Here is a 71,756-nt window from a genome sequence, read left to right on the forward strand (position 1 = left end):
CTACAATCAACCCACGTGCGCAAATAATTTTCGTTTCACACGAATAAGCAAAAATCTAATTCATACAAGTAACTTATCCATAGTCCATGAACCAACACATGTTCTTAATACTATACATCATCGCCAGCAAGGTTATCTAATTCACACAGGCATGCAAAACAAGAAATGATTTTTTTTTTCACACACTCATACAAAATGAATAAATAAAATATGCAATTTTAGATTTTTAGAAAATTGAAGATACTCCCCCCAAACTTAAAAAGACACATTGCCCCCAATGTTAAAATGGAAGAAGGGGAAGAGAGTTACCTTAGTGAAGACGTCAATCGACTTCCTCTTCATCAGGTGGAGTAGGAGGGAAGGCATGATGTGGAAGTGATGGCGGTGGAGGGAAGATGAGCTCGGGATGGGCAGATGCCATAACCGCCATGCAAGCATTCTGGTATTGAAATTGGTCAAAGATGGTGGTTTGTAAATTATTCATTTGTACTTGCATGCCCTCTTACCATCGGCCCATGCGCAAATCCATGGCTTCAAGACGTCTCAGGACGTCCCCAGTAGCATCTGAAGGTTGTGGGGATGATGGTGTAGGGGGTAACGGACGAGATGATTGAGAAGAGCTGGGCACTTCCCGATGTCCCACACGCCTATCACGGAGGTCTCGTGTAAGTAGTTGTTTCGGGTGTAACACTTCATCAGTTTCGCGCACGGGAACACCCCCTTGTATGCAAAGGTCATAGATCAAAGAGGGGTGACCTAGACTCCCTGTAGCGGGCCCGGCAAGGATATGAAGAATACTATTTTGGATGACTCGGCCAACATCAATAGAATATCCTCTTTGAATCACAAAATTCAGTAAGGCCCGTTCCTTTGTGACCTCACTAGTGTTGCTACTGGGGATCAGCTTGGATGATATGAAGTGGTGCTAGATTTTACAATTGGGTGTCAGACCAGATGAAGGGAAGTGGGTTACATCACTAGCTGACCTTTTCCATTCGGTATCAAGGTGAGCTATAGTTCGAATTATCTCCCCAGGATCGATCCCCTCATTCCGGAGTCGGGAATAGTCATCATTGGGTATATCCCGTGTATGGTAGAACCGGTTAATGGAGGCACTATCAAACTTGATCCAAAAACCCCGTACAAAAACCTTGAAGTTCTCATGTTCATTGGCGTTAGCATAGAACTCTTTCACTAGAGGAATTGAGGCAGCACTAGGATGCTTGGTAAAATTCTCCCAACCCAAACTGTGAATTTTATCAGGTAAAAAATTATCAAGGCCCCTCTCAGGAATGCAATTTCGATGTACCACACTGTGTCTGTAGCGTTCCTCTGCTTCAGAACTAATAAATCTTCGACGATCAAACGCAGTAGTAGAGGAAGAGGCAGTGGCCTTGGATTTCTTTTTAGGAGGCATGGATGAAGTGTTCTTGCACAATATCAACTGAAGTTAACCGTCCACTTGAATCAATTAAAAGATTTTGTCTTAGAAAATGCAGTAAGTCCCAAGTAAGCACGAAAATCTTAATAAGATAAAGTATCGAACGTGTGGTAGGCGGTGATAAGAAACAAGTACACAGTTGAATGCTAGCCATCAAACTATCCCAAGAATCATGCCAAAGAAGTCTTTGGTAACATTTACCAAACACTCTGTGAGCAAGATAATATATTAGTAGTTAGGAAAGTTCAAGCCCATAGGAAAATTGCAAAGCTTTCTAACGTAGATTCCAATATTGGCAAGAAAAAACATCAAAGAGGCAAAAGAACAAACACATGGTAGGCATAACAAAATAAGTTCGAAAATAAGATAAAGGCCCACACAAGCTTTACCAAAACACAACCCAATAGAGTTAGATGATATTGTGACATAGTCTTGTACAAGATTACCATGAGAAGTTCAAAGTAAACTATGAAAACGAAAATTTTACAACGTAAAGGAATGTACCTGATTTGATGAACTAGTCATTAGCTTTTCACTTCTAGATGTGGGTTGTTATAGATGTTATAACCTATAAATATGGGGTATTATAAGAGAATTGGTGTGTGCAAGTGTGGGGGAAAGAGGGGGAGATTTGAGAGGAAAGAGGAGTATAAGGTTTTTTGTGGGTAGGGAAATGAAAAGAAAAAGAAGTGTGTTGTTATTTTTAAAGGAAAAAATGTGTTGGGCGCCATGGCGCCCAAGTTACTGATTTTTTTTTTTTTTTTTTTTTTCAAGGTTTATTTTTTTTTTTTTTTTTTTTTGGCCAGCTTACTTCTTTCCCATATTGTTTAGAGTTTGATGCAACCATTTTGAGTATGACCTACAAAATAATAAAGAAAAATAAACTTATCAAATTGGCATAAGAGAAAAAAAACATGTTAAAATAATGAAAAGAAACTTAAGGAATAGAACTTGGGTTGCCTCCCAATAAGCGCTTCTTTTACGTCTTTAGCTGGACGTGGATATGATTTCAAGTTGGTTCGTTAAGGGTAATTTCTTCCACATCCCAATTTTCCTCTCCATAGTAATGTTTGAGGCGTTGCCCATTTGCCTGAAAGGTAGACCCATCCTTGCCTACTAATTCCACTGAACCATAAGGGAATACCTTGCGGATTACAAATGGTCCTGACCACCGGGATTTGAGCTTGCCTGGAAAGAGTTTCAAGCGAGAATTGAATAGAAGAATCGGTTCTCCTACCTTGAATTCCCTCCTTAATATTCTCTTGTCATGCCACATCTTTGTCCGTTCTTTATATATCTTTGCATTTTCATATGCATCGTTCCGGAATTCCTCCAATTCATCAAGCTGCAACAAGCGTTGTGGACCGGCCAATTTCATGTCTAAATTCAATTTCTTCACAGCCCAATAAGCTCGATGCTCCAATTCTACCAGTAGATGAAAAGCTTTCCCGAACACCAGACGGTAGGGTGACATTTCAATTGGAGTTTTAAATGCTGTTCGGTATGCCCAAAGAGCGTCATCTAGTTTGAGAGACCAGTCCTTTCGATTGGTATTCACTGTCTTTTCCAGAATCTGTTTAATCTCACTGTTAGACACCTCTGCTTGCCCATTTGACTGTGGATGATAACCCAATGCCAACTTGTGCTTGACATCATACTTAGCTAGAAGAGAATTGAACAGCTTGTTGCAAAAATGTGTACCTCCGTCGCTTACGATCGCTCTAGGCGTGCCAAACCGAGTGAAGATATTTTTCTGTAAAAATTTCAACACCACTTTTGCATCATTTGTTGGTGTGGCAATGGCTTCAACCCACTTAGACACATAATCTACTGCGAGAAGAATATACTCTTGACCAAAGGAAGGTGGAAATGGGCCCATGAAATCAATACCCCACACATCAAATAATTCCACCTCAAGCATACTGGTTAATGGTAGCTCATGATGTCTTGAAATGTTTCCAGTGCGTTGACAGCGGTCACATGTTTTCACAAAAGCATAGCAGTCTTTGAATAAATTTGGCCAATAGAAAACAGATTGCAATACCTTTGCAGCAGTACGTGTAGGACCGAAATGACCTCCATAGGATGAAGAATGGCAATGCTGCATGATTGATCGTGTTTCTTCCACGGGGACACACCGCCTAATTATTCTGTCAGCACACCTCTTGAACAAGATTGGATCATCCCACAGAAATGACTTGACATCATGTTGGAATTTCTTCTTTTGATGAAAGGTCAAGTCAGGTGGCAATCTTCCAGACACTAAATAATTTACAAAATCAGCATACCATGGGATCTTTGTTGATACAGCTAGCCAGATCTCGTCGGGGAACGTTTCTCGAATTTGATTGTCATCCCCCACCTTTTTATTCTCCAATCGTGAGAGATGGTCTGCAACGACATTCTCACTGCCTTTCTTATCTCGAATCTCTACATCAAATTCCTGTAGTAGCAGTATCCATCGAATTAGGCGTGGCTTGGCATCCTTCTTTTGAAAGAGGTAACGGATTGCAGCATGATCCGTGTAAATTATCACTTTGGTTCCAATGAGGTAAGATCTGAATTTGTCACATGCAAACACTACTGCTAGCATTTCCTTCTCTGTTGTTGTGTAATTTAGTTGAGCTCCATTAAGAGTTTTGCTGGCATAGTGGATTGCTCGAAAAATCTTATCATACCTTTGTCCTAAAATTGCACCTACTGCATAATCACTAGCATCACACATAACCTCAAATGGCTGATCCCAATCTGGTACTACCATTACTGGAGCAGTGACTAATTTTGCCTTTATGGTTTCAAAAGCCCGTAAGCAATCTTCATCAAATACAAACGTTGTGTCCTTCTCCAAAAGGTTACATAGGGGTTTTGCCACTTTTGAGAAGTCTTTGATGAATCTCCTGTAGAATCCAGCATGCCCTAAGAAACTTCGAATGCCTTTGACATTGGTAGGTGGTGGTAGCTTTTCAATTGTATCAATTTTTGCTCTGTCCACTTCCAACCCCCTCGCCGAAACATGATGGCCTAGCACAATACCTTCTTATACCATGAAATGGCACTTTTCCCAGTTGAGAACTAAATTCCTTTCCTCACAGCGTTACAGCACTAAGGAGAGATTATGAAGGCAGTTATTAAAAGAAGTACCGAACACAGAGAAGTCATCCATAAATACCTCCATGATGTCTTCAACCATGTCTGCAAAGATTGTCATCATGCATCTCTGAAAAGTGGCTGGTGCATTGCATAACCCGAATGACATCCGTCTGTAGGTAAAAGTTCCATATGGACAGGTGAAGGTTATCTTTTCCTGATCTTCTAGTGCTATAGCAATCTGGTTGTAGCCCGAATATCCATCAAGAAAGCAATAGTGAGAGTAGCCAGCTAATTTGTCCAACATTTGATCAATGAACGGCAGTGGGAAATGGTCCTTTCTTGTTGCCTTATTCAGTTTCCTGTAATCAATGCACACCCTCCAGCCAGTTACTGTTCTTGTCAGAATTAGCTCATTGTTGTCGTTCTTAACTACTGTCATCCCTCCTTTCTTTGGTACCACTTGCACTGGGCTGACCCATTCACTGTCTGAAATGGCAAAAATGGTTCCTGCCTTTAGTAGCTTTAGAATCTCCGCTCGAACCACTTTTTTCATTGCTGGGTTTAACCTTCTTTGATGTTCGATGGATGGCTTGTAAGACTCTTCCATGAGGATTTTGCGCATGCAAATTGTAGGACTTATCCCCTTGATGTCAGCTATTGACCATCCCAAAGCGGCCTTATGATCCCTCAACACTTTCAATAATCTATCCTCTTCGTCTCTGGTGAGTGATGAAGAAATAATTACTGGAAATGCAGACTTATCCCCCAAGAATGCACAGCGAAGGTGATCTGGTAGTTGTTTCAGTTCAATCTTACTGCTTTCATTGCTTTTTTTGTCATCTGCTTCCTCTGACTGTTGAATATCCTCACATTGTGATGGGTTTTCCACAACTGATGTAGATTCAAGAGCCAATATGTAATCAACCAAATCCTTGCTCCCGATGTACTCTCCAAAAGTGCTGATATCATCCTTTGTTGTACTAAACATCATACATTGCTCGAGAGGATCTTCAATACACAATTTCTCATCTTTCACGGCCGAATCAATGAAGTCAATCCTGTGGCAAGTGTCATTGTCATCTAAGTACTTCATTGCTTGGTAAATGTTGAACCTCACCTCTTCTTCATTCACTCTCAATGTCAATTGTCCCCCTTGTACATCGATTAAAGCCCTTCCAGTTGCTAAAAATGGTCTGCCTAAAATCAGTGGAATTTCCTGATCTTCTTCCATGTCCAATACCACAAAATCAGCTGGGAAGATGAATTTGTCGACCTTTACCAGCACGTCTTCAATAATTCCTCGTGGGTAGGTGAGGGACCTATCAGCTAGTTGTAAAGTCACTATTGTTGGTTTGACTTCCCCGAGGCCTAACTTCTTGAATACTGATAACGGCATTAAATTGATGCTTGCTCCTAAATCACAAAGGGCCTTTTCAAAGGAAGAGCTTCCAATGGTGCACGGAATAGTGAAGCTGCCCGGATCTTTTCTCTTCTGAGGAAGTTTCTTTTGAAGAATAGCGCTGCATTCCTCTGTCAATTTTACTGTTTCATATTCCTCCAATTTTCGCTTCTTTGACATCACTTCCTTCATAAACTTTGCGTAATTTGGCATTTGTTCCAAAGCATCTGCAAAAGGAATATTAATATGAATTTTCTTAAAGATTTCTAAAAATTTAGCAAATTGATTATCAAATTTTTTCTTTTGAAAACGCTGTGGAAAAGGAAGTGGTGGTGTGAGAATTGGTGGGTTGTCAGGGAAGGATATGGAATAAGGTTTGTGAGCCTTATTTGTTCCTTTGGCCTGCTTTTCTTGCTCTTCTGTTACTTGTTCTTTCTCCTTATTAGGTGTGGGGTTGCTGTCTTCAGTGAGTTCACTTTCTCCAATTTGCTTGCCACTCCTTAATATAACAGCTTTACAGTGCTCCTTTGGATTGATCTCTGTATCACTTGGAAACTTTCCTTTTTGCTGAGACTTCATTGAGGTAGCCAATTGGCCAATTTTCACTTCAAGATTCTTCATTGTGGCTCCCATGTTGGACACATGTCATGTGTTTCAATATTATCCAAACGTGATTCATCTTTGTTGAAGCGTGATCTTGTCTCAAAAATGAATGTCCCAAGTATGTCTTCCAATGGTGGTTTCCCATCAGAATTCTGAGTGTTGAATCCCGGTGGAGGTTGAAGTGTATTTCTATTGTTGCCATATGACAAGTTCTCGTGATTTCTCAACCCTGGATGATAGTGATTAGCTTGGTAGCTTCCTCTTTGATTGTAGTTTCTACTGTTGACATATTGGGCCTGTTCGTTTGCAACCTCTGTCTCTTGGTGTGAAGAAGAAGTACTCATGACTGAATCTACCTTCTGTTGATTTCCTTGAGTGGTAAGCGTGACTATCTGATTTGTGAGTGATGCAACCTGAGCTGCTAGTGCGGTGATGGGATCCACTTCATGAAGTCCTGCTACTTTCTTAACACCCGATCTCTCACTTGGCCATTGGTAACTGTTAGTGGCTATGTCATCCAATAAAGCATATGTAGCTTCTGCTGTTTTAGCCATTAAAATGCCTCCCGCAGCTGCATTTACCATAGTCCTTGTTTGCCCATTTAGCCCATTATAAAATATCTCAATTTGCACCCATTTCTGGAACCCATGTTGAGGACATCTCCTAAGCAAATCTTTAAATCTTTCCCAGGCTTCATAGAATGGCTCAAAGTCGAGTTGTTTGAATTGGCTAATTTCACCGCGAAGTTGAGCTGATTTAGAAGGTGGAAAGTACTTGGTAAGGAATTTCTGAGCCAAATCATCCCAAGTTGTAATTGAGCCGTATGGTAGTGATTGGAACCAAGCCTTTGCTTTATCCCTTAAAGAGAATGAGAATAGGCGGAGTCTAATTGCATCTTCAGTAACCTCATTCATCTTCACCGTGTCACAAATTTCCAAAAAAGATCCAAGATGAGCATTTGGGTCTTCTACTGCAGCACCCCCAAACTGATTTTGCTGTACCATGTGTATCAACCCTGGCTTCAATTCGAAATTGTTTGCAGCAATTGCTGGGCGTGCGATGCCGGAATAGTTGTCATTGACAACCGGCCTTATGTAGTCCCGAATAGCCCTTTGTTGGTTATCCTCATTGGCTGCTCTAACATCCTGTTCTGCCATTGCTTCCCGTTCGTTTCTTTGTATGCCTCTGAGAATGCGAAATGTGCGTTCTGGTTCAGGATCAACAGGTAGTAGATCTAGATTTCTCGCCCTTCGCATAAATAGCTGAAAATAATCAAAAGGAAACTTTTAAAGATAGACACAAAAGGAGTGAAATAAAAATAACGGTAAAAAAAATAATAATAAAAATCTAGAGTAAAATGAACGCCGATTGGTAATAATATCAATTGAATTCGAATGAATCAATCCCCGGCAATGGCGCCAAAAACTTGCCACGCGTTTTATATAACGTGATTTTTTACCGCAAGCGCACGGTGTCAAGTTTTGTAGTATATTAAAGAATTAAAAAGTGTCGAACCCACAGGGATTGATATTCGACTTCCACTGAGTACTATAATTGTGTCCGCGTTTACTTTATCTAGACAATCGAGTGTTAAATTAATGTTGAATACTAAATTAACGTCAATGAATTAAATAGTGCAATAAAAGTGAGGCAATTTCTAAAGATTAAATCAAATTTACGTAATGTCTGGGGAATGATTTCACCATATTATCGACATAATTCTCAATCCCTATAGATATTTCTATCAAATATTTCCCAAATTCATAGGCAAGAATCCTAAATTAATTCTATTTCCCCCTCTCGAGCGTCAAATAGAACATATCTCTATATTTTAACCCCAATATCTCTATTTCGAATTAAATATATAAAGATTATCACGTACTTGGTTCTTGTTTTACCCTCAAAGATTCGTACTTTCTCTCGAAACCTACAAACCTAGGTTATATTGTTCTTAGATCATGCCTAAATTTCCCTCTCTCGAGCGTCAAATTTAGAACATCAATTCATTCAATTGGTGATCAGGCAAAAGAAAGCATTAAGCAAGAACGATATAAATTCAATTCTGAAAAATTAAATAGAAATATTATAAAGAAATTGAATCATGTCTCAAATAGGTTACATCAAACCCTAGATTTAATAACTTAGTTCATGATTGAAAAGAAGAACATGATAAAGCACAAATTAAAGTTCATGAAGAAGAGAAAGATAAGAAAAACTCAGGTTGTTGCTCTATTTCTCAATCTTGTGGCTTGATTTCTCGGTTTCTCCCTTCTTCTTCTCCAAAATCGGGTCGATCTTCTCTCAATTAGTGTATATCCTTGCCTCCTTTCTTCAGCCGTCTAACCCTTTTTTCTGTTCTTTAGCTCAGTATTTATATTTTCTAAGGGTCCTCCAGGGTTAGGGTATGATTTTTGGGCCGAAAAGATACTTAAAAACCCGAACTTTAGTGTTTTGGAAACGGGCGCCTGGGTCTGGCGCCGTGGCGCCCAGGTCTCTGCCCGTTTTTTTTCTTTCATGGGCGCCATGGCGCCCAGGTCTGGTACCGTGGTCTGGTACCGTGGCGCCCAATATTCTGCTTCTTTTTTTCTTCCTTGGGCGCCATGGCGCCCAGGTTTCTGCTTGCTTTTTCTTCTCTTTGAGGCGCCATGGCGCCCCTTTTTCAGCGCCGTGGCGCCAATGCCACTGCTTTAATCCTCCTCTGTGTTTTTCCAAGATTATTTCCCACTCCAATCTTATTCAATACTTTCTTATTCATGCTCCATTTCATTGATCATCATTTTTGCTCATCACCGGCTCCCAATAGTGATATTTTCTTAAGAGTTGTCCAAACTGCAAAACAACACTAACACACACATCAAAACGTTCAAAAATGCTCAAGAACACATCAAAAAACTCGATTTAGAAGCTTTAGTTTAATGAGTGGATTACACTCATCAACAGTGATATTAATTGGATATCTAATATAAAAGACTCAAAATCCACCAGTGGATATGTGTTCACATTGGGTGGTGCTACCATATCGTGGAAATCCTCTAAGCAAACGATTATAGCCAGATCTACGATGGAATATGAGTTTATAGCTCTAGATAAATGTGGTGAAGAGGCTGAATGGTTGCGCAACTTCTTAGAGGATATTCCAAGATGGTTAAAACATATGCCAGCAATTTGCATATATTGTGACAGTCAATCGGCAATAGGAAGGGCACAAAATAACATATATAATGGTAAGTCTAGACATATACGTCGTAAACACAATACCATAAGACAACTACTCTCAATTGGAGTTATCACTATTGACTATATAACGTCAAAAGATAACATTGCGGATCCGCTAACCAAAGGGTTAAATAGAGAGTTAGTTACGAAATCATCGAAAGGAATGAGACTTAAGCCCCTGAAAGAATAAGTCATTACAAAGGAAAACCCAACCTAGTTTACTGGAGATCCCAAGATCTAGGTTCAATGGGAAAACCTAACTGTAAAGACTTGATAAAATCACTGTGGGAGTATTACCTCCTGTCCATTCCTATGATGTAACAGTGATGCTCGTAAGGTTGAAGGTTAAGCAATAGGCTTTTAATGATTCTTATGCATCGTAAATCGAGCCAAGTAATGCGGGTTACTTGTATTAAGAAATCACCTGTGTGAGAGAGAAGTGGGGCTGCTTCTAAGAGAATTGTATGGGGCTCAATTCTTAAGAGCTCTCACAGAACTAGGCATATGTTCATGACCAAAACGAACATAACAATGAGAACTAGATTGTGTTAGGAAGAATCCTGTGAGAGGTATATCATCGTTTACACAAACATCAGAATAATTCAAGGACATCGCGTCTACTGGTCAGTCAGTAAAGTAAATATGCTTTCACAAGAGAAGGTTCAAGGGATAACATCTACCTATCCTATGCAGGATTTAACCGCTGAACTTTATCACCAAATCTTGTGTCTCACGTTTCGTGTTTCTCCCAATTTTTATTCATGTGAGGGATTGTTGGAAAAAATTGAGTGAGCGACTCACTTTTGGCACAATTTTCGATGGGACCCGTTGGTCCAATGTGGAATATCAAAGTTGATATGCGTTCTCCTCCGCGAGAACATCGATTTCATGTATTTATTTGCCAAAAATGAAGTTCGGGTGAATGAGAAATTGAAACTCAAAGTTGGTCATTGGAAGTTGGTTTTGTGGGGGAAAAAATGCATTTATCTCACATAGGAAAACCAAGGAAACTCAAACCACTTTATATATAGCTATGCTTTGGAGATGTGTAATCATGTGTATTATAAAGGCTCTCTCCACTTGCGCGCGCAGGGGAGGTTCAGTTCGTTGGAGTAGGACCGCGATGCTCGGATTCTGCTTATTACCGTTGTATCCTGGGAGACAGCTGCTTGAACTGAACCTCCAGCACCTACGGTGAGGGGGCGGAACTATCTTAAGGAAACTGTGCACGCACATGCCTCGGTTTGAAATCTGCTGCAGTTTGTGTTTTCTTTCTACAGATTATTTTCGCATTACTATTTAATTCATGCAGTTTGTAGTTCCATAGTGTGCAGCTTCCAGATTCATCGTTTACAGTTTTAGCCTGCAGTTATAATTCTGATTTGTGTTGCTAAACATTTTTTTTCAGCCGTTGAAAAATTCTGAAACGAAATTTTTTTTGATAAATTGAAATCGTTTGCCTTGTGGTTATTAATTTCAATAGTCGGCTATTGCAATTGAATAAAACTTATACAATTGGTTTTATCCATTAACGACTTGTTTTCCTACAGAACCTACATTTGAAAAAAAGGGTCCAAAAGTTTCTACTCTCTCCCCTAAAAATATGGCTCAAACAGGGGCTATATCCTGTCTCGGAAACATGGAAAAGATTTAATCATGGTTCGGGTTCTTGGCCCCAAATGGCTCCCAAACCCCACGTCTCTGATTTCTATAAATTCAGGAAATTCTGTACTACAAAGATTAATTCATCCACAATATTGCTATTGCTGCATCATTCATTTCTAGGTTGTATGTGCTGATCCCATGTGTACTATTTTGCTCAAGTGCATTTCTTATCTGAACTTAGTTCTTTCAGTGTACTAGGCTTGCAGAGACAAATGCAATCATTTTCTACAATGGAGTGTAATAAGGCGGGGCTATTAAGTATAAAGGTTTTTATTACACTCCAATTCTACCTTTACACCTAATAGCCTCGTCTTTATTACATTCCACCGTAGAATGATCGCATTGTCTCTGCGAACCTAGTACACCTGAATAACTAAGTTAAAATAAGAAACATAGTTAAGCAACATAATACATATTGATTATCACATACGATCTAGAAATTAATGATGCAACAATAGCAGTAATGTGCATGGATTAATCTTTCCAGTAAGGAATTTCCTCAATTTATAGGAATCAGAGGTGTAGGGTGTTTGTGAGCCATTTGGGGTAAAAAAAACCGAACCATGGTTAAATCTTTACCCTGTTTAATTGCTCGATTGTTAGAATTTGAACTTTGGATTGTGATTTTGCTTTGAATTTAACCCGAGTTTTTGCATTAAATGGAATTGGATTTTGCTACTCATTTTGTATTTTTACATTAGTATTATCAGCTTGACTGACCACACAAAATTAAGACCCTTACCTTGAAGCAATATAGTTGCTCAATTGTCTGAATTTAAACTCTGGATTGTGGTAATTTACTCTAAATTTAACCTGAGTTTCTGCGTAAATGGAATTGAATTTTGCTACTTATTATGCCTTTTTATTTTAGAGCTTGTTTGATACGGCTTAAAAGTCAATTAAAATCAATTTTTTGACCGCCATTTCACTAGTTTAGCCGTCATTTTTGAATTATTCTCTTACAGATAGGATCCGCTTTATCTCTAACAGTCAAAAAATCAATTATCAAAATCTCTACCAAACAATCACTTAGTATTATCTGCTTGACTTTCTGATTTCGAAGCTCAACAAATTAAAGCCTTTTAGTGGCTACAATCGAGATCAAGGATTCTAGATAGTGCTCAACCATATCTACATTTTTGAAAATTTACTGCATTTTGATAAATTTCGCTCTACCTATCAACGAATTTAAAACAAGAATCTTTTGAAAATGCCTTTTGGAATAGTGATTTGGTGGCAAATGTGTTGTTAAAAAATAAAGAAAAATTTTAATTTTACGTGTAATATTATTTTAGTGAAGAATGTGTGATTGAAAATAAAAGAGAAAAAATATATTTTTGAAATAATGGGTACCAAACAACTATATTTGTGAGTTAAAAATTTATTTATTGCTACCACAAAATGGGTGTTATTATCAAAATAAATAATATAATTTATATTTAAAATATTTTTGTGCTTTACGTTTCAAGGCAAAGCGCGTTACCAATTTGATTGTGAACCCATTGATTTAGAAGCTTGAACTAGTTCTGGGACTATTCAGATCGAGTTTTAGAATAATGGAAGATTTGGCCTGAATCTCAAGCCATTAAGTGATTGTATTGGTACTTCTTTATACTAAAAAAATTTGTTCAGACTTTATTTTTCACCACACATTCATCTAAGCTTGCTAACTTTTATCCACGTTTCACCGCACATTTTATGAAACCCTCCAACTTTTATCAACTTAAAACAACATTGCACTACTCCTAAAATAGAAATGGAGCATCAACATTGCAAGATATTGAAATTTTATTGATTCTATTTATAACTGAACATAAAGTGTGATTTGTAAATAATGGAAATTGAGTTAGGGATCGTTAGAGATGTAAAAATGAATTGAATTCTTCAAATTATCAAAAGTGTAATTCATAATAATTAGATAGCTCACTCAAGAAGAATCAAGATTGGACTAAAAAATCTTTTATGTTGGATTAATATTTTTCAAAAAATTATATGGAAAAATGAAATTGGAAAGGCTAGACCAACTTTCTAAATAGTGGAAATTACAGATACTAAGTATTTTCAAGATCTCAATTCATAATAAAGAGTTATAAGTATTTTTTTTTTCAAAACTCATATTTAATCAAAATTTTAAATATTTATAATAATATTATAAAATAAAACTAATTAAATACTGTCGTCTAACCCCGCCTCCCTCACAAACCCAAAGTTATCTTTACCCCTCCCCCCCCCCCCCCTCCCCCCCCCTTTTCAAAAATCATATTTAATCAAAATTTTAAATGTTTATAATAATATTATAAAATAAAACTAATTAAATACTGCCGTCTAACCCCACCTCCCTCACAAACCCAAAGTTATCTTTACCCCTCCCCCCTCCCCACCCTCTCTCCCCTGACTCTATACACTCTTCCTCAACTATCGTTGTCGGATAGCATCGTCGTCGGAGATGGTCTCTCTGCCATTTTCAATGTGAGCGCCATCGGTTAAAAGTCATTCCTTGGCTATAAATCGTGCCAGAGGCTCTGCAAATCGATCGTTAAAGTCATTCCTTCATTGTGAGCGCCTGTGGAAACTTTGCAAATCATGGCTGCAGTAGAGTAAATCGCAGTCATGATGACTTTTCCTTGGTTGCAAATTCTGTTGGAAGCGACCCAGATCATGGCAAATTGCGGATATATATAATTTTGGTTGTTGGATGGATGGTAGTGATTTCCATGTTTTGGTAGTGTTAGGGCTGTGGATGATGATGGTGGTGGTAGTGAGGTATAGTGGTGGTGGTGTTGATGGTTGTGGTGAGGTATTGAAGGTGATGGTGACACTAATGACAACAGTTTATGTGGTGGTGGTGTGGAGGAGGCAGTAGGATTTTGTTGGTTTTTAGGGTGTTTTTTTGTTGGCAGTTGTTGACCTCGCGAATCGGACCATCCATGTGGCCAACCGATAGCTGCTCCACGTAATCCTCCCTGTGCATAGTCAACGCTTAGTCAGATGCACACGATCGAAACCAGTAGGGCGGCGACGACCGCATACACTCCGACGGTCAAGTTAGCTTCTGGTGATCAGAACAGTGCCAAGGTTGTGCAAAAAGGGTGGGGAGGAGAATATATATTTACTTGTTATGGAGAGCTAAGTTGTAAGAGTTTCATTACCTTTGCCTCTTGTCAAACCTTGGGTGTTTATAGTTGAGAAGAATTGTTAGATGTGGAACGCGTGTATGCATCTGACGGTGTGAGGCGTCTGCTCATAAGCATTAATCAGCTGCGTCTATAAAGTGGGCGGGTAATAACTTCTCTCAAGTTGAGTTGACATAAAGTTGATACGTCACATCAACTAGGCCCATGGAAATGTCAAATCAATTAAACCTTGGGGGCAGAAAGGATCTTGATACAGATCTCTTTCTGAAATTGACGACGGATCCTCTGACAGAGATCCTTGGAGTGCATTGCACTTCGGCGTCAGAGGCAATAATGCTTCGGTTGGTTCAGTAAAATTATTTGTGCCTCGCAGCGCGTTAGCAGCTTACCAACATTAGTGGTGGAGTCACTTCGGAACCACTTCGGATGGGTGTTGGACACCTCCTATGACGCAGTGGCAAACTTTTCGAAGTGGTTCAGATAGGGGTGTAATAGTGGTCCCCCCAAGTTCAGGCATGAATATTTATATCATGGGTGGACTTGTTTTCCCGATTGGGTACACCTGCCTCGGGATAGGAATCGCGGTTTGTCAAAGCTTGTGGGTTGGTTTTCTATGTTCACCGAGGAGATGAAGGTCGGGACATATCTTCGACAGATGCACTAAAGCTTTATTACTGCCTAAGGAAGGAGCTTATCTGTAATCAATGTGCTGGCCAATAGGACGATGCGTTGGGAGATGGCTAAAGCTTTGTAAAGCTTAAGGGGGACACAGATACCAAGGCGATGACCCACATGGGACTCCGCGTCAGGTGCGTCTAAGCTTTGTAAAACTGAGTGAGGAGCTCATCTGCACCGGTGCGCTAACCCATAGGGGACGACGCATTGGGAGATGGCTAAAGCTTTGTAAAGCTTAGGGGGGAACACATCTACCGAGGGGATAACTCATAGGGAACTCCGCGTCAGGTGCGTCTAAGCTTTGTAAAGCTGAGTGAGGAGCTCATTTGCCACTGGTGCGCTGACCCACAGGAGAGAACGCGTTCGGAGATGGCTAAAGCTTTGTAAAGCTTAGGAGGGAACGCAACTACCGAGGCGATGACCTATAGGGAACTCCACGTCAGGTGCGTCTAAGCTTTGTAAGGCTGAGTGAGGGGCTCATCTGTCACCGGTGCGCTAACCCATGGGGGACGACGCGTTGGGAGATGGCTAAAGATTTGTAAAGTTTAGGAGGGGATGCAGCTACCGAGGCGATGACCCACAGGGAACTTCGTGTCAGGTGCGTCTAAGCTTTGTAAAGCTGAGTGAGGAGCTCATCTGCTCGATCTGAGGTGAACATTTCTAACGTTAAATGATTTGACGGCTGTCGCATATTTCCAGGGCAAAGTTGTGTGCGATGCCCATTCCCAGAAAAGGCTGTTGCGGTTACTTATCGTAGACGGCTGATGGTGATAGAGGTGATGCATTTCACGTGCGCATGAGGGTCACAGCTAGATCTTGGGCATAGATCAAATCTGGCGTTTAATTTCAACAGCCTAGATTGATGATGCGACAGACGGCCTAGATTGATTGCATTTGAATTCAATGGTGGAGATCAGTTGGGACGCTCTATAAAAGGCAGACTTGAGCGTTTCGGGAGTTTTTCACTTTTGCGAAATCAGAAACTCCATTTGCTCTCAAAACTCTTGCATTTTCCAGCGTTCTTCAAGCATTTTCCGGCGACAACTCCAGTTTTCGGTGACTCTATAGTGTTTCCTAACCATTTCCAGCTGTGGAACCCCCATTTCGTGAGTTTCAGTAAGTATTTGACATCTTTCATTTCTGAAAAAATGGCTTCTGAGGATAGTGGTAGCTCGGGGAGAGGGCTGGAATTAGTACGAATGGACAAGCCCATTTTGGCGACCTCCTCCGAACTTTCCAAAGCGATAATTGGGGGGGGGGGAGAGAATATCTGGAAGAGGCCTGATAGCCTAGTAGACACGTGTGTGCATTGGGGAGCGTTGGATTACCCTTCTAAGCTAAAAAGTGCCGACCTGGATAGACTCAGGGCGGAATATAGGATTCCAGACAATGTAGATTTGATCCTACCCGAACCCGATGAGAGAGTTTGCTACCCTAGGCCAGGGTGCGTCGTAATTAGCGAAGCGATTCTTAGTGCTAGCCTTAGGCTCCCGATCCATCCTTTCTTCCACCTAGTCCTTAGGTCTTATGGTTTAGCTCCGATCCAGTTGAACCCGAACTCCTGGGGCCAAATGGTAGGCTCTTGGATGTTATAGAAGGAGGCGTCGCTTGTGGTAGAGATACTTTTTTCTATCTTCCAGACCCTCTACATCCCCAAGGTAGCGGCTGGGGGTGATAAGACCAGGGGCTGGTATTACCTAACCTCATGGGGTTCCCATACTCCATTCGTGCTCAATTTGTCGAGCTCCATTAAGGAGTGGAAGAGCTCATAGTGCTGGACTGTCGAGAGATTGGACACGATGGAGGGGGACCCCTTGGCGCCTCTTACGATCCTCACGAAGCATTCTACATTTAGTGAGTATTGTTGCTTTGCATTTATGTTTATACTTCTTCGGTTTGGATCGTAACTGCTATTTGTTTGCTTTTGAAGGCACTCTTCCTCGGTGTGAGATATCCAGCGATGACTTCGATATCATTTGCATCATCTACCAGCTATCTCCGAAGAAGAGGTCATACCACCAACTGATTAGGAAGAACATTCACTTCGCGACGCACGATCTGATGGCTTCTCAAGGTAAATTTCTCGAAGTGAACACTCTTTATTAATTTTTCGGACCCTTTACACTTGTAATAATTTGCTTTTTTCTTTGAAGATAACTTTAACAGGAAGATGCCCCTGATGCCTGATTTCAAGACCATCCAGAAGATGATGGCAGAGGCGAGAGCCTTGAAGACCTCTTCCTCTGCATACAAGAAGCGGATAGAGGATCTGGTGGATGCAAGCAAAAGGCTCCAACCTCCAACAGAGGAGGAAGTGGCAGAGGATTCGGAGGCCAACTTGCTACGAAATGGTCAGAAGTCTGCTGGCCCTTCGAAACACCCAACAGTGGCGAGGCCGCCCCCGATTTTGAAGTAGACCACCATACCCACTGGGTTGATCATCCTGGAGAAGACACTTGCACCCTTCGAGGCTTCTCCTGGCCTGACTATAGCCCCAGTTGCTACTATTCCAGTTGCCCACGTGCCGAGGCAACCGAAGGGAAAGAGAGCACATCCTTCGAAGGAGGAAGACTTTTTGAGCACAAATTTCTGAGGAGCCGATGAAAGAGGTGCTGGAGGCTCTTCCTCTGGAGACGACAGCCGTGGCGATAGTCCACAACAAGTATTGGATAGAGAAATTGAGAGACCACTTTGCCTCCTACACTGTCGAAGACCTTGTCGCTGCAAATAGTGCCGGTGTGGCCCAGCCCTAAGCACAAGCATCCAACTTGAGGGCTTGGTGAAAGACCTCAATGTCAAGAGGAAGGACCTCGCCAAGCGCCTTGAGGAGGCGATGCATTACGGGAATGCGGTGCGAAAAGCCCGGGCCAGGGCCTCGGAGGAAGAGAAAACAAGGAAGAAAGCCGAGGCCCAGCTGGCGACTGCCAAAGAGGAGATAGAACGGCTGAAGAAGGAGCTCTATGAAGCAGAGTGCCAGGTGGCTGCAATGACCAGAAGAGTGGATCATGCCAATGAGCACCATCGACTCGCCACGGAGGCTCTGGAGGCTTCCAATAAAGAAAAAGCTAAGCTGAGATAGAGGGCGGAGGCCCAAGCTGAGGAGATTGCCTCCCTGAAGGGGGACATGAAGTCGATAGGGGAGGTGGCGGTGCAGAACTTTATTGACCATTTCGAAGAACACCCCTTGTATGACGACTTTGCCAACTACTAGGCCTCTTGGAGTGCCCAATGACTGTTGGGTCGACTAAAAGAAGGCCACCCTACTTTGGACATATCCTCTTTAGAGGCAGAGTTCGGTGAGCCTACTGGAGGCCGGCCTGATAGCTTTGCCAAGAAAGCTCCAGAGGCCCCCCAAGAGGAAGAGCCGACGGCTTGGGTTGACGATGCCCCAGTAGAGTAGAACTATTTTTGTAATGGCTTCAGCCTCCCTTTTTGTAACTTGATTTTAAGATGAATTTAATGAAAATTTTTCTTTCATGTATTGGTGCTTTCTACTTTTTCTTGTGTTGAACTGTTCATACTTTAGTAAATAAATGATAAGCACTTAAGCAAACAATAAGCACCACTTACCGATAACCAGTCGATAAAAGGAGATCGGAGCAATAACATATTAAATAATCGAGGTAACAACTCATTAACTGATTTGACATAAAGAACTGAAGTATCATTATTTAGAGGTTATATCATCCATCACTAAGGCAATTTCAGCACTTAGTAAGATAGGGAAGTTACAAATGAGATCAGATCGTGACAAACACATATTAGACAACATTGAGATCGGTCAATTTATGAAAATCTATGTAAAACAAATGCAGTAGGATCACGAATCCCCAAATAATTACCAATTAAACCCTAATTTCACAATTTTGATAATTCAATAAGAATTTGATAAATCAATGCTCCTAAATTTATTCAATACTCTCTCTCAAGATGTATTGAACATATTCTCATAAATCATTAGCCTATATCTATATGATGGATGCAATTTTACAAGAACGCATATAATCTTTTTGTGAGCAATTAAGGATTTACATAGGGTATAGGGGTATATTTCTATCCCCTATCGGACCCTATGATGAATTATATATGTCGAGTCTAATCTAATTTTCTCAAATTCAGAATTAAACCACCAAGTTCACACAAATCAAGTGCATATTAATTGTGGAAATAAGTAAATCAATATAATCCATTCAAATATCCATCAAACTAATAATTCAAAATCATGAAATAGAAAGTTTAATAAAAATTACATGGTTCATCGATCACCTAGTTGCAAAAATCTAGCATATCATGATAAAAATAACGAAAACTAACCAAATATGAATAAAATACATCACCGGGTTGTCAAAGGTTGAAGAAATCTCGTAAATCTCGCATCAATTGCTTGTTCTTGCCTTCAATTCCACTCCAAGATTGATATTTTTGCCTCCCAAGTCGTTCGTGTGGCTTCTGGACGTCTTGTTGCTATTTAAACCCGTCCAAATTAGGTTATCAAAGGAGTTGCAATCATATAAGGAAAGTGCAAAATTCGGGAAAATTTATACCTATGCGACCGCATAGGTTTCAGAAAAATGCCCTTTTTCAACCCTGGAGGTTCACTCGCGACCGCATAGGTTTTATATTATGCGGTCGCATAGTATAGCTAGCTTCTAGTTTAAGTCATTTTGGTCCTCAAGTTTCATTCCTTCACTCCTTGACCTCCTCTCTTGTTCCTAGTTGCTCCAATGGTCCCTTATAACTTCCAATTGGTGCTTGGCTTGATCAATTGCTTGATGTGTTCATCGGGTCAACTTTCAGATAATTGCAATTTGGTCCCTAAATTTTCTCTTTGCTTCAATTTGGTCCTTTTTCGGCTCTTTTCTCCTGAATTCCACTATTTCCATAGAATTTCCTACATTACATGAATTTGACAAAGTTAAGTAACAATTAAATCAATTTACCTGTATTTAAGTCATGTTTGTGATGTAAATAAGTGTGCAAAAACACACTTATCAAACCCCCGAAACTTGAACTATTGTTTGTCCTCAAACAAGATAGTGATATAATTCTGAACAAACATGGCTTAACACCTTGCCTTGACTCAGGATTGGACTAAGTAATTGATTTTATGAAATTTATCAGTGCAAGATGACATCAAACTTCAACTGTTAAGTGCATACTTGACGTGTGTGTGTGTGGATTCATGCTAACATATCAAGTTCATGATGAGTTTGAGTCCCAACCCCAAGTGGTCAAATGTCTCCTTACTCGCTCGAGAGATACACAGTCCCCCAAACTTATTCTTTTCACTCAATTATCCCGGGGTTGTGTTTAAAAATTATGAGTTTACCTAGCTTTAGTTCTCACCCTCTCGCAGTTTGGATTAATTTTACTATCACAGTTCACACGTCAACAAGTGAAGACTCTCCTAGTTTTGATTGCTTCGACACTCAAGACTAAATTAGGTTAATTGTCTCGTCTCAAAGGTATAGTTTCTTCCACCAATTGTCCAAGGGCTTTTCTTCTTGTTATTGTCTCTTTTTGTTTTTCTCACTTTTCTCTGATTTTTTTTTTAATAAGTACTGCGCTTTATGGTGGGGTTGGTTTAGGCAGCCACCTCCCCGGATACAATGTTTATACCAGCAGCTATGCAAATTCCGGAGATGAGGCTCGGGAAGATCATTGAGCTGTGTCTATCTCCCAAAGTACCCACATGATGTATAAGAAGATGATAAGATTAAAAAAAAAAAACCAGAGAAAAGTGAGAAAAATAAAAAGAGACAATAACAAGAAGAAAAGCCCTTGGATAATTGGTGGAAGAAACTATACCTTTGAGACGAGACAAGTAACCTAGTTTAGTCTTGAGTGTTGAAGCAATCAAAACTAGGAGAGCCTTCACTTGTTGACGTGTGAACTGTGATAGTAAAATTAATCCAAACTACGAGAGGGTGAGAACTAAAGCTAGGTAAACTCATAATTTTTAAACACAACCCCGGGATAATTGAGTGAAAAGAATAAGTTTGGGGGGGTTGTGTATCTCTCGAGCGAGTAAGGAGACATTTGACCAATATTCAATCAAGGAGAGACCGAATCATTTGATGAAGCCTGGAACAGATTCAAAAACATGCTCCGGAAATGCCCTCAGCATGGGTTCGATAAAAAGACCCAAATCCGATTCTTTTACACAGGATTACTTCCATATCATAAGAGCATGGTAGATTCAACATCAGATGGCTCAATATCCACAAGAACAGTTGATGGGGCATTGGAATTATTTGAGCGAATGGCTACCACATCAGCCATGTGGGCTTCTGAGAGGGCAACTCCAAAGAAAACTCCAGGTGAGTACGAGGTGGACACTTATTCAGCAATCTCTGCAAAAATTGATTCTCTGTATCACAAGGTGGAGAGCATATCACAAGCTAAGAAGAGCAATTGTGAGGAATGTGGAGCCGAGCACAAAACATCAGATTGTCCTATACTCATGCAAGGAATTGAGCAAGCAGACTACGCACAGTGGGGACAACGCCAGCAGAATAATCAATATGGTGAGACTTTCAATCCCAGCTGGAAGAAACATCCCAACTTCTCGTGGAGCAACCAGAATCAGAATAAGCCACAGGGGCAGTTTCAACAACAGGAGAAGAGGCCTCAATTGGAAGATATGATAGGAAAGTTCATGGAGAAGGCCGAAGCTACACTTCAAAATCAAAATGCAGCCATCAAAAATTTGGAAACTCAGATGGGGCAGCTATCCATCGCATTGACTGGCAGAACACCAGGTAACTTACCAAATAATACAGAAATCAATCCTAAAGAGCAAGCAAAGGCCATTACAACTCGAAGTGGAGTTCAATTACCTGAAATTCATGTCAAGAGACCGGGAGTGATTGGAGAAACATCTTCCTCCGCTGAAGAGGAGACAGTTGTAAAGGAATCAAGTTCAAAGGAAAAGTCACAAGAATCACAAGATAATGCCAAAGTCACAATCAACCCCTACGAACCTCCGATTCCCCTTTCACAGCGCTTGAAGAAGCAAAAAGTGGAGCAACAATACAAAAAAATTCTAGAAATCTTCAAAAAGCTCCGTATCAACATCCTGCTAGCAGATGCACTATTCCAGATGCCTAGCTACGCGAAGTTTCTAAAGGATATCATATCAAATAAACGCAAGCTGGAAGATCATGAGACAGTCATGCTTACTGAGGAATGTAGTGCCAGAATTCAAAACAAGCTTCCACCAAAACTAAAAGATCCAGGGAGTTTTACTGTTCCTTACACAATCGGCGAAGTATATTTCGATAAAGCATTATGTGACCTCGGTGTAAGTATTAATTTAATGCCTTTGTCTATTTTCAGGAAACTAGGATTGGGAGAAGCTAAAGCAACCACTGTGACACTTCAGTTGGCTAACAGGTCACTGACACATCCCAGAGGAATAATTGAAGATGTACTTATCAAGGTTGAGAAGTTCATATTTCCAGCAGACTTTCTTATCTTGGACATGGAAGAGGACAAGGATGTTCCCTTGATACTTGGCAGACCATTTCTGGCAACAGGGAGAGCATTAATAGATGTTCAAAGAGGTCAGTTGGTTTTAAGATTGGGAGAGGAGCAGATATCATTCAATGTATTCAAGGCAATGAAGTTACCAGTAGAATCTGACAGCTGTTATCAAGTTGATATTATTAACAAGGCAGTACAAGAAACATTTTTACTACACGGTCCCTCTGATGCCTATGAGGCATGTATTGCACAATCCCAATCTATCCAGTCAGAGTCTGTTGAAGTTGAAACATGTGCAAGATTTTTGGAGACCAACCCGCCATACACATGAAAGAGGCACTTCGAGGAACTGGGGACGGGAAACACAAAACCACTACCTCCAGTTCAGCAGCCGCCAATTTTAGAACTTAAACAACTGCCGCCACATCTCAGATATGCTTATTTAGGAGAATCAGATACACTTCCAGTAATCATTTCAAACACAGTCAGTGAAATAGAGAAGGAAAAACTGCTCAGGGTACTTAGAGAGAACAAGACGGCGATTGGTTGGACAATAGCTGACATTAAAGGAATCAGTCCTTCGTTGTGCATGCATAAAATTTTAATGGAGGAAAATTGCAAGCCTAGCATAGAAAGTCAGAGAAGTTGAACCCGAACATGAAGGAAGTAGTCAGGGCAGAGATACTGAAGTTATTGGATGCAGGAATTATTTACCCAATTTCAGATAGTGCATGGATCAGCCCTGTTCAAGTGGTACCGAAAAAAGGGGGAATCACAGTGGTGAAAAATGAGAAGAATGAATTAATTCCCACCAGAACAGTTACGGGTTGGAGAGTTTGCATTGACTATCACAAACTCAATGCAGCTACACGAAAGGATCACTTCCCACTGCCATTCATTGATCAGATGTTGGAGAGGTTGGCTGGACATTCACACTACTGCTTTCTTGATGGATACTCAGGCTATAATCAGATACCTGTCGCACCAGAGGATCAGGAGAAGACCACTTTCACTTGCCCCTACGGTACTTTTGCTTATCGTAGGATGCCTTTTGGTCTTTGCAACGCTCCAGCCACATTTCAGAGGTGCATGATGGCAATATTCTCTAACATGATTGAAAGGTTTATCGAGGTTTTCATGGACGACTTCTCAGTATTTGGATCTTCATTTGATGAATGTCTAAACCACTTGAATTTGGTCTTACAGAGATGCAAGGAGACTAACTTAGTTTTAAATTGGGAAAAATGCCACTTTATGGTGCAAGAAGGCATTGTACTTGGCCATAGGATATCGGCAAAAGGAATTGAGGTAGACAAGGCAAAAATTCAAGTGATTGAGAAATTACCACCGCCTACATCAGTTAAAGGAGTTCGCAGTTTTTTGGGACACGCTGGGTCCTACCGGAGGTTTATAAAAGATTTCTCGAAGATTACTAAACCTTTATGCAACTTACTAATGAAAGATGCAACTTTTGAGTTCAATGAGGATTGTCTCACAGCTTTCAACACTTTAAAGGAAAAGCTTACGACAGCACCAGTGATTGTAGCTCCAGACTGGGAATTACCTTGTGAATTGATGTGTGATGCAAGTGATCACGCTGTAGGTGTAGTATTGGGACAGCGGAAGAACAAGATTTTTCATGTGATCTACTATGCAAGCAGAACTCTAAATGATGCACAACTAAATTATGCAACCACTGAAAATGAGTTGTTGACTGTGGTATTTGCATTTGACAAATTCAGGTCATACCTCGTCGGATCTAAAATTATCGTCTATACTGATCATGCTGCACTGAAGTATCTGCTCACAAAGAAGGATACAAAGCCGAGATTAATTCGCTGGGTGCTATTATTGCAAGAACTTGACATTGAGATACGCGACAAGAAGGGCACCGAGAACGTAGTAGCAGATCACCTATCCAGACTAGAATCTGGGGAGACGAAAGATTTAGTGGATATAAATGAGATCTTCCCGGATGAACAGATGTTGAGAGTGGATGAAGCACCTTGGTACGCAGATATTGTCAATTACTTGGCCAGTTCCATTCCACCACCTGACTGCTCCAATCACCAAAGAAAAAAATTCTTTGCCGAGTTAAAATACTATTTCTGGGAGGATCCAATTCTCTATAGGCAAGGAGCTGATCAGATAGTTAAGAGGTGCGTACCTGAAGAAGAAGTACATGAGATTCTCGAGCATTGTCACTCATCCACATATGTAGGACACTTTGGAGCTTCAAAAACAGCTGCAAAGATTCTACAATCAGGTTTCTACTGGCCTACATTGTTTAAAGATACATTTGAGTTTGTTAAGAGATGTGACAGATGTCAACGCACTGGGAATATCTCGAGGAGAAATGAAATGCCACTGAACAATATTTTGGAAGTGGAGATATTTGATGTTTGGAGAATTGACTTCATGGGACCTTTTCCCCCTTCGTTCTCAAACCAGTATATCTTGGTGGCAGTCGATTACGTCTCAAAATGGGTGGAAGCAGTTGCATTGCCAACAAATGACTCAAAGACAGTGATTGGTTTCTTGAAGAAATACATTTTCACCCGATATGGTACACCGCGAGCTATAATCAGCGATGGGGGCAAGCATTTATGTAATCGCCAGTTTGAGCAGCTATTGAATAAATATGGCGTTAAACACTGAGTTGCTACTCCATATCATCCACAAACCAGCGGGCAAGTTGAGGTATCTAATCGGCAGCTGAAGAGAATACTAGAGGTCACTGTGAATTCATCTAGAAAGGATTGGTCTAAAAAGCTGGACGATGCATTATGGGCTTACAGAACATCATTCAATACCCCGATCACATTTCTCCATACCGCCTAGTCTTTGGGAAAGCATGTCATCTGCCATTAGAAATGGAGCATCGGGCATATTGGGCTATGAAACAGTTAAATATGGACTTGAATGCCGCCGGAGAAAAGCGTCTACTGCAACTGAATGAATTGGATGAATTTAGAATGGAGGCTTATGAAAATGCAAAACTTTACAAGGAGCGAACCAAGAAGTGGTATGATATGCATATTCAAAGGCGAGTATTCGAAGTGGGGCAGCAAGTACTACTGTATAATTCGAGACTCAAGTTATTCCCAGGAAAATTACGATCACGGTTGTCGGGTCCCTACACAGTTACAAAAGTTCTACCATATGGGGCTATACAAGTGAGCAATGAGAATAAGGGTACCTTCACTGTCAATGGGCAAAGGTTGAAACACTACTGGGGCGGTGACTTCTCTAAACAAAAGTTAATCGTTCAACTCGAGACGCCAGAATGAAGCAGCCGCAAAAAAGTCGAGCTATCGATTATAACTTAGCGCTGGGTGGGAGGCAACCAACTGTATCCTTTTTATTTGTTTATTTACTTTATTATGTTTCTGCATTAACTTAGGAAGTTTATTTTCACATTCATTTAGTATTCCGTTATGTGGTCATCAATCATCTAGGCATTTCAAAGAGTCCAAGCTCTATGCACACGAGTCATTAAGTATCACACACAAGTTCGGGTTGATTTACGTTGTTTTTGGTAGTTGACTGTGGAATTCACGTATTTCGAGGAATATTATGTCTTCTAAATTTCACATGTCAATATTTTAAAAGTATGTTTCTGAAAAATTGGGAGCGTTGAGAGTCGGTCTTTTTCAAAAAAAAAAATTTTGGGACAAAAATCGAGTTTTTTTTTTTTAAAAGAGGCTTTGTTTTATTTATTTTATTTTATTTAAAAAAAAAATTTGTGTGCCTATGCGATCGCATAGACATGGTGTCTATGCGACCGCATAGGCACCTATCGAAAGTAAAAGTTACAAAACCAATACACCTATGCGACCACATAGGTTATAACTATGCGGCCGCATAGGTAGAAAAAGGCGTGGGTTAAAACCCACGCTCGAATCATTTGCTAAGGGTTTCTATATCATTTTCGACCTTTCACTCTCCTCCTAAATCGATTTTAAGCTAAGATCACACACCAATTCATTCGTTGCATTGTGATATCATTGATAGGAAATCCATTCTCTCCATTGATTAAACCCTGCAAAGAAAAGGTATGTGTTCTCTCACCCTCCCTCAATTCATTTTCGGTTTTATTGATGATAAATGTAATTTTGGCGATTTGAGGGAGTTTGGAATAATTCTTGTGCATATGGATTGATTGTGCTTGTGTTATGTGAAACTTTGGAATGATTCTAAATCAAAATTCATTCAATTTCCACCATTTCCACTCTATGCTTGTAATGTGTTTGATAAATTGCCACATTGATAATTTTTGGGTATTTTGGTATATTTTGCCTTAAATTCATTTGATTGACGGATGTGTATGCGCTTGGTGATTGATTTTTGAATGGGGAACCATGTGAAATAATCAATTTTTGGCTAGTATATGAAGATCTCACATTGCGCACAACGTGTTCGATAAAATGCACATTTTTTGGTAATCTATTACATTTATGAACATCTAGCATGGCATTTGACTATTCGATGAATGGAATAACTCGTTGTGACGTATTACCAAACAATATGACTTAGACAACATCAACACACACATGCACAAAAATAGCTAAGTCATAGCATGCCCAAGCACCCTCCGTCCCTTATTTTACACTACTATTTGACACACCCAACGACCTCCGATTGAGCTGAAATTTGAGTATGTGCTAGACCTCATTGCATACTTCCATATGCCCAGAGGTTGCTCGGGACAATCTTGATAATTCTCGATGGTGCCCGGGGCCGAAGGTGTACACTCAACCATGACTCCAACCCTTTAACTATGAGCATATTCTTCCAAAATTTCCTTATATTTTCATGTGGACTATACATTTATACTACTCTAATCATCATACATTGTTCATTACACCGTGGTAGAATACATGCTTATTGAAACAAGTTTGGGGGATTTGTGCTTTACGTGCTTTTCATTTCATTATGATTTCTCATTGTATAACAAGATGTCTAATGCTAGCTATTTTCAAACTTTGCAGGATGCCACCAAAACGAACTTCAAAAGGGAAGGAGAAGGTTGGCTCATCATCCGGCACAGCACGCACTCGCGTGCTTGAAGGAAGTATACAAAGATTTTTGCCGTCGAGGCAGCAGCCCATTATGAAAACATAGTGAGTCGATGGACAGTGACACCAGAACGAGCTGTTAAATTGGAAGACTTTCCCAGTTTCGAGCTGACTAGTTTGGTGCAGAACTGTGGTTGGAATAAAATAGTGGAGCAGCCACATCGGAGTTATGAATTGTTGGTGGGGGAATTTTACGCCAACTTCAATACTGAAATTGACACACCAGGGTCCGATCACCTACATCAAACTTGGGTCCGGGGAAAATGGATCACATTCTCACCCGAAGTTATTCAAGACTACTACCAGCTCACGTGGGACAACATAACGCCTGTACCGAGTGACTTCAATTGGCCTGAAGTGGCGGAGATCTTATTGAGGCGACAGAATACATGGCCACTTCCCACTACCGAGTGGCATCAGATTGAGCTTACACCGTCTATAGCAATCCTGTGGCTGTTTATGTGCCACAACATTGAGCCTACCTCTCACAGGACCACATTCACAGATCCCACAGCTGGATTCCTTTATCACTTGGTGCGAGGTAATAAGGTTGATCTTGCCACTCTTTGCTATGATCAGATACATCATGTGGGTACTTTGGGAGATAGACACAGCTCAATGATCTTCCCGAGCCTCATCTCCGAAATTTACATAGCTGCTGGTATAAACATTGTATCCGGGGAGGTGGTTGCCAAACCCAGCCCCACCATAAAGCGCAGTACTTTGGAGGCCCAAGACAGAGCCAGGTTAAAGCATTGGGAGAAGCAAGAAATTGAGAGGCGCAGACAGGAGGGAGAGCAAGGTCACGAGCAAGCAGATTAGGAGATGCCTCAAGCTTCTCCACCACAGGCTGAGTTAAATGCACAGCTGTGGCACCAGATTTTCACCACCACCACGGGGACCAGCCGAGACGTGTAGAGTCTCCAGCAGGCTATGGGGACTTTGACGACTGAGATGCATACAGCCCACCGTGACATCCGCATTTCCACTGATATGTCACGTGCTGCTCGTCAGAATGCCCAGGCAGCTAGGAGAGAGATGGACACTATGAACGATCGACTCGGTGTGTATGTGGGCAGGGTGGATGGCATCCAGATGAGGGTAAATGAAACTTGGAAGAGTTTGGACCGCTTGGAGACACGTGTTGAGGGAATCCATGATGAAATGACACAGCAATCAGCACTGATGAGAGAGATCTTGGCGCGCTTACCTCCACCTCCAGCTGATGATACTGCAGGCTCTAGCTTCCCATTGCAGCCCCCGTTTTGATCAGGGAAGTATCGTTTGCCTAATTTGTATTCATTTTCCTTAAATTCTGCCTTCTAAACTTATTTTTTTCACATTGTGGACAATGTCTTGTATAAGTTTGGGGGATGGTGGCATAATTTGATTAAGACATTCGGCATATAACTAATTGCATTTCCACAATCTAGATTTATTTTGACTAATTGCTGCATGAGACATGCTTGTGAGTGAATATTGATTATGCTTATGTATACTTGTGTGAGCTTAATCGCCTTGCCGACTATGATGTTACTATTGGATTGGTACATTTCAGAACTTTGGAATCGGTGCTAATTAGGCTAACCTATACTTGTTGATGCAATACTTGACATTCTTTATGCACGTCATTCATGCTTGACATGTTAGGTAAGTGATTGGGGTTTTGAGCATAAAGTAGAGAGATAGTTATAACCCTCTATTGAATGAACCCGTAAAATACCTTAAGACAGTTTGGTGATAGTTGAACTATTATAGGAGAACATTGAAATGAGTGAGGCTCCGTGCATGAATTATTGTGTGGATTGCCTAGACCAGTGGGATGAAGAGTAGGTGAAAATCTTAAATTGAGGGTTAGTTTTGGATACCAGATGTCTAGAAAAATGAGGGCATGAACTTAATTTGTAAGAATAAGACACTTCTTTTTTTCAGCCTTTATGACTCGAGCAAGTAAGCTTGTAAGGATATTTCAAAATCTGGTGCCCTAAGGTCAACTGATCTGGGAATCACCGGCCTGAAGCTCGATACATGGGTCATATAAAAGTAAGAAGTAAAGAAGTTAATAAAAAGTCATCTGATCGAGCCTTTATAACTCGAGTGAATAAGCCTGCAAGGGTCTAAAACCTGGTACCCTAAAACCAACTGGTTTGGGAGTCACCGGCCTAAAGCTCGTTACATGGGTTATATAGAAAGCAAATGAGAAGATGATAAGATAAAAAAAATCCAGAGAAAAGTGAAAAAAACAAAAAGGGACAATAACAAGAAGAAAAGCCCTTGGACAATTGGTGGAAGAAACTATACCTTTGAGGCGAGACAAGTAACCTAGTTTAGTCTTGAGTGTCGAAGCAATCAAAACTAGGAGAGCCTTCACTTGTTGACGTGTGAACTATGATAGTAAAATTAATCCAAACTATGAAAGGGTGAGAACTAAAGCTAGGTAAACTCATAATTTTTAAACACAACCTCGGGATAATTGAGTGAAAAGAATAAGTTTGGGGGGTGTGTATCTCTCGAGCGAGTAAGGAGACATTTGACCACTTAGGGTCGGGACTCAAACTCATCATAAACTTGATACGTTAGCATGAATTCACACACACGCGTCAAGTATGCACTTAACAGTTGAAGGTTGATGTCATCTTGCACTGATAAATTTTCATAAAATCAATTACTTAGTCCAATCCTGAGCCAAGGCAAGGTGTTAAGCCATGTTTGTTCAGAATTATATCACTATCTTATTTGAGGACAAACAATAGTTCAAGTTTGGGGGGTTTGATAAGTGTGTTTTTGCACACTTATTTACATTACAAACATGACTTAAATACAGGTAAATTTATTTAATTGTTACTTAACTTTGTCAAATTCATGCAATGTAGGAAATTCTATGGAAATAGTGGAATTCAGGAGAAAAGAGCCGAAAAAGGACCAAATTGAAGCAAAGAGAAAATTCAGGGACCAAATTGCAATTATCTAAAAGTTGACCCGATGAGTACATCAAGCAATTGATCAAGCCAAGTACCAATTGGAAGTTATAAGGGACCATTGGAGCAATTAGGAACAAGAGAGGAGGTCAAGGAGTGAAGGAATGAAACTTGAGGATCAAAATGAATTAAACTAGAAGCTAGCTATACTATGCGACCGCATAGTATAAAACCTATGCGGTCGCGAGTGAGCCTCCAGGGTTGAAAAAGGGCGTTTTTCTTAAACCTATGCGGTTGCATAGGTATAAATTTTCCCGAATTTTGCACTTTCCTTATATGATTGCAACTCCTTTGGTAACCTAATTTGGACGGGTTTAAATAGCAACAAGACGTCCAGAAGCCGCACGAACGACTTGGGAGGCAAAAACATCAATCTTGGAGTGGAATTGAAGGCAAGAACAAGCAATTGATGCAAGATTTACGAGATTTCTTCAACCATTGACAATCCGGTGATGTATTTTATTCATATTTTGTTAGTTTTCGTTATTTTTATCATGATAGGCTAGATTTTTGCAACTAGGTAATCGATGAACCATGTAATTTTTATTAAACTTTCTATTTCATGATTTTGAATTATTAGTTTGATGGATATTTGAATGGATTATATTGATTTACTTATTTCCACAATTAATGTGCACTTGATTTGTGTGAACTTGGTGGTTTAATTCTGAATTTGAGAAAATTAGATTAGACTCGACATATATAATTCATCATAGGGTCCGATAGAGGATAGAAATATACCCCTATCCCCTATGTAAATCTTTAATTACTCACAAAAAGATTATATGCGTTCTTGTAAAATTGCATCCGTCATAGAGATATAGGCTGATGATTTATGAGAATAGGTTCAATACATCTCGAGAGAGAGTATTGAATAGATTTAGGAGCATTGATTTATCAAATTCTTATTGAATTATCAAAATTGTGAAATTAGGGTTTAATTGGTAATTATTTGGGGATTCGTGATCCTAGTGCATTTGTTTTACATAGATTTTCATAAATTGACAATACATTTCATCGATTTTTCATAACATTTCGTAATTGAGTCATTAGTTAAGTGAATTTAAGTAATTAGGGTTTGATTTGAAATTAGGGTTTTTCAATTTGGGGATTTCTACCAAAATTAGGGTTTTTGATTCCGAAATTCATTTCAACTCAATTAGTTTCGGTTAAGGCTAAAATAAGTAAAATTGAATTAACCAATCTCCGTGGGATGATATTCGGACTCAATTGATCCACTTTATTACTTGTTAAAGAACCGTACACTTGCGGTAATTTAAATCGAAAGAAATATTTGGCGAACAAGTTTTTTTGAAAAATAACGAAAACTAACAAAATATGAATAAAATACGTCACCGGGTTGTCAAAGGTTGAAGAAATCTCGTAAATCTTGCATCAATTGCTTGTTCTTGCCTTCAATTCCACTCCAAGATTGATGTTTTTGCCTCCCAAGTCGTTCGTGCGGCTTCTGGACGTCTTGCTGCTATTTAAACCCGTCCAAATTAGGTTACCAAAGGAGTTGCAATCATATAAGGAAAGTGCAAAATTCGGGAAAATTTATACCTATGCGACCGCATAGGTTTAAGAAAAACACCCTTTTTCAACCCTGGAGGTTCACTCGCGACCGCATAGGTTTTATACTATGCGGTCGCATAGTATAGCTAGCTTCTAGTTTAATTCATTTTGGTCCTCAAGTTTCATTTCTTCACTCCTTGACCTCCTCTCTTGTTCCTAGTTGCTCCAATGGTCTCTTATAACTTCCAATTGGTGCTTAGCTTGATCAATTGCTTAATGTGTTCACCGGGTCAACTTTTAGATAATTGCAATTTGGTCCCTAAGTTTTCTCTTTGCTTCAATTTGGTCCTTTTTCGGTTCTTTTCTCCTGAATTCCACTATTTCCATAGAATTTCCTACATTTCATGAATTTGACAAAGTTAAGTAACAATTAAATCAATTTACCTGTATTTAAGTCATGTTTGTGATGTAAATAAGTGTGCAAAAACACACTTATCAATCGGATCAGAACATACGTTCATCATTAATAGTGCTTTCTCAAGTGTTCGATGTTCCATTGATGAGGTAGTACTCTCCTTGTCATATCTTCAATTTCAAAAGTACCAGGTCAGGACTCCTTGTGATGCAATAAGGACCCTCCCAATTTGGTCCAAACACTTCGGCCCCAGTTGGCTTTAACGATTGGAAGACCCTTCTAAGGACGAGATCCCTCAACCGAAGAGTTCGATTTCTGACCTTAGAGTTGTAATAGCGGGTCATCTTTCTTTGATACTTGGCCAGTTTTACTTGGGAGGTATCCCTTCTTTCTTCAAGGAGGTGGAGTTCGCTCATCCGAGTTTTGTCGTTATCGAACTCATTGAAGTGTATCCGACGATACGATGGGACTCCTACCTCGACAGGGCTCATGGCTTCGGCTCCATAGGTCATCGAGAAGGGTGTCTCACCTATAGCGGTTCGGCGAGTTATGCAGATCGCCCAGAGGATGTGGGAAAGCTCATCGACCTACGCCCCTTTCGAGACGTCAAGCTTCCTTTTCAGGGTATGCTTGATGGTTTTGTTCACTACCTCAACTTGTCCATTTGCTTGAGGGTGATGAGGCGTCGAGAAATCCTTCTTTATCCCCAGTTCGTTGCATAAGTCTCGCATCTTTTTGTTGTCGAACTGTCTCCCATTGTTAGACACTGAGGAGTAGGGAATGCTGAACCTGCAAATGATGTTCTTCCAGATGAATTTTATAGTATTCGCCTCGATGATCTTGGCAAGAGGTTCAGCCTCGACCCACTTGGTGAAGTAGTCATGGTGACAATGGCAAAAGTCGCGCTTCCTCTTCCTTTTCGGAGTGGACCAATGAAGTCGATGTCCCATTTGGCGAATGGCCATGGACTGGTGACTACGGAGAGGCTTTGAGAAGGCTCTCTTTGAATATTTGAGAAGCGCTGGCACTTATCACATTTCTAAACGAATTGGCAAGCATCCCTTTTCAGGGTTGGCCAGAAGTAGCCTTGTCGGAGCACCATGTGTGCCAAAGCCATTCCTCCAGAATGATTTTCGCAAATCCCTTCGTGGATCTCCCTGAGTATATATGTAGCTTCTTCCCCTTCTACACATCGGAGAAGTGGTGAGGCAAAGCCTCTTTTGTAGAGGACATCCTCTTGTAGGACGAAGTGCGCGGCTCTCCTTCTTAACTTCCTCGCCTCGTTTCTTAAAGCTGGTAGTGATTGATCCTTGAGATAGGCTATGATGTGTTGCATCCATACTGGGGTACTTTCTATCCATAACAACTCTTCACCTCCGAAAATAGAGGGTTTCGACAAGCGTTCAATGGGGACAATCTTTAGCAGCTCTGAGTCTTTGCTGCTGGCCAATTTTGACAGGGCGTCTGCATGAGGGTTCTCAAGGCGTGGGACTTGGATCAATTTGAACCTCTCAAAATGTGGGATTAGGTCCACGACCAATTTTAAATATGCAACCATGCTACTGTCTTTGGCGACAAAGTTTCCGTTGACCTGACTCACCACAAGTTGAGAGTCGCTGCTTGCCAGGAGCCTTCTGACCTGCATTTCTTTTGTGAGTCTAAGGCTTGGTAGAAGGGCCTCATATTCGACAGCGTTGTTCGAGGCTTTAAAGCCGAACCTTACTGCGCAATTTAGCTTGTGGCCTTCCGGGCTTTCCAAGGCGATCCCAGCTTCGGAGCCAGTTTCTCTTGAGGATCCATCCACAAACAAGTTCCATGTTGGGGGCTTGGCTGGTTCCATTGCTGTCTCCATTTCTGGTGCTATGGCAAATTTAGCCACAAAATCTGCAAGGGTTTGTCCCTTGATGGCATGTTTGGGTCGGAACAGTTGGTCGAACTCACTGAGCTCAATTGCCAATTTCAGCAGGCGGTCCGAAGCTTCCATTTGTTGCAATACTTGCTTCAATGGGAAGTTGGTGAGAACTTCGATTGAGTGGGCCTGGATGTATAGCCTTAGTTTCCTTGACGCCGTGATGAGGGCGAGTGCCAATTTTTCCATGCCCGGGTAGCGGGTTTCTGTCGGGAGTAGTGCTTTGCTGACATAGTATACCGGCAATTGATGCTCGTCTTCTTCTCTAACTATGACTGCACTGACCGCCTCGTCCGAGACCGCCAAGTATAGCAGTAGTGATTCCTGTGGTTTAGGTTTGGATAACAGAGGCACCTCTCCTAAGTGTTTCTTCAGTGCTTGAAGGACTTTCTCGCACTCATCGGTCCATTGGAACTTCTTCCCTTGCTTCAACACTTTGAAGAATGATAGGCTCTTATCAGTGGCTCTGGAGATGAAGCGACTGAGTACAGCTATCCGACCATTGAGGCTCTGGACCTCCTTTGGCTTCTGAGGCGACCTCATTTCTAGTAAGGCCCTAATCTTTACCGGATTTGATTCGATTCCCTTGGTTCACAATATACCCCAAAAACTGACCCGAAGCCATGCCGAATGTGCATTTGAGGGGGTTCAATTTCATTTTGTATTTCCTAAGAATCTGAAAGGTCTGGTCGAGGTGACTTACGTGTTCATTCACCTGGAGGCTTTTGACTAGCATGTCGTCCACATAGACTTCCATGGTTTTGTCAATAGGTTCGTCAAACATCATGTTGACCAGCCTCTGATATGTAGCTCCAGCATTTTTCAATCCGAAGGGGATGACTTTGTAGCAATACAATCCTTTGTCTATGATGAACGACGTGGCCTCCTCATCAGGTCGAAACATCGGTATCTGGTTGTGTCTTGAGTATGCATCCATGAAACTCAAGAGTTCATGTCCGGCAGTGGAATCCACAAGTTGGTCTATCCTCGGCAGTGGGAAGCTATCCTTAGGGCATGCTTTGTTTAAGTTTGTGAAGTCTACACACACCGTCCATTTCTCGCTAGACTTCCTCATAAGGACCGGGTTGGATATCCACTTCGAATAAATGGCTTCTTTGATAAAGCCACTGCGGCTAAGCTTATTGACTTCGTCTTTGAACGCCTTGTAGCTCTCTGGGTTGAGGGCTCGTCTTTTTTGCCGATGTTGGGCATAGGAAGCGTTGATGTTTAGGCGATAACAACTAATCCTTGGGTCTATTCTTACCATGTTTTTATGCTTCCAAGCAAAGATATCCATTTCCTTTTTAGGAAGTTTATCATTTGTTCTTTTACTTCGGGGGACAATGTCTTTCCTATCCACAGGACCTGACTGGAGTCCTCTGGGTTGATGGAGAAAGTTTCAAGTTCTTTCATTGGGGTCACGTTCTGTTCTGAGGCAGTTATTCGGAATTCGTCAAGAGGGTGCCCTTCTTCAGGGGCCTCTTCCATGTCAACATCTTCCTCCTGTTCGGAGGTATGCCCTATTTCAGGGGCGTCGAGCATTTCCACATCCAGGCCGAATTCGTTCGCAACCTCCGTTATGATTATATTAACAGTGCGGGGCTCTGATTTTCGCAAAGAGTTTAGATAACATGCTCTGGAGCCCATCTGGTCGCCTCAAACCATAGCAATTCCATGCTCAGTTGGGAACTTTATACACAAGTAATGTATGGAGGTGACAGCCCAAAGATCTTTCAAGGTGGGTCTACCAAATACTCCGTGGTAGGCTAACCTGTGGTCTACTACCAAAAACTGCATGAAATGTTGGGCCACTAGGGGAGCTGAACCCATTTCGACGGGCAGAGTAATTCATCCTCGTAGGATGATGCTGTCTCCAGTAAATCCAAATAGTGGGTCGATCATGGGGATTAGCCCATGTTCAATTTGCATTTTGTCAAAAGTAGAGCCAAACAGTATGTTCACCGAGTTTCCATTGTCGAAAAGCATGTGTTTGAGTCCTTTTCTTGCTACTACGGCTCTTACTACCAATGCGTCACAATGGGGGTGGTGAACTCCTTGTATATCTTCTTGGGAGAAGGTAATCGGGGCCATCCTGTCGGCTTCTTGGGACTGGTTGACGATGTACGTGAGTACAAACGGCTCATTTGCTTCCCTTGTGTAGTTCCTTTAGGCATTCCTAGTGTTACCGCCGATGTAAGGTCCCCCGATGATCGTGTCAATTTTCCTGATGATTTGGCCTCCAGAAAATGGGGCCTGATCTCTCTGTCCGGACTCTCCTCTGTCCCTCGATCCTTTTCTTTGGGGTGATTGATTCTATGCCTCCTTTCAGCCCTGTTCGAGGAGGCAGATCTGCGGAGATGGTCGTCCCTTTTGGAGGGATGTGGGTTATTCCGATCTGAGTGCCACGAAGCATCTCTTCGTTCGCTAGTGTCATGTCCATAGAGTTGGTGGAAGGTGCACAACCTTGCCCCTTCTACGGGCCTGGCCAACTCCTAATGCTCAGAGGAGGCAGCCTGTTGTACCACACTTCAGTGGCTCCGGCCAGGGTTAGGTGGAAGGCTCTGCATTTCAAAGTAGGCGAGGCTCTCCTGAGACTCATCTATGTCATGTACTTCGTGAGGTACTTTTCTGGGTCCCCTTTTCCTTCATACTTGGGGATTTTAGGTGGTACAAAGTTCGCAGGCATTGGGGAGCCTCGGATCTCTCTTGAGAATGGGAGATTATCATCATCATCATCAATCTCGTAAGATCGACATGGCCCTTCAGAGTTCCCATTATCTTGCATGTTTTGGAGGGGTCGAGGTGCTCTTCCTCGACTACCCCAATCAACTAAGTTTGTTCTCTCCTTCCTACTTCTAGGTGGAAGGGGCGCTTGTTCTTGCTCTTCCCCTTGTCGAACTGATCTTTCCACTAAATGGACCCTATTACTAGGGTCTCGCCCTATCTGATCAAAGACACTAACTGACCTTTGTGCTTTATATTCTGGTGGGAAGTTGTCCCCCAATTGCGGTTCTGCTGGCTGGCTCCCTTGCATATAGGATATGACTTCCGTACCCACTTCTCTCTCGAGAGGGGGTTCTCTGTGCTGGCTCATATGGCCTTGGGAACGAGACGCAGAGACTTCACGAGCTGGGTAAGATTCTTGGGGCATTTGGGCGCCCTGGTGACCTTGAGCTCGCATGAAGAATTCATGCATCTCCATATTCTGAGCTGCGATCTCTCTCATGCCCGTAGCTATTTAGGCCATTTCTTCAATGAGCATGGCCGTTCTTTCACCTCGGCAACGCCGGTGATGGGGTCTTTGGTGAGTGACATTGTTTCAGAGCACCTCTTCTTCAGAGGCGTCCATCCTAGGATTTGCGTCCTCATTGTTGGAACTCATCTTATCTACTCCTTTTTCAAGGATGATGAGGATTTGGGTTGTAATTCGACTTTGTTCTTTTTCAAGAACGTCCCCTTTTCAGGGTAAGTCAAGGGTTTTCTTGTGGCTTTTCTAGTGGAGAATTTAGAACTTTGGATGGGAAGTTTCCCACAGATGGCGACAATCTGTTGACCTGGCGAATTGGACCTTTCACGTGGCCAACCGATAGTTACTCCACGTAATCCTCCCTATTCATAGTCAACGCATGGTCAAATGCACATGGTCGAAACCAGTGGGGGCGGCGACGATCGCATACACTTTGACGGTCAAGTTAGCTTCTGGTGATCGGAACAGTGCCAAGGTTGTGCAAAAAGGGTGGGGAGGAGAATATATATTTACTTGTTATAGAGAGCTAAGTTGTAAGAGTTTTATTACCTTTACCTCTTGTCAAACCTTGGGTATTTATAGTTGAGGAGAATCGTTAGATGTAGGACACGTGTATGCATCTGACAGTGTGAGGCGTCTGCTCATAAGCGTTAATCAACCGGGTCTATAGAGTGGACGGGTAATAACTTCTTCCGAGTTGAGTTGACATAAAGTTGATACGTCACATCAACTAGGCCCATGGAGACGTCGAATCAATTAAAACTTGGGGACAGAAAGGATCTTGATACAGATCTCTTTCTGAAATTGGCGGCGGATCCTCTGACAGAGATCCTCGGAGTGTATTGCACTTCGACGTTAGAGGCAAGAACGCTTCGGTTGGTTCAGTAGAATTGTTTGTGCCTCGCAGCGCGTTAGCAGCTCGCCAACATTAGTGGTGGAGTCACTTTGAAACCACTTTGGATGGGTGTTGGACACCTTGTATGATGTAGTGGCAGACTTTTCGAAGTGGTTCAAATAGGGGCGTAACAGCAGTAGTGCGGGTGGATCTAGCGATGTTGGTGGTGAACTTTAGCACTGGTAAGGTGGCATGGTGGTGAATCTGGCGGTGTTTGTCGCAAACTATTGTAGTACAAATGTTTGAAGCGCTGTGGTGTTAGTGGTGACGGCAGCAATCGATTGGGACCAAGAGTGTTTGTAACTAATAAATTCGTTGATTATGACCAATACATTGTGTAATTTGTGACCAACATATAATATGTGGCTTAAAAATGTGATCGTGACTCGCAATTTATTAAGTTCTGATCGAAAAATAAATTGTAATAAATTAATTTGATAATCTGTGATCGTTAAATAAGTTTGACCCGTTTGTTTCCCATTTTTGGAAGAATGAGAATGAAAAATATAGCCGTTACGAGCCCCATACAAAAAATAAAAATTTAAATTTGGTAGCTTGATGTTATGGATAACGGTCATATTTTTTCATTTTAATGAAAATAGAATGAGAATCAAGCGAAGGGAAAATAGAATGAGAAACAAATGAAGGCTTATAACATTTGTGATTTGTGATCGATTAACTTTTGGATTTTATGACTGATGAGTAGATTGTGATCTATACAATTTTTTATTTGTGATCGAAAAATAAATTATGATCTATAAAAAATTTTATTTATGATTCAAAAATAATTTTTGACTTATAAAATTTTTAAATTGTGTTCGAGGAAAAATAAAAAATAATTAATTCGATAATTTGTGACCAAATTATATGGATTTGTGATTTTAATAATTTTTAATTAATTATTTCATAAATAAAATTTAATAATATCATGTTTTTTAAGTTTTAAACATTATTTCTTATTTTTAAAATGAATCATAATTAAATTCTTAAATATGAAAATTTCCATTCTAAATATGCCGCTCGCCCCTTAAGATAGGTTCTGACAAGCCTAGTTCTGAAGATCGCTACTGAGCTAGATGTAGGGGTGTCAACGAATCGAGTCAAGCTGGCTCGAACTCGGCTTGAATTTTTTGAAAGCATGCTTTTTTCGGCTAGAGCCTTAACGAGCCAAACCGACTGGATTTTATTTTTTTTTCGCTTGTTTTTTGTTCCTCTTAGCTACCAAACAGGTAGCTAAAATAGCTACCAGCAGGTAGCAGATTTAGTTTTTTTATTTATTTTAATGGGCTGGCCCGTCTAGAGCTGACTTCTTGAAATGGGGCTCAGCCCGAACCTCGAGCAAAGCTGGCTCAGACTTTTTTCGGGCGAGCCACGAGTGACCCGATTGCCATGATGTTGGGTCTAGCTCCAAAGTCCCTAGACTTGCTAATGGACCTATTAATTTTTTATTGGGAAAATTTCATAACTAAAAAGATAACTATTACCCATTTCAAAAGTAAGAATACAAGTTTTAAATTTCAAAAATCAAAAATTCATTAATAATTTAATTAATTAATAAAATATATTATTAATTAAATATATTAAGATCACGGATCTATACACTTTGGTCATAGATTCCCAATTTAATTAATCGTATATAATTTTTCAATCACAAATTAAAATTTTTTTTTGTCAAAAATTACTTGATGATCACAATTCAACAATTTTGTATGTCACAATTTGTTCATCGATCACAAATCAAAAATTTATGCGTTACAATTTATTTATAGGTCACAGATCATAAGTACTATAGGTCACAAATTATTAATTTTTTATGTCACAATTTATCTTATTGGTCACGTATTGTTTATTGGTCACATATTAACAAATTTAATGGTCACAATTAACAAATTAATATGTGACCACCACCAAACAATCACTGCCTCCAACACCGCTGCCGACACTACCATCATCCTACAGCAAACATCACGATAAAAACCAATTCAACACATTCGAGACCACAACCACCAACATCTCACCGTCACCGCCGCACCCAGTGCCACGACCACTATCGTCTACCACCACAACCACCGTATCACACAACACGACCACCAGCGCAACCAAAACCGCCACAACCACTGCACCGCCCCCACGAACACCACCACCGCAACAAATCCCCAATCTGCCACCGAACTCTACCACCATCCCACCGCCCATATCAACAACCACCACCGCTCATATCATCACATCTACTCAACCACAACACCACCACATACAACCCACCACAAACACATCACCACCATAGTAACAACCATCACAAACAATTGCCGCCAACCAGAGCTAGCCGCTCACTGCAGAATTTTGCGACGACCAAATCATTGTCGTGCACGTCTCAATTTGCCACTATCACCAATCTGCTTCGTCACCATCACCGATCTGCTTTGCCACCATAATAATCACCGATCTATGAAGAACACACCATCACCGATCTGCTCCACAACTAACACACCATCCGGATCTGCTTCGCCATCTTGTGCGGTGCGATTCTGAAGAGAGAAGGGAGGGAGGCGACTGGAGAGATAAAGAGATAGAGAGAGACAGGTTGTGGGATAGTGTAGAGAGAGAGTTGGAATTAATTAGGATTTGAATTATTAATTGAAATAAAAATTCTAATTTTTGAAATGTTAAACTTCTCCTCTGAATTTAGAATTCATGATTTTAATCCTAGGGTTTTGTGTAATTACCACTTTTTTTATTTTTTATTTTTTGAGAATTGTGGCTAACATCTATCAAATTGACTCTACATTAATGGAGATCAATTTTGCAATTTTTTATTATTCGAAAAATGAATAAAATAAAGGCTCACAAATATAGCATAAACTAGGCATCCATTTGTGTCAAACTCAACTAGCCGGGCCCGTGGCTCGTTAGCCTGTGACCAAAACGGTCACTGAACTTCTCCCCCCGCGCCCCCTTTTTTACTATAAATACCTCCTTCTCCAAACAAAAAGAACAAAAAAAAAAAAAAATTCATATCAATTGCTCTTCCAAGATTACAACTCTCTTTTATTACAGCAAAGTCAATTTCCAAATGAATTTGTCGGTCTAAATGACATATTGATACCTGAAGATGTTCACATTGACGATTAGGGAAGCCACACTCCAATTGATTTGGATGATATTAACGTTCCCGAAGCGGAACATGAAGATGAAGATTAGCAATTAAATATCCCAGATGCGAGGGGAAAGCGAAAGGCCAAAAAACAAGCAAAATGTTGTGATCACTTTAAGTTGATTTCAACGGGAAAAGTCGTTGATGGCCTTACAGAATCTAAAGCAGTATGTAAATATTGCCAACAAAGATTGGCATGACAAAAAGGAATTGGTACCACTCATCTCAACCGCCACTACAAATCATGTACAGCCAGACATGGACTTCTTCCAACTGGTCAAACACAATTACAATTTGGCAGTCCAGGCGCCGGTTCTACAACTTCACCCCTATCCACGTGGGTGTATTCGGAGGACGAGACTCGAACCGGAATGGTGAAATTTGTTGCCGTCACTGAGTTGCCTCTGGCTATTGCAAACAACCAACACTTCGTCTCGTTCGTGAAAAAATATCTACAACCGAGGTACGTTGGGGTAAGTCGAAACACTCTTCGTGCCAATACAATAAATTATTTCAATAATTCAAAACAACAATTAATTATGAATTTGAAACAATATGGGGATGTTATATCCTTAACTTCTGATATATGGGAAGGAGTTAATAAAAGAGCATATATAGCTGCAACCGCACACTATATAGACCCACTTTGGTACATGCATAAGAAAATTATTGCTTTTAGAATTATTGAATTTCCTCACAATGCTAATAATATATATAATGTTATTATCAGTATTGTTAGAGAATATCATTGTGAGAGTAAAATTCGATCTTTTACTTTTGATAATGCTAGCGTTAATAAGGTAGTCGTCGATAAATTGTGTAGGACACTTCAACCTGATTTTGGTGGGTATTTGTTTCATATTCGTTGTGTGTGTCATATCTTGAATTTAATTGTGCAAGATGGTTTAAAACATATAAATGATGAATTTCAAACAATTAGGAATGCATTAGTATATATTACGATCTCTCATAGTAGAAAACAAGCATTTGAAGATTTTTGTGCCGAACTAGAGGTGATGGCTGCTAAAATATTTGTTAGCGATGTAGGTCATAGATGGAACTCTACATACTTGCTATTAAAATCATGTAAAGGTTTCGAAAATTTAATAACTGATTTTTATAATAATAGACATGTTAGAAGTGATGATGATGGTATGTTAAATAAATCCGATTGGATTTTAGTTTTGAAAGTTAAACGATTTTTGACATCTTTTAATAAGACCACAAAGATTTTATCTGGCGTTTATTATCCCACAAGCTATATGATACTTGAACGCCTTTATATAATTGCAAGAACATTCCATAAGTATAAAAATGATCCTACTTTTAGTGAAATTTTAATTGTTATGGAATTAAAGTTTAGAAAATATTGGGAAGAACTGCCTATATTATTTCCTTTAGCATGCGCAATGGACCCCCGATATAATATTTCGGGAACTAAATACGTAATTGATCAAATCAATAAAGTTTTAATACTTGATACACCTATCACCTATAAGAATTTAGAGCAAACATTATGTGGTATGTATGATTTATATGCGAAAAGAATGGGTGCAAATGTTAGTCGGGTACCCTCTGCTGCACCTACTCCTTCTGCTGAAACTGAAGAAGATGTTGCGGAAATAATGAATTTATTTCAGGGCATTAATACATTTAGATATGATTCAACTGCAATGTGTTCATCTAGTGCCATGTCGTCTACATCTGCATCTCATCAAACATGCGATGCCTGTCGAATTAATTGATTATTTCAATCATAATATGCCAACAGATAGAACAATTAAAAAAACTTCAGAAGAAGTAATTGAATTCTGGCGAAAGTATGAAAGACATTGGCCAATTGTTTCTGCAATTGCGAAATATCTATTAACACCTCCGGTTAGCACTGTTGCTTCAGAGTCTGCTTTTAGTGTAGGTAAAAGGGTTTTGACTAATGTCAGGAGCCGACTGAAAGAAAATGTTTTGGAAGCGTTAATGTGTGTGAAGGATTGGCAGGACGCTCATTTTTTACTACAAGATAAATACGCTGAAATTGCATGTCGTCAGGTAAGTGATATTTGATTTAATTATATTAATCAAAAAAAATTTATTTTTTAATCGTTAAATTTAATTTTCTTTAAAAAATTGTACACTTTACAACAAGTTGTTCGTGTACAATTTTTAACTCCGCCTACTTAAAATTGATATAGCCGGTCCCAAACCCAAATAAAGAAGGAGAGTTTACATTTTATTAACTTTAAAAAGAAATTAAAAAAATATATTTTTTGTAAATGTATTTCAAAAAATAATTCGTTTTCATTATATAAATATTTTATACTTTATAAAAAGTATTACAAATTACAATATGATATAAATAAAAAAATAAAACTTGTTTTCGTTAAATTATTTGTATTTTTTAACATTTTTTATTTTTAAAACTCTATTCTTTATTAACTTTAAAAAGAAATCAAAAAAATATATTTTTTGTAAATGTATTTCAAAAAATAATTCATTTTCATTATATAAATATTTTATACTTTATAAAAAGTATTACAAATTACAATATGATATAAATAAAAAAAATAAAAACTTGTTTTAGTTAAATTATTTATATTTTTTAACATTTTTTATTTTTAAAATTCTATTCTTTATTTTATAATAAAAAAAATTAGGCGAGCCCACGAGCACGATCCGAGCTCGTGGCATTAAGGGCCGAGCCGAGACTCGGCCCATTGCCAACCCTATGTTCAACCACACCCAACATATCCGTTGACTAATGGTCATATTTGATTTTTTACACCTCTAAATAAAAATAACAGTTTAGTTATGTAAAATACGTCAAAATTAGGAGTAAATTAGGAGTAGATTCAAATATAACTTTACACCAAACGTAATGACAATAATAGACTTGGACAGGATCCGATTCGATTTTTTTTTTCGAATTTTTGGATATTTAGTAAGTAGAATCGTTTAATTTAATTATAGAATCATTTGGGTTCGATTCTATTCGGTTCCTGCGTTCCATACAATAATTAATTTTTCAATATTTACAATAACGCTATATTAATTTAATTAATGATATATTCAATTTTAGCTCTTATAAAGTAACATCGTCCAATTTTATGTATTTTTTGTGCCTCTTTTTGTAGAGTTCTTTATAGATTTGATTGTTAAAATCACAGGAAAATGAAGATAACGAGTTCACAATAATAAAGAAGGGTGTAGGGGCGTAATCGAGCTTTCAATTCAATTTCTCAAAAGCTATAGAAACGACACTATGGTAAAATAATATTTGGATAAAACTCGGGTCAATTGATTAAATTGGACTTGAGCTGAAAATTGAAAATAGAAAAATCATACTTTGAATTTGTGCTAAATTAAATAGTTAATAATTTTATTTAGAAAAAATAAAATAATTTGAATTATTTCAGATAAATAAATTAAGAAAATTTGATTCTTTCGTTTTGGATTTAGAACTAAGAACCGAATTAAATCTGTCGATTCTCTATTCAGCTACATATTCGGATATTTAATTTAAGAAAATTCGCTCGATTTGATACAGTTTGTTAGTTTTGTCCAGCCTTTGACAATGCTGCCAAAAAACTCGTTCTCATGAGCTTCACTCCTCAGCAAAAACATGCATATGAGTAGGTTTTTTCATCGTGTTTTCTTCTAGCATCGACTATCTAATATGAGACAATTCTTACTTATTAGTAGATTAATGCGCAAGTGTAGACATCGACACATCGTCTCTTATCGATGTCGGGGTGTAGATATATTAACTTGTTCATAAATTTGATTCATTTCCATAAACGAGAGTCGATTCCGCCCGTCTCGAATGCGATGACATTTTGAATTCTTAACCTTTTGGAATGTGTGTGCATCTTTCTTACGTGGATGGATAAGTACGGCCCAAAATTGTGGATGGTTTTTCCATCACATTTATGTAATGATCGTGTTTGGCGTGGTAAGCAAGTTTTGCATTTTAAGAAAAATTATACTTATTTTAGAAATAAAAAAAATATATCTTAAGACAGATTAAATTTTTCTTACTCAGATATTCACTATCTTTGAATGGCTTTTGGAAGGCCAAGATTACTTGGAAAATGGGTTTTTACTTTTTAGTTTTAAAAATATTATGCCATTTTTACTACTGGAAATTGATGGTACAATTATGATAAAAAGTTAGAAAGTAACTTGCTTTTCAAATGGTTGAGGACCAATTTACAATTGTAACAATAGACTGGGGACTAAATGTGCAATATTTCCATTTGATTGAAACCGTCGAACTCGAAGAAAGAAAGTCACACAGTATAAACATAAACAAGAAGCGCCCAAAGTAAAAGTCTGGCGGTTTATCATCCACGATCCACTCAAAAAGTAGTGGAAAGTGGAAACAAATTTTAGCCATGTTTCACAATCATTATTTTTAAATTCTTTTTTTTATATATTCATTTTTAATTACACATTCACGCAATAAAATATTTTACATCTAAATTAAATTTTTTTTTTTTACTTTTTAACTACCATTTTCCTAAAAATCACTATTTAAAATTTTATTTTCTCAAAATAATGATTATCAAATAGGGACTAGCGCTCAAAGAAAAAATCACTATTCTTATACTAATTTTTACACCATTTTTTAACAATTTTTTTCACATCACGAGTAGGTCTCACAATTAAAATAATCACGAGGCCCACTCATGTGAGGAGGCTGTCAAAATGAGTGTTCAGCATAATTCCTAGATGAAATATACAATAGGAAACCAAAATTTTTACTATGTTAAAAAATTAGCTAGAAATTAAACTAGAAAAAATTTTGTGTTTTTTTTTTCCAAGAAATATTTATTAGTTTTTACCCTTTAAAATAAACAATATCTTGTGCCCAAAATCTCTTTACTCTTAAAAGGTTACGTAATGGTGCGACCGCCCCACCCAAACTTTTCCACTGAAATAGACACTACTTTTATATTTATTTAGTTTATTACCATTTCTAGGTCGGTTTGGCCGTTGGAACCGGATAAAGTGGGGAAAATGGATAACGCCGAATCTTAATCTTGTACATTGCAGATTTTGTTGGAATATGTATTTATTGTCCTTGCCCTTATCTGCTCAAACTTCTCTTTATCCACCTGTCCATGATTTTATGGTCACAAGTCCAATTTTCTCAACCTATTATAAGTTCTTGATCAAACCTCCTTCAGCTGCAAGCCCGTAATTCCCAGATTTTTTTTTTATTTAAATCACAAATATATATACGCTGCTTGGTGGGTTATGATCAGAAAGACTCAAGAATTGCATTTGTTTTTGGAATTTATTTTAGGCCTCGACTCACCCTCAGTTTTCGCGGGCATTCGATAATTTGCTTGAAAATGGAGTTTTTTTCCGATCAAGAAAGCAGCCATGGGATCAAGGGTGATAAAAAAGCACTGGATTCTGTCTCTTCTCCTTCTTCGTCACCCAACTCTAGTGATTCTTCAGAATCTGAAGATATATTTGAAGAAGTGAATTCTTCTGGTTCGTCTTCTTCTTCTCCTACGTGTGGATCTTCAGAATCCAGTTCCTCTTCTTTCCAGCCCCTGCAAGACATGTCCTCTTTACTCCAAGAACTCCCTGTCAAGTAAGTATTTCATTTACATAGTTGTCTTTACACTGCTAGAAAATGCGTCTTAGCCTGACTTTCCTATATATTTACAGGAGAGGTCTATCGAGGCATTACAATGGAAAATCGCAATCATTTACATCATTATCCAACGTGAGGGCATTGGAAGACCTTGCAAAGCCAGAAAATCCGTACAAGAAGAAGCTCAAGTCCTGCAAAAGCTATGGAGGGTTATTTTTGGAACGTTGCAGCGAAGAAAACCCTCAGAGGAATAAAAGTTCTTCGAGGTTCATTTCAAAGAAGATTGCTTCAAGAGGGTCTTGTTCTTCACTTTTAAGTGGAAAAAGGACTAATTATGGGTTTATTCGAAATAGGCCTTCTCCTCCTATTCCCCGACCCCAGAGATCCGCCAGTTCAAGTAGCTTTGCAAATCAAGCCCCTTTGTTTGCTTAAAGGGTTTAAATTCAGTCTTTTTCTTATTTGGACTGCAATATGTGCGTGTATATATGGTACCAATAAAAATTGTTTAGTTTCGAATATTACTCTTTATTATACGTTATTAGATTTATTTGTTTAAAAGTTTCTTATGCAAAGGGTTTGAAATGAAAATTTGCTCGATATATATTAATTCGATTTAAGAAAAGTATAAATATTTTAAAGATACGATCTCTGAAAATTTTAGGTTTACGTCGATAAGTATTCATAAATTTACATGATATGATTAAGTCAAATTATGGGTTAGTGCAGATAAATGGACTGAGGGGCTCATTGAGTCATTTCGACTCGTTTCATGAGTCATTCAGGATCGTATTGAGACAAGTCATGCCCATATGAATCAAACTCGTCTCATATTGCTATTGCTGTTGCTTTGACACAAACTAAGTTCGAATTGATCCATTGCCAGTCCTTTTAAACTTGGGGGATGCCAAATGGGCAATTTTTATATTAATCATGCTATGAGGACATTATGATATCTAACTAGATGTTCAAAATGGATACCAATGTCGAGATGCCTACCACGGCGTGGCCCAATGTTCGCGAAGTATTTGGTCGGTAAGACCCAATAAATTTCCAAATAGAAAGCCCCCACAGTTGACCCCCAACTATGTCTGCTTTTGCATCAAAATACAAAACGATCACTAAAACGACGTAGTATATTAAACCCATCCTTGCCCCTGTTCAAGGAGCATTACTCTCTCTCTCTCTCTGGCGAAATTTCCCTCTCACTTTAGGTGCTCCTAAACAAATTCTTTTGTCTATTAATTCTTCTCCAAATTCTCATCTTTTCAATCATAAAATTTCCATGGCTAATATGGGTCACCACAATCTCAATGCGAAACTTGTAAGACCCAATTTTCGATTAGTTAAGTTGATTTTTTGGGTTTACGTGAATTTTGTGCATTAGTGGGTGATTTAATTTCTCAGGTATTGCTTGGAGATATGGGCGCCGGTAAATCCAGTCTTGTCATACGCTTTGTCAAAGGGCAATTCCTCGAATTCCAAGTAATAATTTCCTCTCTTTTTTTGATGCTTTATCGGAATTGACTTTTCTGTGTTGGGGTCTCAATTTGTATTTACGCTATAGTAGTCGATAATCGATCATTACAATGACGATCGAGGATAAACTGATTGACCGTGTAGGAATCAACGATCGGAGCCGCTTTTTTTTCTCAGACGGTGGCGGTCAACAATGCAACGGTGAAGTTCGAGATCTGGGACACTGCCGGGCAGGAAAGGTACCATAGCTTGGCTCCCATGTACTACAGAGGCGCCGCAGCTGCAATCATAGTTTATGACATCACTAGCCCGGTATTCATCTATTTCAATTGTTGTGTATGTGTGAATTTACTTATTTTAATCAATTGTGGAAGGTGTATTGGAAGTGTATTGTTGAATTTATATTAGGGCCTGCTTTGTTTTGTGGGAATTCTTTTTCTTGTACACTCCTGATGATTGAATTTGAGGTTGAGGCAGTTCTCTTAAAACTTGTGTGAATGTCATGGAACATAAGGCTTGTGGTAGCTTTTCTGTACATGCATGATGCTTGTATCGGGATCGCTGGAAAGGGAGCTTCTTTGAATTTTATTTGGTCTTGGAAAATCTAAAATTTGTGGGGTTTCTAAAATGTTGTTTGACCGTATGTGTATGCTTAACTGATTTAATTTCTTGTCCTGTTTGGTTCACTTGCACGGCTAAGGAGTGGATGCAAGATTTTGTTTATATATTTTAGATGATTTAAGTTCACGTTCTGTTTTATGAATCAGGATTCTTTTGCCCGGGCAAAGAAGTGGGTGCAAGAACTCCAAAAGCAAGGTGCTTATGCTTTGATATATATTTTAATAAGAAAAATAGATTAATTTTACAAATTCAATATACAGCTCTTATCATCCAAATAACTACGAAGAAATTTCAGTCACACAAGATTGTTGTTCCAGAATGATTGAGAGGAAGAAATAATGTCATTTAATTATTAAGTTATGTATTTTAATATTACTTTTCATATATTGCCAAATTAGGCATGTATTCTGTAGATTTTTTTATGACTTTTAACCAAATAATCACTTGCAGTAAATGTCTTGGTTGCGTTAGAAAAATTTCACAGTAGCATATCTATTTTTTGGCTGTTGCAGGTAATCCTAACATGGTCATGGCATTTGCTGGGAACAAAGCTGATCTCGAAGATAAGAGGAAAGTGACTGCTGAAGTAAGTAGTAGACATCTGGATTTGTTCCCCCCCCCAATTTGAATGATACATTTTCATCCATTCGCTGTGGATATCTTTTTTAGGAGAAAATTTGCAATCTATTTTAATGAATCTTCCATTTATTTGAATGTAAATTGCTCGAGGTTACATTTAAATTGAAGAAAATATATATATGTTACCAAATTTTGGTTTCTTTCTTAAAAGAATGCCACTTTATGGTTTTCCGTGCTACTATGTTTCAGGAAGCAAATCTATATGCAGAGGAAAATGGTCTATTTTTTGTGGAGACATCTGCTAAAACTGCTGTTAATGTCAATGAAATATTCTATGAGATAGGTTTGTTTCATTTCTTTGTATGTCCTACAATGTTATACGTAATTGATGACAAAAGTTTCTTTCATCTTCGGTTGAATAAAGACCAAGTACTAATGCTATGGTCTACTTATTTGAATAAACTGCGCAAAAAATGTTGAGTTTCTTTTCTAGTTAGAGATTGGGGGCTTGGCAACGACAATTGCGTATTTGTTGCCAGGATGTTTGAGTGACTCTACAAGTTCTTTATTTGATACAAGTCCATTAGAAAAACTGAAAGCTCTTGGTTTTTAAGTTATTATCTGTACTTAAATAGTCCATGGCTACCCCAGCTATAGTGTTATCCATGCCAGATCCTGACTCCTATCTTGTTATGCCATCTTGGCTTGAAATGTCACTGGTGTTTGATAGAACCAGAATTCCTTCAGCATTCAGAGTCTTTGTTTTCAGATATGGAAAATGTCGAGGTGGTGTTCCTTCAAACGTAATTGCAATCGCCTTGTGCTTTGGAGTTTTCAAATGTTTTAATTCTTACTCTGGTCTCTTTTCAATCTCTGTGGAGCTCGAATGTCTAAATTTTCTAGGTTTAAAACTTTTAATCCAGTATTCTGAAGCATTCATCACGTGATATTTTTTTATGTGATTCTCTCAGCATGCTTGATTGTTTATGAGAAGTATTCATATTTCTATGTAATTGCATTATTTACAGCTAAGAGGCTACCTAGGGCTCAACCTACTCAAAATCCAGCTGGATTGGTTCTAGTTGATAGACCAGCAGAAGGATCCCAATCTGCGTCATGCTGTTCTTAAGTATTACCTTCACTTCATTGACACTGTTCTTTTTTCTTTTTTTCTTTTCTCTTTTTCCTTTACTTTATTCTAAATTTTGTTTGTTTATATGTAATTACAAAAAGTCTGATCTAAAACCAAGAAGCGAGAGTGGATAGAATTGTTTGAGAAACGTGTATGATGGACATTGTTGGTAGGTATCTTATGCTCGGTGCGTCGCTCACCAGTAAAATGGAAGAGTTTTTGTGGAAGATGCATGTAATTATATCCATTTAAGATGTAATCATCTCTTCAATATTGGGATTATCAATTTTGCTGCATACATCTGAGAATTTGTTACTACCGAAGTATATATGCTTATGCAAATATACAAGTTTTTTAATGAATGGCATATGCAGAATGTAGTAAAAGCTCACTAATGTGATGCGGTATTATTAGATGGGAAGGTCAAGTCCTATAAGTTGTGATACAGTTGTCATTGATATCGAATTAGCTCCACAGCTGTAGAGCTTTGATTCAAATGTGCTCGGGGTTATGGGAGGAGGAGGAAAATATGCTATCACGTGTGAACCTGGCCGTTTTGACACCATTATGTGTATACGCACGCAATCTGTGCAATCACCTTGCTTTGTAAATATACTTCTGGTTTTTATAGTCAATTGCTAATGTGCTCTATATGCTGCAATATTGAGCAGGTTTGTTATCTTCATTATCGTCAAAGAGAAGGTTAACCAGAACATACTGATCATGAGTTGCTGTTTTGCAATGTGTCATTCTTTAATATCTCTGGTTTGTTGATCTGCTTGTTCTCCAACCTTGTAAATTGCTCGTTGCAATTACAATTGTATTTCAAGTGCCGACTATCATTAGTTGTGTATCATGACAGACTATAATGTATATGATATGTACAAGAATATGGTTTTGCTTGAACAGGGGCTTTGAGCACCGACACTGATCTTGGTCATTTAATTCCCCTTATTTTCACATCCTTCCTTGAAGTCTCAAGGTATTTGTGAGTGATTAAAAGGTTGAGATTACTTTTATTCGAATAAGTTGAGATTTTCGTCGATAATATAAATAGATCTAAACAAGTATGAAATTGAGAGGATTACTAGGTTAGTAGGTTTCACTTCCTGCCATCACATGGATCGGTAATCATCATCGATATCAGATCGCATCGTTCGGTTGAGATTAATTATTGAGCTCCATGACTTTCTTCCAAGCAGGACGACTCGAAATATCTGTCCACCAAGAATGCACACTTTTCCTCTCCTTCACCAGATGTTCCAAGCCACCTTCATTCATCAAAAACCTCGTATTCGGAAGGTGACTCAGATCAGCCAGTGTAAATGAATCTCCAGCTAGGTATTTGCTCTTCGACAGTCTCTGCTCGTAAACATCCAACACTTTTTCGAGCTTTGTCTTGCAATTCTGAACCACCGTCATGTCGGTTCTGTGCCCACTTCGCGGCAGCACCATCAGTTGAAGCACCAGATTGTATACTAAAGGGTTGTAGTTTTGAGCTTCCACTTCCAGCCATTGATCGGTTAAGGCTCTTTCTTCCAAAGTGTTTCCCAGGAGTTCTATGCTGCTGCTGGCGTATTTTGCTGCGTAGTATCGGATAATTGCCCTAGATTCTGTCCCAAAAAAAAAAAAAAAAAAGAAATTGCACATTTAGCTTAACTTGAAAGCCAGAAATAAACCGTATCGAGTTGTCCACGGCATTACCAAAAAGTCTGAAATCTCCGTCCTCAATGGCAGGAACAAGTCCAAACGGCTGCAGGACGTGCGAAAAAATATAAATAATATAAATAAATCGATCTTATCGTGTCAAAAAGTGTACATTGAAGATATAATACATAAAGGATAATGCGTCGAATATAAAATGTTATTTGCGATGGATTTTTTGGGCACGATTTGAGTGAAATTTATTAATTAACGTCAAGAACTCCGACTATTTGACATACCTGTAGAAGCAACAACTTGGGACTCTTTTGCTCTCCAGATTCAAGATCGATCGATACAAGTTCAAACTCGACCCCTAACTCGATGAGGCATGTTAAGACCCTTTGTGGGCAAGCAGCATAAGCTGGACCATACACTTTAACCACCATTCTCTAAACGATATTATGCTTTCAACTCTAAAGGCGAAGTCACTATATATACAGCACATACATCTGAACGGGGGTTATCACGTGGGAGCTACCGAATAAGTGACATTATCGGCTGCTCTTGTCAAAATTCAAATGGCCAATTTTATTTTATTTTTATTTTAGGATAATTATATTACCACTACAAATTTTACTAAAAAGTGCACCACAACTTTCTTATTTACTAAAACATCCTTAAGTAAAATTACATAATTAGAATTTTAATATATTTTTTATTTAAATAAATTATCGTTACACTACAAATATAAAGCCTAAGGGTAATTATATTACCATTACAAATTTTACTAAGTGCACCACAATTTTTTATTTACTAAAATATCATTAAGTAAAATTACATAATTAGAATTTTAATATACTTTTCAATTAAATAAATTATTGTTACACCACAAATATAAAGTCTAATTTCTTTCGTTCTTTTTCCTCAACATCTCATTGTTCATAGTTTTCCCAACAATTTTTGCCTTTTTTTTTCACAACAACAAGATAATATTTTCCCTCGCGATAAATGAATTTATTTTTTCAAGTTTGAAAATTAAGAATCTGAATTTTTTGTTGAGTTAAACAAATTTGTTATGATTTTAAAACAACTATTTAAGATTATGATTTTTAATTATTAAATGGTGTTGACGCATAAAAGTTCAGCCCAAATCGAACGGCCCAAGGAGTGAAGCCCAATTGGAGGATCCCCAAATCAGATAGCCCAAAGAACGAAGCCCAATCAAACAAATCAAGACGAAGGCCCAAGAACGCGGTAACGTCATCGCCCAAGTTTGCAAGTCGCCCAGAATCTGAGCGAATGGAGTGCCATACAGTCGTCCAGAGCTGTTACTCTATTCTCGTCCAAACCTTCAAGTCGCCCAAGGTCTTAACAAATATAAAGCGTTGTGGTTATCAAGAAGTACAGTTATCAAAGCAGTTGTTAAAGCAGCCCTATCACGTTCCACAATTCAAGGAATTCAATCGAAAGCGGTTGAACGACGAAGAGTAATGGCAGCATTTAAAAAATGTAGTTTTTCATGACAAGTTGGCCATTACGAGGAAAGTGGGCAGTTATAGGACGATCAAGCAATTTTTAAGCGGTTGATCACAAAGAGATCGTCCATGAAGTATAAAAATGAGAAAAGACATAGAGCAAAGGACCGAATCAAAAACTCTCGAACAGAGAACATGTAATTTTAATTTCCTTAGTTTTAGACTTAAACACTTTTTTCAGTAACTCGTGTGCTTGTACTCCTTGGAGGCACTTTGTTTTCGATTTTCAATTGTAAAGTTATCGCCAATAAAAGAACACCCATTTTTGAGACTTTGTCTCAAGAGGTTTGTCCCTTACACAATCGTCTGATCACTTTTAATTGTTAGCGACTAACCCGCGTGAAACAAATGGGTTTATGAATTTACGTGTATATATACTCACCATAATTTCAATGAATTGCACGCATCCATCATGTGGGATATACACAAGCTACACCACTCATTACCATGAATTGCATGTATATAGATAGTGTAAATGAATTTGTGTATACATGGTGCGTCACTTTTCGTGGATCTTTGTCCATGAGGTATATGAATTTTCAAAAGTTGTTCTTAATCAACAAGAAGTTTTATTGCTATATTATATTTTTTACGAGATTGTAATAAATTAAATTTTTTTTTATAAGGTTGTTGTCGCTAGGATTTTTTAATTTCCACTTAAAAGTGTTTCTAAAATAGACTTTCAAGATTAAAAAATGAAATTGTGAATACATTAAAAATTCATATTTTAAATAAAAATGGTAACACAAACAAATTACTGACAACTTCAAATGATCCTTTCGGATATATTAATTATTTGTGACAAACATTCAATTTACTATGGGATGGTGTTCTTCATTGATCTTCTGGTTTCAATTGCTGTGAAATAAATGCAGGGAAATTTTGAGAAAATGAGGATTAATATTGGTGATAAGTATACCACAATATTATATTGTGTTCTTTTTCAATTTTTTATTTTTATTGAATTAGGAGTATAATTGTAAATTTATTGTGGTGTATTTATTAAAAATATACTTCAATTGTGGTTTAATTATAATGTGATGTAATAATTAAAATTTGTAGTGGTAATATAATTAGCCTTTATTTTATTATTATTTTTTGAAAGTTATGTTTTCATTTTTATTTGAAATTGAACCAAATTAAACCGACTATTCCTGTACTAACTTTTGTCCACCCCCATACACTAACCTTAATGAGAAAACGCAAACGTGTAGCCTTTTCACCAAACCTTCAAATGTGTACACTTTCCCCATCTCCACCTTTCGACGTCCTTTGGCCCAAACTCAAAATCCAAACTGATTTCTTAATAAATCATTTTGATATATATATAGCCCTTGTTTGAGCCCCATTTTTCAACAAAAATATGTTCTTCAACAGTGATTTGACATCATTTTAGCCACACATTCTTTAATAAAATAATATTATACGCAAATAAAAAACTTTTTCTTATTTTTTAACCACACATTTCCTATCAATACACTATTCAAAAATTCATTTTCTTCACAAAAATGGGACTCAAACAAGGGCATATATATATTTTAGATAATTATATTACCACCACAGAATTTACTTGTTGCACTACAATTTTAATTAATTATTTTGTTTACTTAAATAACCATAAGTAGGATTAGTAATTGCCCCAAAATTTATCTAAATTTTTAAAATAAAACATCATTATGAAGACACCATAATCATCATTTTTTGGAAAATGTTTGGTGTACAGAAAAATTTCCTACAGAATTTTTACAGATAACTCACAAAGTGTAAACTCCACGTGAATAAATAATGTCAAAAAATTCACCCACCCTCGCCGCCCATGTGAGGTGTCTATCTGTACACCAATCACTGCCTCCATTTTTTATACTAATAACCACAATCACCAGAGACACCTTTTTGCCTCTTTTCCTTTTTTCACGCTGCGCTATTGGAGTTCATGAGCAAATCTGGAGGTTGCAGCCAATCTTTTATGCACGCAGAACAAAAGCAAATGACATTGCATTCAACTCTTGAACTTGAACACACTATTGAGCCATTGGGTTGGGGGAATGAAACTACAGTTGTTTACCGATACCGAGCTGACCATTGAGCTACTGGTCGGAGGAAGTCCGTAGGAAGAATTCGTGGAGAAAGAGAAGGAAATGACCAGTAACACCACACAATATTATAATATTTTGTTTTTGAAATTTTTATTGAATTGTAAGTTTGTTGTTGTGTGTTTATTAAAAACATGTTTTAATTATTGTGTAATTATAATGTGGTACGTCAATTAAATTTTGTGGTGGTAATATAATTTCCAGCATGGAAATGTAGTATTTTTCCATTTTTACCCCCAAATTCTCTCACTTATTCAAAAAAAAAATGTCACTTTAGGCTTAATTTCTCATTGAGAATGTAGTCTTCAACATCAACAACCTGCTACCACCTTTTAATAAATTAAATTCACTATTGAGTAATATCTAATGTACGAAGTTTGCTCCCTTTCAACCATATAATTCAGATGCTATATGGAGCAATATTTACATGTTTCTGCTCATGCCTTGACAAAAGGAGATGAAGTTCTTGATGGAGGAACCAGAGATTTCGCGTATGCAATTGGCAAAGCAAGAATTTTCTTCGGTTTGTTTACGTATGCCCTCCTTGTGAAATTGTTGTAGTCATTCACTTCGATTTCATCCAATATTTGGCTATATAAAAGAAGCGATGCCCACACCTGCAACAATCGAGACTAGTCATTATAGTGAAAAAAGCCTTCTACCATTTTATGAGAACAAGTTTCACTCGAGAAATGAGAGATTTTTGTTCGTTCGTGATCTATGTGCATGAGATGAAGCCATACGAGATCAATTTTAAGTAAAACGAAATCTCAATCTCGAACAAGTATATGAGAAATTACTATGAAGAAGACAGATTATAACAGTGATTAGCAGATATAAATATTATCAGCTAGTAAACTGCTAAGCTGACAAATGAAAACTTGGCTTTTGTTTAACTGTTTCCGTTGTCCTCCATTAAGCATATGGAAGGGGATGAAGAGCCGGGATTCAGTAAACAACCTAGGAATCTTGTGCTTACCGTGCGTCATGCAAATTTATATTTATGAACTTAATATATTATAAGAAACTATAGTCGATAACTGCTTACTGGCCATCTGCTAGCTGAGCTGAGCTCTGTGACACCTTTCTCTGCATCGTCAAAGAATTTCCTTGCCCTTGTGATTTGCTTTTTCATAAAATTTCTCCATTTATCGGTTACTTTCCCAGCAAAAATGTCATCTTCCGAAAGCCCTGCCTGTGCCAATTCATCCTGCGGCAAGTAGATCCTTCCTCTTCTTGCACTAGCAAAACAAAAATATAATGAAATTGATTCAATTATCATGCCACTTCTGCAAAAAGAAAGTGAAGTTGGTATACGATGAAGAGAAGCATGTATGAAAAGGTGAAAGCACGAAATTTACAAATAAAATTTTAGTTCGTGTTGATTCACTCATTCGTAGTACCATAAAATAGGCATTAAAAACTCGTTAATTCACACAGAATATTGAAAAATTGGGCGGTAATTGAGAAACTCATAATGGATCCTCCCTCACCAGACCCTAGTTGAAGCCATTATGTAAATCTAGCAAGAAAATGAAATTGTAAAAGTTCACCAATTTTGACAGTTTAAAAATGCTAATAATTTTCGAAACACAGCTATATACTTACTCTTCTCCAACATCCCTGAGTATGTTTGTCAGCTGATTTGCAATCCCCAATGCCAAAGCAGCATTATAAACACTCTCGGTAGTTGCCTGGGATTCGGGTGCAATTCCCATTACTGGAACACTCATTAATCCGACAGTACCAGCGACATAATAACAGTATAGATACAGCTCGTCGAAGTTTTTGTATCTGGATTTCCAGAGGTCCATCCGCATTCCTTCAATCATATCTCTGAACGGCTGGAAGACAACATGGTGAATCAGAATAAAGAGTTAGTATCTCACATAGCAATACAACCTATTCTAAAGGTTTAGATGATATATAGAATGGTTGTAAAAAGACTTGATGCTTAAAATACGCAGCCAAAACGAAGAGAGATTTAGAGTTTAGAGTCAAAAGCAACAATTTTTAAATGTTTCTTTAGTAAGGTAGATTACACAGGAATATACAATATTAAGGGAAAAAAGCAAAAAACTTATATATTGTAATCTACAGTCTACTACTGCATATCAAATGTGCAGGCGACATTTAATTTACGCGTGCGACGTCAGTTGGTTCTCAATGATTTGCTAAAAGACTACAAGCAGCTTCAAATGAACAGAAATTACTGAGATGAAACCACATGATTTTTAGAACAGGAGAGCAGCATATTTTAACCTGAATGTCGACAGGAAACTTGGAAACTGTATCTGATAAAGCAGCATCAAGCATGTCAAAAGGTCGCCCTCCGAAAACATCTTCCAGCCTTGCCTCCCAACGATCCAATGCTTCGGGCGTCATATGTGACGCATTTGGCCCATCAACAAGCTCGTCTGTTCTCCTACACCACACTGTTTAAACGGAAAAAATACGCGAATATGAGAGGAAAACTTTCTCTATGAACTGAATCCAATTATTTGTGGTCATGAGGATTATTCTAGTAATATTTTAATCCAAAATCTAAAGAAGAGATTAAAGTAACGAAAGAAATAAATAACCTCTTTTCCAAATCAAATGCGTGCAAGTCACAAGCAACCGAATGTTAGATAGCGTTATGACTCAATTATGACTGTTACAAGCAGAATAGCAGTGTTTATTTTATGTGATGGTTATTATCATATTGTCCCAAGAATTCCAGGCAGTTAAGAGTCAAAAACAGCACTAACTTGAGGTTAAAGGGTTGCAACTCAACTAGTAAAATAAAAGAACAAAAGGAGGGCCAAGGCAATTTTATTGGGTGCAAGATGGAGAATATAAACATCCAAAATTTTATGCAATAAATTTAAAGGATTAATAAGTTCATAAACTTCCATTTCTGTTTATCCTTTCCCTTTAGTTTGGCCCGTCAAAGGAATTCTATTTTGTGAAGAAGCATGAAAGCCATCCATGGTCGAAGAAAATTGTTCCAAGCAGATAGACCATATAGATAATCTTCAACAAATTAATTCTATATCACATTTATAATCAAAAGCAGCCACATACATAATAATTCATAAACAGATCATCATTTTAGAGCACTACTCACAGGCATAAATCAGAGATAGTCCCAATACACAATGTAATTTGGAAGTACAAATTTCAGCTCGTGATATCATATATTAGCAGAGGAAATCAAACGCAAAAACTAACAATATATTCACATTTTAATAGATTAAGATCTCAGTGTTAGTGGAAATCCAATCTTCCATTTTAATGAAAAATCATTGGCAATCTAATTTCGTATCTGTATTTTCAGTTAGGCATGAATGAACATCATATATTCCACATTTGGCCCAAATTTTCTTTCCATAATGACACAATTTGTGTTTAGTAAAAAGAATCATTAACTTTTCTACCGACAATACGTAACATATATGCTAATCACCATCCACCACCCAAAACCATTTGAACAGAAACAGCAAATTTGTAAATAGACACAATCTACTAACTAAAACCAGATTAAATATACGCTTTCACATTAAAAGTTAAGTTTTGTGCTTTTAGCCATCGACACTCACCATAGATAGCCCAAATAGCTCTTCGCCTCTCGGGAGTCATCAACAAGGTGCCTGAAAAGAATCAAAAGCAGATTAGGATTTCTTTTCTCTATTACATATTGTAGCTTTAAACCCCCCGAGAAATACCTGGACTAAATTCTTGTCAATTAAAGAAACATAGATTAAGAAGGCTAACCCAAGTAAAAAGTCTTGGCATACTCAGCACATACTTCACCACAACGATCATATGCTTCGCTCAACAAGCTAAGAGAACCCGGAAGAACAATATCTGGCTTTACTTCCAAATTGTCACTGGATTTCAACTGCCTCTTAACCAAGGCCGCCTGTTTCAAAACCACATCATAAACTTTCTGTTCTGAGGTTAGTGCTATTTCTCCAGCCGGGCTAGCTACCATACTTGATATGACAGAAAGATTTCTTCCATCCCCTGAATTCGACTCGCCCAAGCAAGAATACCTTGAATCTGCATTAGGATAACTTAAATTCCGGCTATATTTTCTGCCCTTGCGAAATCTGCCATTGCAAATCAAGTTCCTACCCTGAGAAATGGACCGGGATGAATCTAGATTCCGGATACCCTCCCGGACAGACTCCAAGAATCCGGTGCTACTGGAAACCTCGGAAGTGGGAGAAATAACCCAAAATAAAGCAACAGACATGCTGATAGTGAACTATTAATGGTCTAAACAATGCTAAGATTTTGTCCTCCTTTCTGTTATCTTCTTGACCTGACTTTATTAAAAAATTAGCACTCAAGTCTATCCACTCTGGACCATCCACTTCACTTTTGATGGAAAATAATTAAAAAATCCCAGCAAAAAAATCAAAGCAACTTCTACTACTCAAACAGAGGTCTTGATTTCTTGAACAGCAACTCGACCTATATGCGATTTCTGCAAAATGAATAAACCATTAAACACACTTGAACCACTTCAAATCCCATTCAAAAAACCAAGAAACTGTTCAAGAATTGTAGCAAAAGTAATATAAGTTCTGGATTAATGTTCATCACACTCAAAATGATAATGGGCACTTTCCAAATTTAGTCAACTTCACTATAATAACCCACTTTTCTGCTGTTCATACACTCAAAAAGCCATCTTCAAATAGCATCGCCCAAATTTCATGAAATAAAAATTAGAGTCAATAATAAAGAAAGAAAGAAAGAAACCTACCTACTCATTGATTTCAACCAATCAGAAAAGCCTGAAGAAACTAACAAAGGCCAACCTCTGCTCGATAACTTCAAGAAAATCTTCAAAGCCCCCCAATTCTCTTAGTGCTGCTTCTTTTTTTTTTTCTTTTTTTTTTTTTGACCTTTCTTCCTGCTTAATATTTTTAACTTATTTTTGCTTTTGGGTTTTACAGCCGTTATATGAAACACTTGTTCTCATCAGCTCATTGGAGTTGTGTGATTCACATTCTCAGTATTTTCAGGGATCTGTAAAGTGCCAAAAATTTTGGGCTGTTTAATAGTGTCTAACTTGGTATGCTTCCATAAAATGGTCCCACTAATGCCGGTGACATACTGACATGCTTGGTTTATTTTGTGGAATCGGGGTATCTAATTTCGGCGGATCCCAATGTATTTTAACAATATTGATAATCTGCTTACAAGTTTTAATTTAATTTGATAATACAAGTTGAAAATGGTGTTTGATTATTAAAAATTTCTATTGGTTCCAAGGTACGGTAACTATATATCATTGTAAATTCTTAATATAGAATTGCACTTTTCTGTATAAAGTGAAGGTTTTGTTGTGTGTGTGGAGCATATATTTCTTGACCTGCATAAATTTATTGATGTGGCATATTAATTTTTTCGAAGGATAAGAAATATGATTCTGCCCAAATAATTAATTAAAGGGTGGCATCGTGACACTGTAATACTATTTTTAGTGTCGAAAGGAAAAATGAAATATAATGATTTTCTTTTTATTTACATTTTCACACATCTTTATTGAATTACAACAATGGTATAATTTTAATAGATGATCAATAGGTATGGCTATTGAGCAACTTATTTTTATGATTGGACAAAACTATCGAACCGAATAGTTCTTCTTAAGTTAAATATCCGAATAGAGAATCTACGGGTTTGGTTTTATTCTATATCAAAAACTGAAGAACCAAATCTCCATAATTTTTAATTAACTTATTTTAAATAAGTCAAATTTTTTATTTTTTCTAAATAAATTTGCTAACTAATTAATTTTAGAATTAAATTATTTGTACCCGAACGTTTATACGTCCGGTTACCCACCCCTCACATTGGGGGCGGGGCCCGCGCACAATGAATGCGTGGGACCCGCCCCCCATGTGAGGGCGTGTAAACACTCGGGTACATGTAGCAAATCCCTTAATTTAATTCAAGCGAATTTATTCAAATTGACCTAAATTTTATCAAAATCTGTTACTCTACTGTACTGCCGTTTCTACCGTTCTAAGGAATTCGAATTGAAATTCAACAACACTTCTCTTAATTATTTTAAGTTTGCTATTTTCTTCTTTTTATGATTTTAACGATCATATCTACGAAGAACTCAACAAAAAGAGACGCATAAAATTGGACTACGCTATTTTGTAATAAGAAACCTGAAAATCGAATGAAACTAAATTGAATCGAACCCGAACGATTCCATAATTAAACTTGGACCCGACGATTCCACTTGTTAAGTAATCAAAAATTTCGAATCCGGACTAATGAGAACCAAGCTGGACCATATCTAGTCTTACTTATATATGTTGATTTCTTTTATTTTAATCGATGATTTTTTATTGTTTTTTTGGTACCTTAAATTCGCTTCACCAACTAAACGCCGTCCAAAGTTGTACATGTGTAAACTGCAAACATCTACCACCTAAATTTTTCCTGTGGTTTATTACTTTATTTATCTTCAACACCTAAACAAAGCAACAAAAATATGGCCCCAAAAAAATTCTTAAATTTCAAACCACACAATTATAAGCGTGTATAAGTGAAGCGCCTATGTTTCCAATTGCAAATTGAAGACTTTTTTTGGTTTTTCTCGACGATAGTAAGAATAACGTCTAAATCTCACATGAGTTGAATAGCAATTTTTTCCATAAAATTAGGCCCAAGTATTAGGCCTGTTTGACAACACTTTAGAAAAATTCAAAAGCTACTTTTGAGATTAAAAATTACTTTTGAACTTATTTAAATATTTTAAAATTAATTTATCTTAAAAGAAGAGCTTTTAAAAAAAATTAATTTGATGTAACTTTCACAAAAAACTATTCTACGAGAAGCAGAAGTAGAATCCCTGTCGAACTCGAATGGCCCTTAATTTGGCATGACAAGTACTTTTATTTCATTATTATAATTGTCCAATATATTACTCTCGAACGCAAAAATGGAGTTTTTTTTTTTACTCATAAAATTCTAAATTTTGATACGTGGCAACCTCTCATCTTTCTACTTTTTTGGGTGTTATTGATTAAGAGAACTCCACGCTATTGAACGTCAAGCCATGAAATCAGTCGTATAGAATGTCCTGTTGTGGTTATAATAGTTGAAAAAGCCTTTTTACTATTTTTTCTAATTTTAACTACTCATATCAGAAACATGTCTGCATATTTCTTTAAAATGTAACTTTTTTAACTGAGGGTCTATTTAATTGTAAAGATAAAATTTAGATTGAAAAAAAACGAATTTTAGAGATTTGAATCGCCTAAAATTGTTTTCCTAAAAATTATAAATTATTGTGTTTGATTGGTATAATTTTTTACGTGGAAAATGTTGAAATAAAAGTATTTTTTGTGTTTGTTTGGCTTTGTTTTACATGAAAATTGTCAATTAATAGGAAATATTTTTTTACAATAATTTTTAAAATTTGTTTCCATTACAAAAAAATAAAAAATAATAAAGAAGACCTCAGCTACCTAGATTGGTGGGAATTGATTTCCCACAAAAGCTAGAAAACTACAACTCCCAAAAAATTCAAGAACTTGATTTCCATGGAAAATATGACACTATCAAACACACAATAGTTGAAAATTGGCATCCTAATTCCATTTTCCCTAGAAAATTGGTGCCTATCAAACGGTGCCTAAATGAAATTAGAGTTTATTTGAATGATTTTATTTTGCGTAGAAAATACCCTATCTCCACCCAAGTTCCTATTTTTTTGGCGTTTAATTGATATTTTTTCTACGGAAAATACTTTCCTCAAAAATAAAAAAAAATATCTTCTTTTAGGGAGGAGTAGATTTTTATTTTTCAAGGAATTCATTCTCTCTCTCTCTCTCTTATCTACCCCTTTATCTCATTTACCCATCATTAAAAAATTGACAAGTATATTATTTTCAAGTTGACAATTAAATCAATTAAAAATATTTAATTAATAATTTTTATACAAATAAAACTTTATTTTTATGTAAGTTACATACTTACAATCAAATGCGTCCTTAATTCTTCCTCTCATTTTTTCACGTAATTGACTAAGAGCTTAAGACCATTGAAACACGAAATCAATGCCAAATAAATATCAATCGACCAGCATACTTGTTGATGAAATGGGGGAGGATATGCCTGTTTGACACGTGTAATCATATGTCCAATAAGTTGACGATAACGTTATCAAAATAAAGTGCAACGAGATTGTAAACGTGTCATACATTTATTGGTTCAGGGGATTTTTGGGCGGGGGTGGGGTGTAATGGGCCCCTCACTTTTCGAAGTATCTATCTAGTAAAGTAAAGACCAAAGACTAGTGGGGGACTCGTGTCTCTGAGTGGGCATTGAGTTTTGTCATATGGTGAATTATTTAGGGTAATTGGTTATATCAAATTTTAATTGCAATGAAGATGTTTATTCTTTGTTTATAGTTGCACTCATATCTTTGATTTTTTTTTCTCCATTGCATTCTTATTATTAACATTTTCGTCCAAAAAAATTGTAAAACATTCATCTGGCCCTCATATTTTAAGTAAAAAAAAAACATCAGATTCAATAGTTCGACAAAATGATTGGACATAAGTACAACAATAAGTAAATATTAAAGGACCTTCGTTATAATAAAACTGTAACGTAACGAATAAATATTGTGATGTGAATTTATTTACCCAATTATTTATGGTTACGTCTCTAGATCAAGTTATTTTCTTGTATGCGTTGATTAATACTACATTATCATACAAAACGTAATTACCAACAATGTTAAATATGATATATGACGGGTTAATTGTACTGATCATCACTCATCTTTCACCTAATTGCAATTAGGTCGTTGTAATTTAACATCAATTAAATCATTCTATTTGGACATGGTCGAACAATGTAAAAAATTTGATGAAATATCATTTAAAACTAATAGATTTATCGCATCTTCGTTCAGACTTCAATTTTTTGCATGTAAACTCCATATCAAGCACCAATTTATGAAAACGCTTCAATGATTTTGACGTTTTTTTTCAATATATTAATCTCAAAATTTCATTGTCAAAGTTCATAGAACTGTTGAGAAAGTCTATGCATTCTTTCATTTCTAAAATCGGCATTGCAATTAATATAAAGTTCATCGTTAGTTGAGTCAACTTCAAATATGGAACAAACCCAAGATTTCTTTCTTTTTTTCATTTTTCTTTTCCATTACACCCCCCCCCCCCCAGTGGTCGAATGAATTTTTGAAATGTAATGTTTTGGGAAAAAACATTCATAAACGATAATTGAGACAGTTAACTTCGATTAAGATGAAAATGGAAGATATTTGATAGTTTTGATTAACATATCAGTAAACTGTAACGTCATTTGATTGGGTTCAAATCATGTGTGTTAATTGGTAAATTAAAGTTACATGATTCAATTGTTGCAAAACGAAGCTCGGCGTTCCAATTGCGGTGTCGGTGAAGTTGGATTATGGTCAATGCTGTTAATAATGCAAATATTAGTTTTAACCGTCATCTTAACAAGTTTTATCTCATTGTCTAGTATCACACAATTATTTTAATTGCTGACAAGCAAAGTTCAATGAAAGTTTGATGACCTATTACCATTAACTCGATATATAAGTTATAACCACACACACCACTAATATATTTACTTACAATGGGTTTTCTGGTGAAATGCCCAAAATCTGTGTTCCCCATGTCCAGAAAAAAGAGGTTTAGCACGTCAAAATGTTGTGACATAATTTTAATAGAACATTGTAGAAGAGAAAAGGGCGACGTCGAAATTTTTAAAGATTCAAGTACTTTGTCTTCAGAAAAATAAAATAGTGTAACGTGCAAATAATAATATAATTTATATAGCGTAAATAATGATCGATCTACATCTCTGTGTGACAGTGGATGTACTCCAAATGATAATAGTGAACACTACGTAATCAAATAATTATCTGAACGGTCGATGAATATGCGGGAAAAAATAATAATAATAATAATAATCGACGATCCCAATACGTTTTCGCCCCTGTTTGTTTGCTATTATTTATTTATTAAAATAAAAAAATAACCGTTATCTATCACATTAAGCTATTATATTTGACTTTCTATCTCTTGTGTGAAATGCATAACAACTATATTTTTCATTCTCATTCTTACGTTAATATGGCTCAAACAAGCCATTGGTATTTACGTTCAGCTACAAACCTACTAGAAAAAATCCTAAACGTCCACATGTTGGGTTTGCAAGCTTTTGAGGTCTCCCACAGTGCTACGTGGCACTCTTCTCTTTATTTGGCTTTTTTTGTGCACTTTTGCATTATGGTCCGCGAACAATGTAATAATGGAAGTGGGGTTATGTCACTTTGAAATAATGTGAGTGATAGCTGGAGTGGTATAATGTTAGTTGGTAAGATGTGATTAGATGAAAAATATTGATTCTGTTTACAAGATTTTAGTGATGAAATATTATGTGATATTATGTCAATTATTACGTCTACAGTACATGCCACCTAGAATAAATATCATCTGCACCCATATCTTTGAATTTTTTTTCTCTATTGCATTCTTATTATTAACATTTTCGTCCAAAAAAATTGTTAATAGGGTAAAAAAACATTCATCTGGCCCTCATATTTTAAGTAAAAAAAATAAATAAATAAGATTCAATAGTTCGACAAAATGATTGGACATAAGTACAACAATAAGTAAATATTAAAGGACCTTCATTGTAATAAAACTGTAGCGCAACAAATAATTACTGTGATGTGAATATATTTACCCTATTATTTATGGTTACGTCTCTAGATCAAGTTATTTTCTTGTATGCGTTGATTAATCCTACGATATCATACGAAACGTAATTACCAACAATGTTAAATATGATATATGACGGGTTAATTGTAATGATCATCACTCATCTTTCACCTAATTGCAATTAGGTAGTTGTACTTCAATTTGCACTAATAGGTTACTTACTATTAATTTAACATTAATTAAATCATTCTATTTGGACATGGTCGAATTAGGGGTGTAAGCGGTCCGATTTTACCGATTTTTGACAAATTTTCAAACCAAACGGTTTGAGTTTTCTCAAACCTAAACCAAACCATTTCGAACGGTTTGAAAAAAATTCAAACCTAAACCTAACGGTTTGGTCCGGTTTTAAACCGTCGGTTTCGCTATATTTTTTTCTCTGTCTATTTTTATGTCATTAATTCATTGAATTTAATATATATTTATATCTCACTAGTAATAAATTTAAAACAAATTAAACCCCTGTTTGAACCAAATTTTTGGGACAAAAAAATGAAAATTTGGATCGTTATTCCACAAGTCCAGGCGCCTTTGTTAACCTGCTATTTCCTGTGTGGGACCTAACCTCCTCTCCAATAGTCAATTTTCTCATTATGATGATATAGAAAATATGACTCAAACAGAGGCTAAATATATCTAGTATAAATTTAAACATTAACTAAATCAAAGTGAAATCACAATAAACTAAAATATAGTTTTTTTTTCATTTTTGTTCACCTTTTTTAGGTTAATGACGATACAATAACGTTACAATACAAGTCTACTAAACTAGATATAAGGTCCAAAAAATATAATGATGTCCAAAAAGATCTCGTGATCATCATATCTAGAAAAAAAATATTGATTAAACAAAGAGAATAACCAACTACAATAATAAAGCAATTATTTATAATATCTAAACATAACAATTACACAAGTATACGTTTGTATGATGTTATGAAACACATTTAATTTCAGATTCTTACCTTAATTTGCTCCAAAAATTTATTGATCTGAAATTTTATTTGTAGCAAATATTATCACCGAAGGTCTAGAATCTCTTTGTCTCCAATTTGGTATAATGGACTTCAATTCGACTTTGAAGAGGCGTGAAAAATCTGAAAAGAAGTGTTTGGTGCCGGCGGCTCAAAACTGTGTTGGGTGTCGACTGGAGTTCATCTAAATTTTGAAGAGAAAAAAGGTTTTTGATAGATTATGTTAGTCTTTAAAATTATTAAATATATATTAGGATTATTGGATAATAATAATAATATATCTGTATTAGAAAATTAGGAATTGACAAAAATACCCACAAACGACAAAACTATTGAATTTTACATATTTGGATGAATTTTCAAAAAAATTCATTTTTTTATTTTTATATATTTTTTCGCCGGTCCGATTTGATTTTAAATCTCAATTAAAATTTTCAAACCTAAACCAAACCATTTTGACCAGTTTGGTTTGGGTCAAAACCATTTCGTTCATCGGGTCCACGTGGCACCAAACCGACGGTTTCTAAAATGCAGTTTCGGTTCGATTTTTCGATTTTGCGATTTTTGCTTACAGGCCTAGGTCGAACAATGTAAAAAATTTGATGACATGTCATTTAAAACTATTAGATTTATGGCATCTTCATTCAGACTTCAATTTTTTGAATGTAAACTCCATATCAAGCACCAATTTATGAAAACGCTTCAATGATTTTGACATTTTTTTTTTCAATATATTAATCTCAAAATTTCATTTTCAAAGTTCATAGAACCGTTGAGAAAGTCTATGTATTCTTTCATTTCTAAAATCGGCATTACAATTAATATAAAATTCATCGTCAGTTGAGTCAACTTCAAATATGGAACAAACCCAAGATTTCTTTCTTTTTTCATTTTTCTTTTCCATTACCCCCCCCCCCCCCCCCCCCCCGCCACATATCAGTAAACTGTAACGTTATTTGATTGGATCCAAATCCTGTGTGTTAACTGCTAAATTAAAGTTACATGGTTCAATTGTTGCAAAACGAAGCTCGGTGTTCTAATTGCAGTGTCGGTGAATGTTGGATTATGGTCAATGCAGTTAACAATTAAACGAGGATTTCCATAGATGCAAATATTTGTTTTAACCGTCATCTTAACAAGTTTTATCTCATTGTCTAGCGTCACACAAGTGAAGTATTTTAATTGCTGACAAGCAAAGTTCAATAAAAGTTTGATGACCGATTACCATTAACTCGATATATAACCAATAGAACATTTTAGAAGAGTGGCAACGTCGGAATTTTTAAAGATTCAAGTACTTTGTCTTCAGAAAAATCAAATGGTGTAATGTGCAAATAATAATATAATTTATATAGCATAAATAATAATCGATCCACATCTCTGTGTGACAGTGGATGTAATCCAAATGAATTAAGAGTGAAACACTAGATAATCAAATAATCATCTGAACGGTAGATGAAATGCCGGGGGGGAAAAATCGACGATCCCAATACGTTTTAATATTAGAACAAATCGTAAACGTCCACATGTTGGGTTTGCAAGCTTTTGAGGTCTCCCACAGTGCTACGTGGCACTCTTCTCTTTATTTGGCTTTTTTGTGCACTTTTGCATTATGGTCCGCGAACAATGTAATTATGGAAGTGGGGTTATGTCACTTTGAAATGAAATAATGTGAGTGATAGATGGAGTGGTATAATTTAAGTTGGCAAAATGTGATTGGATGAAAAAATTAATTGTGTTTACAAAATTTTAATGATGAAATATCATGTGATATTATATCAATTATTACGTTTGTAGTACATACCAAAAAGAATAAACAACATCTGTATTTATATTTTTTTTTATCCTTTTTTGCTTCTAAATTATTCGAAAATTTATTCACTAACCATTTTTCAGAATTTATTTATTTATTTAATTCTTTTGGGTATGTGTATATTAGCTCATGCCTTGCATCATGTGCAGTGAAAGCCCTTTTTTTTTTTTTTTGGGAAAATGAGATTTTTGGAGAACGTGTGATTAAAAAGTAGGAAAAAGTGTTGAGTTTATATGTAAAATCTTTTATTATATAAATGTATGGTTGAAAACGAGCTAGAGAACAAAAGAATTTTGAATTAATGGATGTCAAACAATGGCCAAATATAATTATTTTTAGTTGTTTTTATAATATTTAATAAAATAGTTATTTTTACTTTCGGTGCTCTTTATATGCAAAAGAAATTCTAAAGTTTGCCATCCTTTCATTTCTAACCAATCACCATCACTAAATTCATGAAAGTGCTGAAATTTTTAACTCTTTTCCAAATTTTATTATTTTTATGCCTATTCACTACATTCTCTCTCATCTTGTGTCTACAGTGTGCGGATAAAAAAAACATCAATTCAATCTCGATTGATCGATAAAAGTTGGATAAAAGTGAGGAACAGAATTTAAATTGCTTTATATTTTATTGAATTTATGTAAAGTGTATAACGTTAACAATAATTAGTACTTGGTAAAGATGCCACGTATTGTCGACTATAGTGATTTTACTTTATTTTTAAAAAGGACACAAACTAACTTCGATTTTCGATTTTCGATTTTCGATTTTCATGGCATTGCACATCAATTTTTTGCATCTAAAATTGCTAGGCAGTCTTCTTGGAATATTCCTTGCACCAATAGGGTTGATGCCCTTTTTTTTTTTTTATCCTTTTTCTTTTGCATCTTTACAAATAGGAAATATGATTTCAAGTCAAACTTTTTATTGACCAGACATGTGCAATGGACTGGTTCTTGAACTCCAATAATGTGACAAATTTGACTCTCTATAATTGACACTGAATAAACATTTTATAGGCCAACATGATTGCTTCAATTGCATCATCTTTCAAAACTTTAAGGTAGAAGATATACAGAAAAGAACTCAAATATGCTTATAGTATATTTTGTCGAGATGATTAGAGAGTATTGAGGACGAGAAAGATACTCCAATTTATACAATATTATCCAATATTATGAATCAAACATGCATTTATAGTTTCCTTTGCTAGGATTTTAACCTGGTGGGACTAGAGATGACAATGCGTCAGGTTCGGGCCGGGTGGGGGGAGCATTTTCCTGTCCGTACTTGCTCCATTACATGTTTAGGGCAGGGCAGGGTTTTTGCCCCCATTTATGTACTCGTTAAAAAATATATATTTTTAATTCTTTTTAATGTCCCTATTCATTCAAGTAAGACAATAATATAGTTATTAAATTTTTAATTAATTAATTAATTTTTAAAAGTTAAATTATTCGAATATATTTGGCAAATTAATGTTTTTATTGTTTATCATATTTTTTAAATAATCTTAGTTACCATCTTCTATTAGAATTAATGAAATTTCCTGGAATTTTCCTATTATAGCCTGTTTACCCCCCCTTTT

The 71,756-nt window shown here is 37.5% G+C and overlaps 6 protein-coding genes across 6 annotated transcripts; 3 read left to right on the forward strand and 3 right to left on the reverse strand.

Annotated features, from left to right (window-relative positions):
• The first annotated feature begins 25,494 nt into the window (after positions 1–25,494).
• LOC111397977 lies at positions 25,495–25,998 on the forward strand. The gene has a single exon (XM_023024941.1). The coding sequence runs from the start codon at positions 25,495–25,497 to the stop codon at positions 25,996–25,998; it is 504 nt and encodes a 167-aa protein (XP_022880709.1).
• A 7,735-nt stretch (positions 25,999–33,733) lies between these two features.
• Positions 33,734–35,870, reverse strand: LOC111397978. The gene is made up of 4 exons (XM_023024942.1): positions 35,577–35,870; positions 35,458–35,513; positions 34,421–35,069; positions 33,734–34,333 (listed from the first exon to the last, which is right to left on the reverse strand). Exons 1-4 carry the CDS (start codon positions 35,868–35,870, stop codon positions 33,734–33,736), a joined length of 1,599 nt encoding a protein of 532 aa, XP_022880710.1.
• Positions 35,871–46,984: 11,114 nt separating this feature from the next.
• Positions 46,985–48,036, forward strand: LOC111397176 (putative protein TPRXL). Its single transcript, XM_023023947.1, has 2 exons — positions 46,985–47,495; positions 47,573–48,036. Exons 1-2 carry the CDS (start codon positions 47,248–47,250, stop codon positions 47,928–47,930), a joined length of 606 nt encoding a protein of 201 aa, XP_022879715.1. The 5' UTR covers positions 46,985–47,247; the 3' UTR covers positions 47,931–48,036.
• A 512-nt stretch (positions 48,037–48,548) lies between these two features.
• Positions 48,549–52,237, forward strand: LOC111397177 (ras-related protein RHN1). Its single transcript, XM_023023948.1, has 8 exons — positions 48,549–48,819; positions 48,903–48,980; positions 49,119–49,286; positions 49,742–49,790; positions 50,108–50,181; positions 50,424–50,517; positions 51,203–51,303; positions 51,978–52,237. Exons 1-7 carry the CDS (start codon positions 48,781–48,783, stop codon positions 51,301–51,303), a joined length of 603 nt encoding a protein of 200 aa, XP_022879716.1. The 5' UTR covers positions 48,549–48,780; the 3' UTR covers positions 51,978–52,237.
• A 62-nt stretch (positions 52,238–52,299) lies between these two features.
• LOC111397175 (glutathione S-transferase F11-like) lies at positions 52,300–53,430 on the reverse strand. The gene is made up of 3 exons (XM_023023946.1): positions 53,250–53,430; positions 53,011–53,059; positions 52,300–52,919 (listed from the first exon to the last, which is right to left on the reverse strand). The coding sequence occupies exons 1-3, from the start codon at positions 53,394–53,396 to the stop codon at positions 52,474–52,476; spliced, it is 642 nt and encodes a 213-aa protein (XP_022879714.1). The 5' UTR covers positions 53,397–53,430; the 3' UTR covers positions 52,300–52,473.
• A 3,401-nt stretch (positions 53,431–56,831) lies between these two features.
• Positions 56,832–61,622, reverse strand: LOC111397178 (phytoene synthase 2, chloroplastic). The gene is made up of 7 exons (XM_023023949.1): positions 61,335–61,622; positions 60,335–61,052; positions 60,160–60,210; positions 58,841–59,013; positions 58,187–58,422; positions 57,627–57,819; positions 56,832–57,195 (listed from the first exon to the last, which is right to left on the reverse strand). Exons 2-7 carry the CDS (start codon positions 60,816–60,818, stop codon positions 57,016–57,018), a joined length of 1,317 nt encoding a protein of 438 aa, XP_022879717.1. The 5' UTR covers positions 60,819–61,052; positions 61,335–61,622; the 3' UTR covers positions 56,832–57,015.
• Positions 61,623–71,756: the final 10,134 nt, after the last annotated feature.

This window comes from Olea europaea, chromosome 7 (genome assembly GCF_002742605.1).
Source record: "Olea europaea var. sylvestris chromosome 7, O_europaea_v1, whole genome shotgun sequence".
NCBI lineage: Eukaryota > Viridiplantae > Streptophyta > Magnoliopsida > Lamiales > Oleaceae > Olea > Olea europaea.

Excerpts from the sequence above, each read along its gene's own strand:
- LOC111397178 (XM_023023949.1), bottom strand. The coding sequence starts at position 60,818 with ATGTCTGTTGCTTTATTTTGGGTTATTTCTCCCACTTCCGAGGTTTCC. Across the intron at positions 57,820-58,186 it reads CTCAGGGATGTTGGAGAAGA|TGCAAGAAGAGGAAGGATCT; the intron begins GTAAGTATATAG and ends TTGTTTTGCTAG. Across the intron at positions 57,196-57,626 it reads GCTCAGCTAGCAGATGGCCA|GTGTGGGCATCGCTTCTTTT; the intron begins GTAAGCAGTTAT and ends CGATTGTTGCAG.
- LOC111397977 (XM_023024941.1), top strand. The coding sequence starts at position 25,495 with ATGGGCTTACAGAACATCATTCAATACCCCGATCACATTTCTCCATAC.
- LOC111397177 (XM_023023948.1), top strand. The coding sequence starts at position 48,781 with ATGGCTAATATGGGTCACCACAATCTCAATGCGAAACTT. Across the intron at positions 48,820-48,902 it reads ACAATCTCAATGCGAAACTT|GTATTGCTTGGAGATATGGG; the intron begins GTAAGACCCAAT and ends TTAATTTCTCAG. Across the intron at positions 50,182-50,423 it reads AGAGGAAAGTGACTGCTGAA|GAAGCAAATCTATATGCAGA; the intron begins GTAAGTAGTAGA and ends ACTATGTTTCAG.
- LOC111397175 (XM_023023946.1), bottom strand. The coding sequence starts at position 53,396 with ATGGTGGTTAAAGTGTATGGTCCAGCTTATGCTGCTTGCCCACAAAGG. Across the intron at positions 53,060-53,249 it reads CCAAGTTGTTGCTTCTACAG|CCGTTTGGACTTGTTCCTGC; the intron begins GTATGTCAAATA and ends CACGTCCTGCAG. Across the intron at positions 52,920-53,010 it reads CGGAGATTTCAGACTTTTTG|AATCTAGGGCAATTATCCGA; the intron begins GTAATGCCGTGG and ends TTTTTGGGACAG.
- LOC111397978 (XM_023024942.1), bottom strand. The coding sequence starts at position 35,870 with ATGGTAAGAATAGACCCAAGGATTAGTTGTTATCGCCTAAACATCAAC. Across the intron at positions 35,070-35,457 it reads TTCATCATAGACAAAGGATT|AGCCACTGATAAGAGCCTAT; the intron begins GTATTGCTACAA and ends CTTCATCTCCAG. Across the intron at positions 34,334-34,420 it reads AAGGCCACAAGCTAAATTGC|GTCAGAAGGCTCCTGGCAAG; the intron begins GCAGTAAGGTTC and ends AAAGAAATGCAG.
- LOC111397176 (XM_023023947.1), top strand. The coding sequence starts at position 47,248 with ATGGAGTTTTTTTCCGATCAAGAAAGCAGCCATGGGATCAAGGGTGAT. Across the intron at positions 47,496-47,572 it reads CTCCAAGAACTCCCTGTCAA|GAGAGGTCTATCGAGGCATT; the intron begins GTAAGTATTTCA and ends ATATATTTACAG.